This window comes from Pan paniscus, chromosome 11 (genome assembly GCF_029289425.2).
Source record: "Pan paniscus chromosome 11, NHGRI_mPanPan1-v2.0_pri, whole genome shotgun sequence".
Classification (NCBI taxonomy): domain Eukaryota; kingdom Metazoa; phylum Chordata; class Mammalia; order Primates; family Hominidae; genus Pan; species Pan paniscus.
The window spans coordinates 74,147,655-74,216,919 of record NC_073260.2 but is presented as its reverse complement, the minus strand read 5'-3'; the positions used below and the strand labels follow the sequence as shown (position 1 = coordinate 74,216,919).

At 38.8% G+C, this 69,265-nt stretch overlaps 1 protein-coding gene across 3 annotated transcripts; it reads left to right on the top strand.

Moving 5' to 3' along the window:
• The first annotated feature begins 19,788 nt into the window (after positions 1–19,788).
• Positions 19,789–67,403, top strand: CARNMT1 (carnosine N-methyltransferase 1). 3 transcript variants are annotated; one of them, XM_034967556.3, is made up of 8 exons: positions 19,789–20,369; positions 30,951–31,146; positions 31,968–32,131; positions 48,549–48,689; positions 49,637–49,815; positions 51,852–51,965; positions 63,413–63,516; positions 64,555–67,403. In XM_034967556.3, the coding sequence occupies exons 1-8, from the start codon at positions 19,942–19,944 to the stop codon at positions 64,654–64,656; spliced, it is 1,428 nt and encodes a 475-aa protein (XP_034823447.1). In that variant the 5' UTR covers positions 19,789–19,941; the 3' UTR covers positions 64,657–67,403. The 3 variants fall into 3 exon arrangements, with proteins under 3 accessions (XP_034823447.1, XP_008973992.1, XP_034823448.1); XM_008975744.3 differs by having other exon boundaries at positions 20,227–20,946; XM_034967557.2 differs by lacking the exon at positions 19,789–20,369 and adding an exon at positions 20,956–21,349.
• Positions 67,404–69,265: the final 1,862 nt, after the last annotated feature.

Below are 69,265 nucleotides of genomic sequence, written 5' to 3'. Positions count from 1 at the left end.
AGGCTGGAGTGCAATGGCGCGATCTCGGTTCACTGCAACCTCTGCCTCCGGGTTCAAGCGATTCTACTGCCTCAGCCTCCTGAGTAGCTGGGATTACAGGCCCCCGCCATCACACCCAGCTAATTTTCTGTATTTTTAGTTGAAAGGAGGTTTCACCATGTTGGTCAGGCTGGTCTTGAACCCCTGACCTCAGGTGATCCACCCGCCTCAGCCTCCCAAAGAGTTGGGATTACAGGCGTGAGCCACCGCGCCCGGCCTAGATGTTTTTTTTCTAAGAAACGGAATTCGTCAGCCTATTCCTTTGGCCTCCCAACTTCCTTGGACTTTGGCAGCAAACTTGCATAGACGTGCCCACCATGGAACAGTCTACATTTGTAGGGTCCTCTGTCTTTTGGGGAGTCCTTTGCTGCCAGAAGAGGAAGAGGAAGTCAGGGATGGAGCATAAGGGAAGTGACAGCAATGGCTGGTCATGCTGAAAAATGAAGCAGCTGAGTTGAAAGCACATGGGACTGGGAAAGCTGGGTTCTCAGCCCGACTCCAATGCTTGGCCATGAGCATGTCATTTAACCTCCCCAAGCCTAAGGAAGCTGAGCTTCCCTCAAAATTAAAATTATTCATTTCTGCTTCATGGTATTTTATTTAAAGAGTTCATGAATATAGAGCATCTAGCCAAGTGCCTGGCACCTGGTGGGCGTTCACTATTATTAGCTCCATCTTTCAATCCCAACTCTCCTCATTCCATCCTACAAACCTAAGATTTGTTCTTAAATTCAAATAACAAGTTATGAAATTACCTGAGAAACTCTAAAGGGTTCTGCAAATATTAAAGATGTTAAAGGTTAAAAGACAGAGCTAAGTCTATCACTGTGGCTAAAGGAGGTCATCCATAACCTTGGAGTTTTAAAAAGTATTATTCTTTCCTCTTCAAGGCTTCCCTTGATATTCATTTTAATTATTTAATTATTTTCACCTTATTAAAAAACAAATGGGTACAGTGGAACATGTGGTATATTTTCTCTTAGTACCTAAAACTCCATATAAGGGTGGCCCTCAGCCTTTGCAGCATTAGATCATCCAACCTATGCATACCACCCACCTTCTCCTACTCGAGGACCCCTGAATCCCAGCTGTAAAATTGTATTGAGCTGCTTTGCCTTGCTCTCTTGGATTGTTTGCTCTGGGAAAAACCAGCCAACCCATTGTGAGAATACTCAAGCTATTCTGCACAAAAACCCATATGGCAAAACAGCAGGACCACCTGCCAAGAGCCAGCACCAGCTTGCCAGCCATGTGACAGGCACCATCTCAGAAGTAGGTCCTCCAACTCCAGTCAAGCCTTCAGATGACTGAAGCTCAGCTGACACCTTGATTTCAACTTTGTGAGAGACTCAGAGGTAGAATCACCAGCTAAGTCACTCCCAAACTCCTGACCAAAGAAACAGTACAAGATGACTGTGGTATAAGCTGCTAAGCTTTGGGTAACCTGTCAGGCAGCATTAGATAACTAATACACAACTCCCTTCCAATTGTTGGCTGAGGCTGATTTGAATTGCTCTCTGCCACTCCTAACCAAAGAAATTCTGAATAACACACCTACTGTATCAGAATTGCTTGGGATGGGTCCTGGGCACCTGTATGGTTTAAAAGCTCTGCAGATGATTCTGGTATGCAGCCCCATGTTAAAAACCTGTTTTATTTGGGGATGTAGATATTTAACATGTAATGATAACCCACTGCTTTCAAATGCTAAATTTCCTTCTTACTTTCATGATACATTGTTAGTGTTAGGTCCAGTTTTTAGGTCAATGGGAGCTCAGGTAGGCTTCTCCAAAATTAGGGAAATTTAAGAGTTTTATTTCCCCTCTATTTCTAACAGAGAAATGAGCAAAAAAGATTAATTTTCATTACTTTACTCTTGAATATCCATCTTGGCTTCAGTGTTCCAGGGGAACACCAGAGGTAATTTATGTGTAAGACTCCTTGGCTGTGGAACAATTTACAACTGCTCCCATGACATTCTGTTGCCAGCCCCTGACTCAGATGTACTAATTCTTTCATACAACATTCAACTTATATATATATATATATATTATATATATATATATTTTTTTTTTTTTTTTTTTTGAGATGGAGTCTCGCTCTGTCACCCAGGCTGGAGTACAGTGGCACGATCTCGGCTCACTGCAATCTCCGCCTCCCGGGTTCATGCCATTCTCCTGCCTCAGCCTCCCGAGTAGCTGGGACTACAGGCGCTCAACAAATATTTTTAAAGTACATGTCAAGTTATCTTTTACCCAGAGAAAATGAGGGCAATGATGAGATGCTGGTACTTGTGCCTGGTCCTCACTCATAGATATAAACCAAAGATACTTAATTTCCAAACCTGGAACTTGAAAACAGAATCAATAAATTGCTCAGCATCTCTTCCCCATCCCCTCTCTTTATCACAAACATGGAGGCAGTCACACATTAGCAAATTATTTTAAAATCTTACTAAGGAATCTAAATTACAAAGATCTTGGCCACCAATTGACAATGGAGTCAACCATCTACTTAATATCCTAGTAATTACCCTCACTTCCTCTCTCTCTTCACTCCACTTATGGAAACAGCCCCCAGATCCTATTATTTTTACTTCAGAAATCTCATATTCAGACTTTCATTTGTCTCTGCAACTACAGCCTTTGTTCAGAGCACCTTTGCTCATTCCCTGTCTAGTTTATTACAACAGCCTCTTAACTGGTGGCTTTGACAGTAATCTTCCTCTCTCCAGCCTACCCTGCACATAGCTGCCTGAGTTGTCTTTTTATTTTAAATTGTGAATTGTATCGTGCCACTCATTTGACTAAAAATATGCCATTTCTGTCATGTACCCCCTAATGTGTACACTGGGAAAGGTACGCTACTTTTATAGTATTGTTGCTGAAAATGTGTACCCTTGATCTAATTATGAGAAAACAGCACATAAACCCAAATTAAGAAACATTCTATGAAACAAATATCCAGCACTCTTCCAAAGTGTCAAGGTCATGAAAGAAAAAGACTGAAGAACTGTCACAGACTGGAGAAGACTAAGTAGGCACAACAACTAAAGGCAATGCCAGATCCTGGACTGGATTCTGGAACAGTAAATGAACCTTAGTGAGAAAACTGGTGAAGTGCAAATAAATTCTGTAGTAGTGCTATGGTACCAATGTTTTAGTTTTGATCATTGTATATCATCAAGCAAAATGTTGACAGAGGAAGCTGGGTGAAAATGATATGAAGACCCTCTGTACTGCTCTTAGAAAATCCTAAAGTCCGAAATTATTTCACAAGGTGATGGAAAAGAAAGCAGGGAAAAAAAAGTGTATCCCATTGCATCAAATTCTAATCAACTATATAGGCTTAGAGGAAAGAGAGAGAGAGAGAGTGAGAAAGAGAGACAGATAGAGGGGTGGGGAGCGTTGGAGAGAATATGAATGCATGTCTAGCAGGTACATGAGATGAGATGTGAATTTACAAGACAAACCATCAGCTCCCCCAAATGCACATATAGTATGAACATCCCACTGTGCTAAATGTGGTTTAACTCTTGAGAGAATGTGATGCCTAATTGCAAGTCAGTTACTTTATCTGGCACTCAACTGAAGAAACAGTGGTCTGTTCCAGCACTACAGGAAAAAATGATTGTGCTAATTTATTGGATGTGGCAGAGAAGCCCTCCCAATTTCCATCTGCCCCTTCTTCTTTAGCAATAAAAATCCTGGTTTTCAGATTAGAACATTGTCTCCCTGAGAAAAGAAATTTCAGTATTTCTCTGTGTATTTGGAAAAGGGTATAATGTAATAATAAAATGCAGAACTTTGGTGTCCATCATTTAGAACAGAATCAAATCTGGCTGTGTGATTTCAAGAAGCTAAGTCTTGAGACTTAGTCACCTTGTCTATAAAACAGAGATAATGACAAACTTGCTTTATAAAGTTGCTTTGAAGATTAAATTTTTTAACCTACACTTTACATTTATCACAGTAATCTGGCATAGGACACATGGCCTTTACATATTAGTTATTATTATTTAAAGATGTAAACAAAAGTCTAAAATTTGTAGCAGTGGAAGGCTAAGGGTAAGACATTCAAGTACAGCTGTTGGCTTATAGTTCTTTGGATATTGCGCTAATGTGTGTTCCAGTAATCCAGTAATCAACGGTTTTGAAATTGTGAGCTGGCATTCAGCTTTCCTTTTTCATTGTAGACTTTACTTCTTTGCTCACTCCTACATTCTCTACATTCTATCCACCAAATCATCTAATCACTCTAGTTTCCTAAAATGAAGAATCTATCCTTCTAATCTAGTGCCCAGAGAAGGGAAACTAGGAAGGAAAGATGAATATATTTGTCCAAGTGCCAATGCCAGCCCTCTCCCAGTCTGAAGACATCTTTACCTGATGCACTTTTCATCTTTCATTTTCTCTCTCTTCTCTTCCTTCTGCCTCTATATAATTGATATCCCTATCAAATAGTTTAATTACTAAAATTAGGTAGACATATGTGTGTGGGGGGCAGGCAGGCTGTCACTCTGTCATCCAGGCTGGAGTACAGTGGTGTGATCTTGGCTCCCTGCCACCTCTGCCTTCCAGGTTCAAGCAATTCTCCTGCCTCAGCCTCCCTAGTAGCTGGGATTACAGACGAGCACCACCATGCCTGGCTAATTTTTGTATTTTTAGTAGAGATGGGATTTCACTAAGTTGGTCAAGCTGGTCTCGAACTCCTGACCTCAAGTGATCTACTCACCTCAGCCTCCCAAAGTGCTGGGATTACAGGCATGAGCCACTGCACTCTACCTAGATAGATACACCTTTTTTTTTTTTTTTTTTTTTGAGACAGAGTCTTGCTCTGTTGCCAGGCTGGAGTGCAGTAGCACAATCTCAGCGCACTGCAACCTCCGCCTCCCAGGTTCAAGCGATTCTCTTGCCTCAGCCTCCTGAGTAGCTGGGACTACAGGTGTGCACCACCACGCCCAGCTAATTTTTGTATTTTTAGTAGAGACGGGGTTTCACCCTGTTGGCCAGGTTGGTCTCAATCTCTTGACCTCGTGATCTGCCTGCCTCAGCCTCCCAAAGTGCTGGGATTACAGGTGTTAGCCACCACGCCCAGCCTAGATACACTTTTTTACCAGCCAGAAGTTATAAATAATTTCAGCCATAGGCTGGACATGGTGGCTCATGCCTGTAATCCCAGCAGTTTGGGAGGCCAAGGCAGGTGGATGGCTTGAGCCCAGGAGTTCAAGACTAAAAACATTAGAAATTAGCTAGGTGTGGTGGTGTGTGCCTGTAGTACACTGGGAGGCTACTCAGGAGGCTGAGGTGGGAGGATCACCTGAACTTGGGAAGTCGAGGCTAGAGTGAGCCATGATTGCACCACTGTACTCCAGCCTGGGTGATGGGAGTGAGACCCTGTCTCAAAAAAAAAAAAATTCTGTAGTATTCAAGCACCATTTTAAAAGTTGCCTTAAAACACACACACACACACACACACACACACACACACAGAGAGAGAGAGAGAGAGAGAGAGAGAACATCTATAGTCCAAAAACATGTTTCCAACCTGTGAGTGAAAAATTATGACAATAAAAGTAGTGATGAGGCCGGGCACAGTGGCTCACGGCTGTAATTTCATCACTTTGGGAGGCCAAGGCAGGTGGATCACCTGAGGTCAGAAGTTTGAGACCAGCCTGGCCAACATTGTGAAAACCTGTCTCTACTAAAAATACAAAAACTAGCCAGGTATGGTGGCACCCACCTGTAGTCCCAGCTACTCGGGAGGCTGAGGCAGGAGAATCACTTGAATCTGGGAGGTGGAGGTTGCACTGAGCCGAGATCACACCACTGCACTCCAGCCTGGGCAACAGAGTGAGACTGTGTCTCAAAAAAAAAAAAAAAAAGGTAATGGCCAGGCATGGTGGCTCACGCCTGTAATCCCAGCACTTTGGGAGGCCCAGGCGGGCGGATCACCTGAGATCGAGAGTTCAAGACCAGCCTGACCAACATGGAGAAACCCCATCTCTACTAAAAATACAAAATTAGCCAGGCATGGTGGCACATGCCTGTAATCCCAGCTACTCGGGAGGCCGAAGCAGGAGAATCGCTTGAACCCAGGAGGCGGAGGTTGCAGTGAACCAAGATCGTGCCATTGCACTCAGCCTGGGCAACAAAAGTGAAACTCTGTCTCAAAAAAAAAAGTGGTGATGGATTACCTAAATTAGGGTATCAGCAGCAAGTCAATTTCTAGTTAGAAAAAAATTATAAAATGTCATATATGCAACTGTAAGCAAAGCATCATGGTAGCATCATGTGAGAAATCATGCCTGTTGGACTTCCTTGACCATTTAGTTGTTGTTGTGGTTGTTGTTGTTTTTAGAGGCAGAATCTCACTCTGTCACCCAGGCTGGAGTACAGGGTTGCCATCAGAACTCACTGCAACCTCAAACTCCTGGGCTTAAGGGATGCTGCCACCTCAGTCTCCCAAGTAGCTGGGATTACAGATGCATGTCACAGTGCCTGGCTAATTTTTTAAACTTTTTGTGGAGATGAGATCTTGCTATGTTGTTCAGGCTGGTCTTGAACTTCTCAGTTCAAGCGATCCTCTCACCTCAGTCTCCCAAAGGTTTGGGAATATAGCCATGAGGCACCACGCCGGGCCTGACAATTAGTATTTTTATTTGGAATCACATACAGTGATGGAGGTGGGAGGTCATAATCTTTCAGTCATTAGAACCCCTAGCAGTCTTAATTCAGTCTGCTAGATTTGATAGAAATCAGAGGATAAGAGAGCAGGCCTGTGGGGCAGAAGGCATCAGAAGAAGGGGAAACCTACTTCCCTTATAAATTTCTAATAGTAATGCCTTTGTAACTCTAGCTATAGCCTCCAGCATCTCTTTTGATTTTTCCCCTTATTCTTCCCCTATATTCAACTCTGTCTTTTCTTTGAAAATATTATCTGGATTTTTGCTTTAATCTCTTCCCTTTGCTATTATTGTGTAGCCTAAACTTTTATCATGCCATTTCAGGATTCTTTAAACAATTTTCTCATCTGGTCTTCTTGATGACAGTTAATCCCCTGGCTCTTGTCTAATGAATCATTCTATACTACTACTTTCATCATATGACTCTAGTGCTTTAGAATCTAAAAAACAATCTCCATTGCTTAGTGATTTATCCAAACTTTTGGTCTGACTTGTAAAGTTCCTAATAGTTTTATACCACCTGAATTATTGAATGTGGTTTCTCCTGCTTCTTAACATGGTTTGTAATCAGACAGGTCTTTACTTTCCTTTACTCCTTGCTCATGTCATTGTTCTTCCACTACACCAAAGATGGTTGTATTTTGCTGTCCAGAATCAGTTTTACCTTTTGGTAATATTTCTCAGAATTTTTGGGGGAACCATCAGACCCTTACTTAGAGTCCATAAATTTGGATATGGCTGACTCCACAGCCAGCTCTAGGGTAGCATGTGACCCAAACCTGGCCAATCAGAGCACCTCAGTCCCTTGGTTACAGCACTTGAGTGAAGGGCACAAGATGCAACTTGGTCCAATCCAGCCCTGCCTAGAGCTTCTGTTAGAATTTTTAGGAAAGAATAGTGTTTGGGAAAGCCAAGGAATAGCAAGGGAGAAGTTCCTGATGATGATATAATTTGAGCCTCTAGATCTATCTATGCCTGATCTTTTTAGTTACAAACAAGAAATCCTTTTGCCTTTTGGCTTAAACCTACTTGAATTGGCTTGCAAGGAGTACTCCTGCCTCTTTGCTTCTTTGAGTTAAATTCACTCTTTGAGATCTAGCTGTCATGCCCCTTTCAAACTGTTCTTTCCTTTCCTTAATTCCCACTACACCCTCCTTAATCCATATTGTTTTAACACTAAATTGTCTCAACTGTCTAACATTTTCTAGTTTTGCTTTCCCAATGGGCCATAAGTTTACTGAGGGCTTGGACCATGAATTACATTTCTCTTAGTTCCCAAAGCTTAAGAATGTTTCATACTTAAGATGCAGATTGATAAATTCTTAAGATAAGTTACTTTTCTTTAAGAAATCAGTAGTAAGAATCTCAAAAACAAATGAAAACTGGGCAAATTATTGCTAATCAGGACCTAGATATTTAGGTAATTCTGTTCCATCTTCCTGATTTCAAAAGAAACACATCAGGAACGAAGGGAAAAATGATATTTGTTGGGCCTTTGGAGGGGCCCAGTAACAACTGTTTGTTTTAAAATGTAGATGTTATTATTTAGGTACGGTGAGGCCAGCAGATGATGAGATGACTGCCAATGAAGAGATAGCTTGTGACTCACAGTTCCCAAGAGGGAAGGGGCACAACATGCCACACAGGGCCACATGGGGAAGCACCAGTGTCGGTCAGGAGGCAGAAGAAGCAAGAGGAAACCATGGGCATGAGCCTTTATCATCGTTTCTACAGGAAAGAGAAGGGGAGGGGAGGGCAAGGGAGGAGAGGGAAGGGAAGGGGAAGAGAGGGAAGAGGAAGGGAAGGGAAGGGAGGGAAGGGGAGGGGAGGGGAGGGGCAAGGCAAGGAAGGAGCAAGGCAAGAAAAAAGGCAAGGCAAGGAAGATGTAGGATTGCTTAGTTTTAATAATTTCAGCAGTCTCTGGGGTGTAGGGACTGTCCTGAGTTGCGTGGTACCTGACCCTAGGTTGATTAGGGCAGGGGAAAGTTGGCTTGTGTATAAGAGTTCAATAAAGGAGGTGTTTGGGGAATATGAGTTCTGGACTGTTCAATTTGCCAATGAAAGGCACAGAGGAGTTGTTGACTATCTCTAGGAACTAGCTAGTCTGGGGAGAGTCAATCTCTCCCTGGCCAGTGAGGCTGCAGATGCCAGGGAATCAAGAATACTGAATATAAGAAGATATCTTTATACACTCCCCTCTTTCCCACTCGGCTCAGAAGAGATTAAACAATAAGACGAAGAAGAAACTGATGGTGGCCAAAATGTCTGCTCAATCACAGGCAATAAAGCTACACTGGAAGAAATATGTTAATGTGAGAGTAAAATGAGCCTCCTAACTCTATCCAGAAATAGTCAGGCTTACTCACATCATGATAGGCAGTACTAAATGAGGACAACTAGGAAGAATTTTATGGAATGAGTAACAGAGAAGAAATTGTGCTTGATGTAAGCAAATGTAATCCTAGGAGGAAAAAATAAGGTCAGGGGCTGAGCCAAGTAAGCCCAGTTTATTCTTTCCAGATGTACCAATCAGACAACTTGCTCTACCTTTCCCAAACAGGATGAGTAAAGAATAGAGGAAGCCAAGGACTGTCGCTTGACTGAACTCCCTTTCTGTGGAAACCTCAAACATGAGAAAGAAATATCACTGCCCACCCCCCTCCACCAACACCAAGAAACACTGACTTTTCTAGAGATTTTCGGAAGATAAAATTCTGACACATTCCTAGTTATGGTTCCAGCTTCAAGGTTTTACATTTTAAATCCAGAGTTTTAACTAATTGACGTTCAGAAGAAGAGAAATGATTCAACCCACATAGGGGTCCATAGGTGGGTTCCTACACTATAAAATTTAGGGTGAACTTTCAGACTCTCTGGTATGTGGGAAATATCCTGCTATGGCTCTTGGTTGCATACTCTCCTACTTAGACTTTTTTTGAAAGAGCGAGGGGAAGGGCCTATAGGCCCAGACACTGGGGAACTATCATCTGGCAGATATGTTAGTAATGAATGACCTAGACATGATGTTTGAGGCCTAGAAAGGCCTCAAGGTGGTATGGGAAAACAGGAGAAAGTCATTTACAGTAGCATTCATGTTTACCGTCAACATTTATTCATCTATGTTAGGGTCAGCAAATTATGTCCTATTGGCCAAATCCAACCAGTCACCTGTTTTGTTTTGTTTTTTAAGTTTTATTGGCCGGGCACTATGGCTCATGCCTGTAATTCCAGCACTTTGGGAGGCAGAGGCAAGCAGATCACTTGAGTCTAGGAGTTCAAGACCAACCGTGGCAACCTGGCAAAACCTCATCTTTATAAAAAATACGCAAAATTAGCTGGGCATGGTTGTGCATGCCTGTGGTCCCTGCTACTCAGGAGGCTGAGTAGGAGGATTGCCTGGGCCTGGGAGGTTGAGGCTCCAGTAAGCCAGTATCACGCCATTGTACTCCAGCCTGGGTAACACAGTGAGAACCTATCTAAAAAAAAAAAAAAAAAACAAAACAAAAAACTTTTTTTGAAACGCAGTCACATCACTCCTTTTTGTGTTCTTTGTGATTGTTTGCATGCTATAACAGCAGAGTTGAGTAGTTGTAAGGGTCTCGTGGCCTGCAAAGCTGAAAATATTTATGCACTGATTCTCTGTAGAACAGTGGTTACCAAGTTTTTGGCATCAGGGACTTGTTTCGTGAAAGACAATTTTTCCACAGACCCCAGGTTGCAGAGGGATGGTTTTGGGATGATTCAAGTGCATTACATTTATTGTGCACTTCATTTCTATTATTATTACATTGTAATATATAATGAAATAATTATTCAGCTCACTATAATGTAGAATCAATGGGAGCCCTGAGCTTGTTTTCCTGCAACTAGACAGTCCCATCTGGGGGTGATGGGAGACAGTGGCAGATCATCAGGCATTAGATTCTCATAAGGAGCACACAACCTAGATCCCTCACATGAGCAGTACACAATAGGGTCCATGCTTCTATGAGAATGTAATGCCAAAGCTGATCTGAGAGGAGGTGGAGCTCAGGAGGCAATGTGAACGATGAGAAGTGGCTGTAAATTCAGATGAAGCTTCACTTGCTTGCCTGCCACTTACCTCCTGTGTGGCCTATTTCCTAACAGGCCACCGAATGATATTGGTCCATGGCCTGGGGGTTAGGGATCCCTGTTATAGAAGTTTGTCAATGCCTGCTGTATATATGTTCATTGTATGTTTACAGATTGCCCTCACTGTGCAAGGGACAGTGCTATGAACAGGGACAACCTATGCCTTAAATGAGTTCACATTCTACTGGGAAACCAGATATTTTAGCAGTGTGAGAAACTTAGTAACTGAGGAAGGAGTGACTCTTTGGGGGATGGTAAGGTAAGGGGTTGAGAGGGAAGTCATGGGATTGACTGGAAAGATGGCCTGTGGCCCACATGGGAAGGACATTATATGTTATGTGAGGGAACGTAAGACTCTGTCCAATAAATAGTGGAACACCATTGAGGGATTTGAATCAGAAGAGTAACATAATCAATTCACATTGGACAAAAAAAGTTATTTATTGAAAAAAGAATAATCTGAAGTCACTCTATATCTAGTGGCACTGGAGGAAAGTCTGGAGGCTGGCAGATTAGTTAAAAAGTGTTGGCCCAATGACTGTACTATGCCAAGCCCCGCCCCAAATAATTTTTATGTAAGCATATTGATTAGCAAGTAAAGCACACACTAGCATTTCGTTTGGCATACAGCATAGAACACAATAAAGTAAACTGAAGCCAAACATTAATTAAATACACGTATTTAGCTAGTTATTCTTATAGTGTGGGTATATATTAAATCAGAGAGAATGCATTCTTGAAGAAGATTTAGTTGGGTTTTTTTCTTTTTAAACATGAAGATAAAGTTATTTTCACTTGTCTTCTTAGAAGCAAACTCTCCCATCTCTACCCCACTGTTCGCCTTTCTTCTTTCATTTTTTAATTTTTTATTAAAGACAGGGTCTCTCTCTGTTGCCTAGGTTGGAGTGCAGCAGTACAATCATAGCTCACTGCACCCTTGAACTCTTGGGCTCAAGTAATCCTCCTGCCTCAAGCCTCCGGAGTAGTTAGGGCTAATTTTTTAATTTCTTGCATGTTGCCCAGGCTGGTCTCAAACTGCTGACCCCGAGCAATCCTCCCACCTCAGACTTCCAAAGTGCTAGGATTACAGGTGTGAGACACTGTGCCCAGCCCACCCTTTTTTTTTTTTTTTTTTTTTTTTTTTTGAGACGGAGTCTCGCTCTTTCACCCAGGCCGGACTGCAGTGGTGCGATCTCGGCTCACTGCAAGCTCCGCCTCCCGGGTTCACGCCATTCTTCTGCCTCAGCCTCCTGAGTAGCTGGGACTATGGGTACCTGCCACCACGCCTGGCTAATTTTTTTTTTCTATTTTTAGTAGAGACAGGGTTTCACTGTGTTAGCCAGGATGGGCTCCATCTGACCTCGTGATCCGCCCACCTCGGCCTCCGAAAGTGCTGGGATTACAGTCGTGAGCCACCGCGCCTGGCCCATATGAGGGTTTAATCTATCAGTAAAAGGATTGAGATGTATATGTTCTGTTTTGTTTCTGGAGCAGTGCTTTTCAAAACTTTAACATGACTGTGAATCACCTGGGGATCTTGTTTAAATGCAGATGCAGATTCAGTAGGTGAGGTCTGAGATACTGCATTCCTAACAGTATCCCAGGAGATATAAATGAGCTGGTCCATACTTTTGAGTAGTAAATGTGGACTGCAGGTATCATCCATTAAGCGTTGGGTAGAGGGGAACCTTCCAGAGACTGAAAGGATTTTAAATGGAGAGACAGGAGTCACGATAGGGCGTTAGAGTGATTCTGCTAATTCAAATATGATAGCCCAATCTTACCCTTTATTAATAATTTCAGAAAACATCAGGGCCAGATGATAAAAACAGGCCAAGATCTTGGAGACTGGCTTTGCAGTGAAGGTGGAAGTAGAAAGTATCTTTCTTACTTGTGTGAGGGTCTCAGACAAAACACAAATCTTTTTGCTCTGAACATCCTGTGGTACTCCCATCTTTGCCACTAAAAGTAACTTAAAATAACAAAAATAATCTGTAAGATAAATATGAGGAAGTCCAACCAAATTCTGATATTTCCCCCCATGATTACTATTTTGATGCTACTTGGGGAAGTAATAAATACATAATTCAGCCAAGCACAGTAGCTCACACCTTTAATCTCAGCATTTTGGGAGGCTAAGATAGGAGGATCACTTGAGTCCAGGAATTGGAGACCAGCCTGGGCAACATAGTGAGACCTTGCCTCTACAAAAAATAAATACAATTAGCAGGGCATCATGTTGCATGCCTGTGGTCCCAGCTACTTGGGAGGCTGAGGCTGGAGGATGGCTTGAACCCAGGAGGTAAAGGCTGCAATGAGCCATATTCATGCCACTGCACTCCAGGCTGGGCAACAGAGCAAGACCTGGTCTCAAATACATACATAAATACATATATACATATATACATATATACATACATACATACATATCTTCCCAAAATGTTTTATTTGGGTGCAGTTGTTTGGCTAATACCCTAAGCATGCATGAGAAAGCATTGAATAACGTCAGTTCAGTGTATTCTTTTAACTTGAAATGTTCCCCAACAACAACAAAAAGATTTAAAGGTTATGGGATGGGAAGATATCTTTGTAGGGACCATTATAGGATCCCTAGAGAGAGAGACTTATTCCTAGCAGTACATACCCTGTGATGTTTTTCTGTAAACTAACTTAGCACTAATCAGTTACACAAACTCCATTTCACTTCACTTTTTAACCACCCCCTCAAAAATTAACAACAATAATAGAATTTTCATTCCAAGTTTGAGAATAACCATTGAGAGCATTAAAACTACGTGCATACAAACACTGCAACTGGGTTCCGGTTCCTGTGATTAAGAAAGAATATAAAAATTCACTAAAGGTGTTCTGTGAGTTACCAGGAGTAATAAGACAAAAAACAATTTAATTATCGTACAAAATATTTAAATAAAAAAACTCACCAAAGGCACGAAGTGACCATTTATAGGAATCATATCCCTAGCTCCATAGTGGAGAGCATTCTTATTATTTTAAGAGCAAATTATAATATCCTTCATGTGGATCCAGGGACTAGAACAAAGAATACAAAGACAAAACTAGCTAGTTCTAAGTCAAAGACGGTTTTGCATAAAGAACAGAATTAATAGAGGAATCCCAAGAGTAAAAATAATAAATCCTAGAATGACGATGAGAATTATAAGGGAGCCCTTGTATTAAGTGAAAAAAGCCCCTACTTGCCTTTGCCTTTTTCCTTGAGGTTTTAGCTCAACAGCAGTTTGAGTCATTGTTGATATATAAACCAGATTTTTAACATAAAGCGTAAGAAATTGTTCATTTTCTCTATAAACATACTCTGTGGGCAATCTAGTCTTTCAGTTTTGGTCAGCAAAATATATATTTTCTTACTCAACTAAAATGCTAAATCACTGCAAACAATTATTTACAAATTAATAAGATTTCCAAAAGTAAAACAACTTCATGAAACTTATTTAAAGATAGACAAGACCAACTTCAGCAGAGGCAGTAGATCCAGTGGTTAATCATTTCCTGGGCTTGATTTCAAATTGAGGCTTTACTTATTAACAGCTGTATGACTTTGAGCAAGGTACTTAATTATAGTGTGCTCATTGGTTTTTTAAAAAGTGTATGTCAGGGGGGTCCCAGCTATTCCAACCTGGGCAACACAGCAAGTCCTTGTTTAAAAACAAAAAAGATGATACTATTGTATTAAGTTATATGTAATGATATATTACAGGGTTTAGTGCAGTGTCTGGCACTTGTAAATTCATTTATTCATCTCAAAAAGTGGTTATAGAAAAATCTCACTTTGTTAGATGCTGGGGATACAGGCATGAACAAAACAGATATGCCTTCTGCCCTCAGACATACAGTCTACTAGGCAAGGCAGTTAAAAGGTCAGTTAAAACCAACATAATATATATTACAAACTTTCAATGAGGCATTTAACTGGGAAATATGAGGCTAATAAAAATATATTTAGTAGCTGCTAAACGTTAATGTTTAAAAATATGTATATATACTTAGGATTAATAGATGAGAAGACTTGCACATTTCAAAGCCCTTATTTACAAACATTTATTGATTATGAAACATCCTTGAAAATAATGAGGGAGTAACTTCATTGGTATGACTGGGAAAACAAGTTGAGTCTTCCTGGTTCAGACAATAGAGCATGGAGTTTAGTGAGTTAACATTGATATAACTAATGGACTTATTTGAAATTCACCAGATGGATGAATTTGTGAGTGGTATTCACTTGCGTGTGGGTGGGTGTGTATATTAATTTTTAAATTTTATTTTATATTTTGTGGGGCGGTCTCCTGAGCCAAAGTAGGCTGAGAGAAACGCCCTAATTTTTATGCAATTGTATCTCGTGTCTAGATTTGTGTGACCACTGCTATAGTCAAGATACAGGACAGTTCTACTACAAGTTTCCCTTGAGCTACCCTTTCATAAACACAGACACCGCCCTTACTCCCCACCACCGCCAACCCCAAGCGACTAATCATCTGTTCTCCATCCCTATAATTTTGTCATTTTGAAAATGCTACATAAATGTAATCATATTACTTGAAGCCAGGAGTTCAAAACAAGCCTGGGCAACCAAGCAAGGGCCCGTCTCACAAAAGAAAAAAAAAAATCAGCCAGGTGTGGTGGTGCACATCTGTAGTCCCAGCTACTCACAGAGGCTGTGGCAGGAACATCGCTTGAACCAGGAGCTCAAGACTGCACTGGGCCACTGTCACACCACTGCATTTCAGCCTGGGTGAAACAGTGAGACCCTGTCTCTAAAAAAAATAAAAATAAAGTAAAATAAATACAATCATACAGTATATAACCCTTTGAGATTGCCCTTTTTTTCCATTCAGCATAATCCCTTTGAGATTCTTCCAAATTATTACATATATCAAGAGTTCATTACTTTGTATTGCTGAGTAGCTACAGTTTGTTTAACCATTCATCTGTTGAAGGACATTTGGGTTGTTTTCAATTTCTGGCTTTTACAAATAAAGCTGCTATGAACTTTTATGTACAGGTTTTTGTGTATACATGTTTTCATTTATCTGAGATAAATGTCTAAGAGCGTAATTGCTGGGTTGTATGGTAAGTGCACGTTCAGTTTTGTAAAAAAAAAATCACTATACTCTTTGCATGACAGTTCCCAGTGGCCTTGGACTGATCAACTTCTCCCCAGTTTCTCACTTGTATTAATAGTTCTCAAGAATAACTGTAGAATGTGCTAGGAATGCAATATCCTGAGATAAGGAGGGACTGGCTGAAACAGCCCAGGCTCTGTTCCAGTCCCTCCTAGAAACAGGATGTCCTTCATCATTTTAGCCCAACATGTCATGTTGCCTCCAGAATATAAAACCCAAGATGGTCTGCTTTCCAGGGTCACTCAGCTGTGGTACAAATGGGGTACACACAAATGAGACTCCATCCTTCCAGGGCAACTTTCCTGAGTCTCGGGAGATTGGCTCACAGTGAATCCTATGCTTCGGTTTTCCCTTGTTGCCTAGCTGTAAATAATAAATTCACTTCATGTAACTTGTACACATGGGTGTTCTGTCTCACCAGACTCAGTTGGTAACCAGTGCACAGCAAACCTGCTTTGCACTCTTTTCCAGAGTGGCTGCACCGTGTTACATTTCCAGCAGCAGTGTGCAAATGTATGTAAGCAGTTTAAGTGCTTAACCAACAGTTCTTCAGAATAACTAACAAAAGCACGATGGTGCTTTTTACTTATTAATTCCTGGAGATTAATTGGTCTCCTTCTGATAAAAACATTCCAAATCTTTCAGCTCAAATCACTCTATGGTTTGGGAAGATATCAGTGGAAGAAACTCACTGCAAAGAAGTTAAGTCAAAGAAGTCCTAAGAAAAGTGTTTTAAAACAAGGCTAAAACTTTATTCTAAAGACAACTGAGAGTAGGGAAGGTAACTAAGATTTATTGAGCCTATATACCAGGCATTTTTCAGTCTTTATCTCATGTATTCCTCCCAATGACCCTGTAAAAAGGGTAATATGTCTATTTTATAAATATTACAATTGCCGAACTTGGTGGCCCATGCCTGTAATCCTAGTACTTTGGAGGCCAAGGCAGAAATATCGCTTGAGCTCAGGAGTTCAAGATCAGCCTGGGCAAAATAATGAGACCTCATCTCTATTAAAAATTTAAAAAAACATTAGCTAGGAGTGGTGGCGCATGCCTGTTGTCCCAGCTACTCAGGAGGCTGAGGTGGGAGGATCACGTAAGGCCAGGAAGTCAAGGCTTCAGTAACCCATGATCACATCACTGCCCTCCAGCCTGGGTGACAGAGCCAGACTCTGTACCCCACCCCACTCAAAAAAAAGTAAGAAAGAAAAGAAAAAGAAATATAAGAAATATTGCAATTGAAGCTTTACGTAATGTTTCGTACAGGTCATGGAATTACTAGGTGGTGAAGTGAGAGTGAGAGGCCCATACTTGTAGCTTCTGCTGCCTTCAGCTCAGGGCAAAGAAACATAGAAGGCAATCAACATGTTTGTTGAAAAAAAAAAAAGAATAAATGAATGAGCGACTTAACTTCAGCTCTGCTATTTATGTGTCCCTGGGCAGGAAAATTAATTTCTTTGAGTCTATTTCTTCATTTCTTATAGCAAGATAATAATGACATCTAGTTCACAGAGCTAAGGGACAAATAAGGTGATAAACTGGGAAAACAATTTGAAAAATATTAATTAAACAAATGTTAGCTAGCATAATATTTAAAAAGTACAGTCACAGTCATAAACAAATATTGATAAATATAGGTATGAGAGGTGGGTGGGTGTATGAAGATCACTTAATATCTCTGATTCCCTGGTTTCCTCACCTGTAAGATCACAATTGAGTTTAAAGCTGAGCACCTTCATGACACAGACTCTAAGACTCACCAAGTTAGGAGACAGAGTCAAGGAAGCCTCTGCACATAATTTTAATTTGAAATTGTTTATTCTACCTCCGAGGATATTTCAAAGTATGGAGCTGATTATCTTTATCCATGACATTCTGGCCTTTATCAATTAGGTCATTCAGACCTATATCAATACATTTAATGAATTACAACATGTAAAACTTCTGTGCATGTGTACATGAGAACAGTATTAGAAACAGCTACTACTATGAGTGTTTATACATAACTTCCGAACAATTAGTGTTTGGAAAAATAGACATTAGATAGAAAATCTGGAAGAATGGGCAAGGAATTGGTATATTGTGTCTGGAGAGGAACATAGCTGGCTAGGGACAGGTAAAACAATTATTCACACTTGGCCGAGCGTGGCGGCTCACGCCTGTAATCCCAGCACTTTGGGAGGCCCAGGCAGGTGGATTGCCTGAGTTCAGGGAGACTAACCTGGGCAACATGGTGAAACCCCGTCTCTACTTTAGTATTTTCAAATACAAAAAATTAGCCAGGTGTGGTGGCGCATGCCTGTAATCCCAGCTACTCGGGATGCTGAGGCAGGAGAATCGCTTGAGCCTGGAAGGCCGGGAGGTTGCAGTGAGCTGAGATCGTGCCACTGCACTCCAGCCTGGGCAGCAGAGCGAGACTGTCTCCAATTCATATTTGTAATCCTTTGCACTTTCTTTTTGAATTTTGAAACATGTATTACTGCATTACTATTAATAGACTCACGTTTTAGAAAACTTTTATATAAAAATGTTAAGTCATTTTAAGCATTACCTTTATTTCAACTATTAATTTAAATTATGAAAATATGAAGCCACTTCACTTTCAATATGATTGTAACTTTTTAACAGACTTTGTGGTCACTGGGCATATTTAACCCCTCGAATAAAGCAATCTTTCCCTTTTATCATTACTTTGTAAGACTCATTTGCTGGGTGGTGGATTAAATTGAACAGAATAAGTTATTTCTTTTTCTTTTCTTTTCTTTTTTTTTTTTTTTTGAGACGTTGTCTCGCTCTCTCGCCCAGGCTGGAGTACAGTGGCACGATCTCGGCTCACTGCAAGCTCCGCCTCCCGGGTTCACGCCATTCTCCTGCCTCAGTCTCCGGAGTAGCTGCGACTACAGGCGCCAGCCACCAAGCCCGGCTAATTTTTTGTGTTTTTAGTAGAGACGGGGTTTCACCATGTAAGCCAGGATGGTCTTGATCTCCTGACCTCGTCATCCGCCCACCTAGGCCTTCCAAAGTGCTGGGATTACAAGCGTGATCCACCGCGCCCGGCCCCAGAATAAGTTATTTCCCAAGATCCACCCTTAGATGCTGGTAGGTGTCATGGTCTTCCCAAGACCAGGTGCTGGATAGAAGGTCCTAGCATTTTCCTCATCTGTTGCCATCCTCAGTAAAGGAGGAATTAGGACTGCCGCAAGCCCCTAAAGACTGGAAAGATGGGACGGGCGCGATGGCTCACGCCTGTAATCCCAGCAATTTGGGAGGCCGAGGAGGGTGGATCGCCTGAGGCCAGGAATTCCAGACCAGCTGGCCAACATGGTGAAACCCCATCTCTACTAAAAATACTAAAATTAGCCGGGCGTGGTGGCGCGCGCCTGTAATCCCAGCCACTCGGGAGGCAGAAGCAGGAGAATCGCTTGAACCCAGGAAGCAGAGGTTGCAATGAGCCGAGATCGCACCACTGCACTCCAGCCTGGGCGACAGAGTGGGGAAAAAAAAAAAAGTGAAAAGATGATGGCGCCCACTTCCGACCCCCTTAAGTAATTAAAAATAGGAATTCATTTAGGAAGTGAATTAAAACTTAAATTAGGGTGGATACAAGACGTTCCTTCTAGACTTTCTGAAATAAAAATTCCGAATAAAATCATCAAAGCCGAACTTTTCCTTTTTGCCTTTCCCTTCCTTGCTAGTGCCTGGGACCGCGTTCAGCCTCCAGCTCAACAATCCGGCACTCGCAGGCTCTTAAGTCCCACCCACACGGCAGCGCACAGGTAACCGCAGTGCCAGTCCCACCCCACCTACGAGCTCCTCCTCCGCCTCCCACCAAGGGGCCTTGGCCCCGCCCTTGGAAGCGTGGTTGTGACGTCAGCGCGCTGTCTCCGAAGCCCGGCAGCAAATGAGCGCAGACCGCACGGGCCCTCCGCGTACCAAGGCACACGCATGCGCATTGGTTCTGAGAGCCCTGAAGACCTGGCGGAGCCCAGCGCGGATGGAGGCCTGAGGGTGGCGGGGGCGGAGCGCGCCGCGAGCTGGGGGCATGTCCGCGGCGGGCGCCGTCTAGAGGAAGGCCAAGCAGCCGCCACCACGCTGTCGGTCGCGGAGAGACGCAAGCGAGCCAGGCCGAGGGCCGCGGCGGCGATGCAGCGACGGCGTCGCCCTCCGCCGCCCACCTCCCGGCTGCCCGAGGGCTGCGGGGGAGGAGGCGGTGGCAGCGAGGAGGTGGAAGTGCAGTTTTCCGCCGGGCGTTGGGGCTCGGCCGCGGCGGTTTCGGCGGCAGCGGCGGCGGCCACGCGTAGCACCGAGGAGGAGGAGGAGAGGCTTGAGCGTGAGCACTTCTGGAAGATCATTAATGCCTTCCGCTACTACGGGTAAGGAGCCCGTGGCGGACCCCGGCCCAGACCGTCGGGGCGCCCACTGGTGGCGGCGGACCCGCCGGAACGGGGGCGCTCGCCGTCCCGCCGCCACGCCTCCGAGGCGTCGGGACCCGGCTGCTGCAGCTGACCTCCGGGCCCCGAGTCACCTCGCACCACCCCAGCCCCTCCCGGCCCTGCACACCCGCGTGTCCGCCGCGCCGTCTGCTGCACAGCCTCGTGTCTTCTGACCTCAGGATCAGATTAGCTCTCCTGCCTCCGTCCTCGTAAAGGTTTGGCTTTGAGGCCGATGGGGGTGACCGGAGAAGCGCTGTAACAATTTCAGATAGAAGACGATGGTGGTACAATCGTCCACTGCTGGGCTGATTGGTGTGTGTGGTCGATGTCCTCCAAACTGAACACACGGAGAGCCCAAGTTCACCTACGCGTGGGATGCTGTAGGACGTATTTTCCCAAACTGTTACCAGTGCTTGTAAGAGCAGTTTAAGATTTCCACCCACCCCTCTTTGGCGCTGTGAACGCACTTGCACTTTTGTGTGAGCGATTGAATGATGCTGCTCAGTGTCTTTAACTGGTGGGTGATTAAGGGCGGAAGTGGTCCGGATATTCTAAAATTTGCTAATTATTAGGAGAGAAATGAGAGAAGTCACAATAAGAGCTGCCTTTACGTTCTTTTTTTCTGCAAATCTGTATCTAATTCTCCCTGGTGTGCTAGGCACTGTGGTAGGACCTTTATGCTCCTCATTCATAAAAACAGCTCCCTAACTTCCACGTTTCTTCTAGATAGATGTTAAAGTAGCTTAATCACAAAGTTATAATTCCAAGAGCTGAAAGGGACTTAAATCAACTGGATTTTCAGGTGAAGAATAACACTTTTATTCACGTAAGAGATATGAGTCCACCGGTGACTATGTTCTGAGGCTGCAGTTGGAATCAGACAGACATGACCTCCTACGCAGGTAAACCTGTTCCCATAGGTGGGTTCCTGCTGTGCTTTATGCAAAGTTTTTTTATATTGTTCATCTTATGTATTATAGTTGTTTTTATAAATCTCTTGCTTTGCTGTGACCTCCTCAAGGGCAGGGGCTGAGTCTTTTTTATTTTTATGTCACTAGTGCTTGGCATATGTTGTTTAAGCTCTATTTTTAACAAAACAAATAGTAGCAAAGAAATACATTTCTCATTCCCAAATAGTCTGTCAAGTTTTTGACTGATAGTTAAATTAGTTTACTAGTCTGAATTTAGAAGCTTGCTTAGTGAAAGCTGAAAGTTATTTGGAATCTGATTGTATATGTGATAGGAACTTTTGAACTTCGAAGATCTTGATGAAATAATTTACTGATTAAACCCAGAAATAGGGACCAGGGACAGCATTACTTTACGGAGCCCAAAAGAGTAGTTTGGATATTTTATTTCTCCAGATTTAGTAGTAACAGAGGGAGCAAGGCAGACCATCAGAGAATTGAATTTGATGCAGGAATTGTGACGGAAAGAACCATAAAGTTAGGAAAGGCAGCTAACATCAGATAGCTAAGAGTGGGAGATACAGAAAAGTCTGATACATTTTGCTCTTGAAAAATCTAGAAAGAATATTGGGAAATGTCTTGGGAATATGGTGGACCCATTTAGTTAAGTGCGTAGTTGTACTTACTTTTAATATATTAGGACCAATTTAAAATTGATATTTATGGGTAAGTATGGGATGGGACTTTGTTGGGGTAGGGGTTGATCAGGAACTGAAGTGTGGCAATATAGAGAAGAGATCTTGTGTGAATATTCTAGTGGTTGTGATACTATTTCCTATACTCTCTTCTTTACCAGCGTAATGTTGGATTCAGGACATTTCATTTTTTAAAAAAAATAGTTTTATTTGTATATACTCTCTTGAAACACTTCAAATACTTGGGCTGAAAATAGTATAACATCAAAAATATGCTTTTTAAAATGTCACTTAAAGCCTAGGGGTACAGAAAGTTTATGTAGCAGAGAACAGTGGAGTGTTACATTCTAATATTTTGTGATCTTCTAGACTTAAACTGTAGCCACTAATCATATCTGGATAAATTTAAGCTAAAATTAATTAGTATTTAATAAGCTTTAAAATTTAGTTGCTCAGTTTCACTACCCATATTTCAGGTGCTCAATAGCTACATGTGGCTAGAGTCTGCTGTACTGGACAGTGCAAATAAAAGCTTTTCCATTATCGAAGTAGGTTGTGATGGACAATCCGGTTCTACACATTTAGCAAGTACAGTGGACCCTTAAACAATATGGATCTGAACTGCACGGGTCCACGTATACACAAATTTTTTGAAATAAACATATTGGAAAATTGTTTTGAGATTTGCAACAATTTGAAAAACTTAGCAAACTTGCATAGCCTAGAAATAGTGAAAAAATTAAGAAAAAATTATGCCATGAATGCATATGTGTAGATACTAGTTTATTATTTACTACCATAAAATATACACAAATCTATTATAAAAAGTTAAAATTTATCAAAACTTACACAAACACAGATCTTACATGGAGCTATTTGCAATTGAGATAAATGTAAACAAGCAAAGATGTAGCATTAAATCTTAGTTGCATAAAATTATCTGTAGTAGATACTGTACTACTGTAATAATTTTGTAGCCACTTCCTGTTGCTTTTGCAGTAAGCTCAAATGTTACCAGTATCTTCTTAAAATAATCACTCTGCTTTTGTCTGTCAAGTAAATTGCATATAGCAGTAAACAGATTTTATCAAATTTAATGCAATACCATAAACCTTAAATAACACCATGGGTCCCATATGACGTGCCACTGGTGATGCTGCAGGTGCTCCCAAGAAGCAGAGAAAAAAGACATTACAAGAAAAAGTTGATTTGTTTGATATGTACTGTAGATAGAGGTCTGCAGTTGGAGGTTGCCCCCCAACCCCATTTCAGACAGAGGATTCATCTTGTAATCAAATTATGTAAACTTATAGTATTGATAAATGCAGTGCAGTAGTGTAAATGTATTTTCCCTTTCCTACGACTTTCTTAATATTTTCTTTAGCTTTATTGTAAGAATGTAGTACGTAATATATTAACATACAACATATCTGTCAGTTGTTTATGTTATTGGTAAGGCTTTCGGTCAGTAGTAGGCTATTAGTAGTTAAGTTTTTGGTGAATCAAAGTTAGGTGTGGGTTTTCGACTGCACAGGGGGTTGGTGCCCCAACCCAAGTATTGTTCAAGGGTCAGCTGTACGTCCAGATTTTGCAGGCTTCAATTTTACTGCAAAATGTCTTTTAGTTAATACGTAGGAGATTTAGATAAAAGGTCATAAAGCAAGGAATGTCTTTTGATTAATATTTTCTCTTTCTAATGGGTTTCAATTTTGTGATTCCCACAGATTTTGCTTAGATGACATTCTCATTAAGGTAAAAATGGATATAGCTCATTTGTATTGAATAGCAAAAATGTTAGTTTTATAACCCAGTCTTGTTATGAATGAAGCACCTCAGCACATAGAAAACACTAGAGTTGAAAAGCTGAAAGTCTTTTCAGAAACTTCTTACTTTTAGAAATAACGGGGTGAGATTTTTTAATATTGAGATTTAGAACTGATTTTTACAGGTGAGGATGTGGATAGACACAAAGCGGTAAGCAACTTGCTCAGGGTTACACAATCCAGTTGTGGTAGAATCTGACCTAAAATCCAAAATCGTTACCTAAAATTTTACTGTGCATTAATGAGGAGTTATACTAGTAACACAAATTTAATGTTAGGTATTTAATAAAGATTTAAAATGAATCAAGACAGGCCAGGCTTTGTTTCTGACAAGTTATGTTTTTTCTATTTGGATTTCCTAGAGTAGTTCAACTAGGTGCAGAGGAATGGGCCTGTGACCATGGCCTTTAGATCAGACCTGGTATGGGTTCACCCTGATGACAGGTGACTAAATCAGAGTTGAGGTCACTGCTGACACCAGGTTTCTAGAGAGAGTTAGAGGTAGAGATACCACCATTGGGGAAAAATGGCTACTAAGTTTACTTTCTCCTCTTATCAGCAAGAGGATGTCACCTCCTGATGCTGACTTAGTTCAGAACCAAGGAGAGTCTGATTTTTGTAAAATACTCCTTCAAAGCAGGTTTGGCAGAGTTTCTTAAAAGGGCCAGGCAGTAAATATTTTAAGCTCTGAAGGCCAAGTGGTCTCTTGTTACAACTCATCAACTCTGCCCTTGAATGGAAGGAGCCTTAGGCTTCGTGTAATCAAATAGTGTGGCTTTGTACCAATAAGACTGTACAAAAACCAGGTAACCAATGGGCCCCTGGCTTAAAGCAATTCTGATAGGGTAAGCATGTGCAGGATAGTGAAGTTAGCCCCAGTTATAAGGGTATAATAGGGATTGGACTGTATTCTCAACTTTAGTAAGATCCCACCTATTTTAAGAGTCACTGGTGGATGTATGTTATGGCAGCTTTGCACACCATTAAGTAACCAGGGGTTTAAGGATCTCATCCTGCTCTGTGTAGTTACTTCTGTATCAAAAATTGACAGCTCTTGTAACCAATCTATAACTCATCTCAACTCACCCTTGCAACCTTGATATTACTTGGTGATAAGTAGTCTCCATGGAAAACCAAAAGTGGCACCCGTGGGAATATAACTGAACATTTATTGCTTTTTACATATGCTGAAATACGGAGATATTGAATAATGACCAAGATGACACTTGTGTTTTAGAATAATTCTTCTGATTAGAGGTGGGGCAGGAAGGGCAGGGGAGGAGTTAGGAAGTAGAATTGAAAAGTATCCTGGGTTTATTGATTGTGGGACTAGGAGAAGAGGCATTTAGGATGACTCCTTAATTTCTTTTTTTTTTTTTTTTTTTTTTTTTTTGGGTCTCGCTCTGTCACCCAGGCTGGAGTGCAGTGGCAGAATCTCAACTCACTGCAACGTCTGCCTCCCAGGTTCAAGCGATTCTCCTGCCTCAGCCTCCCAAGTAGCTGGGATTACAGGCGCATGCCACCATGCCTGGCTAATTTTTTGTATTTTTAGTAGAGACAGGGTTTCACTGTGTTAGACAGGATGTTCTTGATCTCAAACTCCTGACCTGAAGTGATCTGCCCACCTCAGCCTCTCAAAGTGCTGGGATTACAGGCGTGAGCCACCATGCCCGGCTGATGACTCCTTTAATTTCTAACTTGGGTGCATTTGTTAATCTTAGCCATGAAGGAAGGAGGGCAGGTTTTTGTGGGGCATGTGCTAAGTTCACTTTGGATATGAGTTTTGAGTATGGTGAGAGGGAAGTTGTGGGGCATCCAGAGCCCGGGAGTAAACACTAGGAAGAAAGCTCTGTGAGGCTGTTCAACTGTTGAAGCTCTGCTGTTTGCCTAACTTGATGTGGCCATTTTAGTTCCTTTAATGTCATACTCTGCTGTTAGGAATGTAAATTTATGGAGTCTTTTTGCACATCATTTTATATCAAGAGCCTTAAAAATACTAACTCCTGGCCAGGTGTAGGGGCTCACGCCTATAATCCCAGTATTTTGGGAGACCAAGGTTGGCAGATCACTTCAGGTCAGTTCAAGATCAGCCTGACCAACATGGTGAAACCCCATCTCTACTAAAAATATAAAAATTAGCCGGGCATGGTGGTGTGCACCTGTAGTCCCAGCTACTTGGGAGACTGAACCAGAAGAATCGCTTGAAGCTGGGAGGCAGAGCTGGCAGTGAGCTGAGATCATGCCACTGTACTCCAGCCTAGGTGACAGAGTGAGACTCCATCTCCAAAAAAAAAAAAAAAAAAAAGTATTCCTTCTCACCTGGTAATTCTGGTTTTGAGAGTTTATGCTAATTTTTTCCCTAAATTATAGACAGATTTTGAACCCAAAATGTTCATCATAAAAACAAGTGAGTGTCTAAATGCCCAGTAGTTGGGAAATAGCTAAGTCACTGATGGTTACCTAAGATGGAATGATGAACATCCACTTTGTACCCCACAAATATAGACAATTATAATTTGTCAATATTCAGCTTAAAAAAAGTAAGATGCTAGATGACTTTTTTTTTTCTTCTCTTTTTTGGAGACAGGGTTTTTTGCTCTGTTACGCAGCCTGTAGTGCAGTGACACAATCATAGCTCGCTGCCCCCTTGACTTTCTGGGCTAAAGCAATTCTCCTACCTCAGCCTCCCAAGTAGGTGAGACTACAGGCATGCACCACCACGCCTGGCTCCTTTTGTTTTTTTATTTTTTTGTAGAGAGGAAGGTCTTGCTATATTGCCCAGGCCGGTTTGGAACACCTGGCCTCAAACAGGCTTCCCACCTTGGCCTCCCAAAATACAGGGATTACTGGCATGAGCCACTGCAACTTTGTATTAAGCAAAACGGAAATGTGCCAAAAGGTTAGAAGTGGTTCCCTCTAGAAGAGGAATTATTAGGCCTTCTTTCCTGAGTACTTCTAATTTCTACATTGTTCATGCTTTGAACATTTTAGTAATATAAATGAGATATACCTACTCCTTTTTTGAACAGTAGATATATATATAGTATATATATTTATCCTATATATACTATTTATATTATATATACTATTTATACTATATATAGTATGTATATAGTATATATACTGTATATAGTAGATATATACTATGTATATTATATATGGTATGTATAGTATATATATACTATATATAATATATATGGTATGTATATAGTAGTATATATACTATGTATATACTATGTATAGATACATATATACACTATGTATATACTATGTATATATACATATATGCTATGTATATAGTATATATATACTCTATATAGTATATTGAACAGTAGGTATATATATAGTATATATATTTTGAGTGCTTGCTGTATTTTCAGCTGTTGGGCTAAATCTTTTGAGTACGTTATTTTTCCAATGAAACCCTGTCTGCTAGGCAGAGGAAGGTAATGCTACCTACCTAATTATGAAGATCTTTCAGAATAATCCGTATTAACTGACTTGGTTTAGTCCCTGGTATTTATTAAATCTCAATAAATGGTAGCTTCCATGATCATCATCATTGTTCATTCTTATCTTGCTTCTGTATATGAGAGAGTTGGACAAAGGAAGGCGGTAATTTGCCTGGTGTCATGTGGCAAATAGGTGTCGTAACCTGGATTTCATCCCTGATCTTTCTGACTTCAAAGCTCATTATTATACTCTCCCCAGAGGGGGATGTCAGTGGAGCTTCTGACAACTTGATCTCTTCACCTTATCCCTAAGGGCCCCCCACACCAAGCCACCAAACACAAGCTTGTAAAAACGCGACCAGCCAGGTTTTTGCTTGTTTGTCAGGAGCTTCTTCTGAAGTTCATTACTGTTCGGCAGTTGGAATAATTTGGCAGAGGTTAAAAATAAGAAAATTGTTTGGATGAATAAAGATTTAAGAAACCAAATGACAAAGATATTGAAAATGAAAGTGAAATTGAAAATGAAAATGAAGGCTGGGTGTGGTGGCTCACGCCTGTAATCCCAGCACTTTGGAAGGCGGAGGCAGGCAGATCACGAGGTCAAGAGATCGAGACCATCCTGGACAGTATGGTGAAACCCCGTCTCTACTAAAAATACAAAAATCAGCTGGGCATGGTGGCGCGCACCTGTAGTCCCAGCTACTCGGGAGGCTGAGGCAGGAGAGTCGCTTGAACCTGGGAGGGGGAGGTTGCAGTGAGCTGAAATCGCGCTACTGCACTCCAGCCTGGGCAACAGAGCAAGACTCCATCTCAAAAAAAAAAAAAAGAAAAAGAAAAATGAAATAGAAAATGAAAAATACTTCCATTTTCATTTAATATTGAATTAATACCAAAGAACATTTAAACATATACACATACATACATAGATATAAAATGTAAGGAATATTACAGTGAACACTTATAAATCACCTAGTTTTTAAAACACATTATCCTGTCTCTTTCACCCTCAGAATCATTAACCTGAATTTTTACTTCTTTGCTTTCTTTGTAGTTTTTCCACATATGCTCAGTCCCTAAATAATATTTAGTTTTCTATGAAATGCAATTGTACATTATGTATTTTCCTGCAATTGTTTTCAACAAATGTATATGTTCTTGAGGTTATCCAGATGGTGATGGGAGTAACCAATTTCTGCCAAAATATATTTAGAGGTTTGTTCTGGGCCAATATGATAGTGACTGCAGCCTGTGGTTACACGATCTCAAACAACCCTGACAAAGTGCGCCCCAGGTGGTCAGGTTACAGCTTGGTTTTATACATTTTAGATACAGGAATTACATGCAAGGTATACATTGATCTCACTCAAAAGGTAGGACATCTTAAAGAGGGGGTTACAAGTCATAGGTGGGTTTTAAGGATTCTTCAGTTGGTAGTTGGTTGATAGAGGTAAGCTATGGTAAGTAGAAAGGAATGCTTGAGTTAAGGGGCTTGTGAAGGCCAAGGTTCTTGTTAAGTTAATTGAAGCCTCCTAGGTAGCAGCCCTCAGAGGGAAGAGATACTAAATGTCACTTTTTAGACTTTAATGTTATCAGGCTCTCAGTTAATCTCTCCTGGATCCAGGAAAGGCCTAGAAGGGTAGGCCTGGTTGCATTAATGGAGATTCTTGACAGGTGCATATTTCCCCTAGGAAACATGGCTTTGTGGGGCCATTGAAATCCGTTGGCCATGTGGCAGCCATTTCAAAATGTCAAATATATTTTGGGGTAAAATATTCTGATTTCCTTCTGAGTCTGCTATTTGTCATAAGATGCCATACCACAGTCAGGTTGGAAAGTAAGTCATATTATATAGGGTTAATAAAAACCTGTCCAGATTTCATAATTTGTAAAGCATGACTCCCCAGGCCTCTTAGTGAGGAACTTGGAGAAGAGAGAAAAAATAAAAAAGATCAGCGTTTAGTCCTCACATATTATTGTATGAGCTGTAATTTACTCATTTCACTGCATTCCACTGTATAACTATACTGTAATTTCTTCATTCTACAGTAACTATATGATAATTTCTGATAGTAGACCTTTGGGTTGTTTCCAGATATTTTATTCCTTTCTTTTTTTTTTTTTTTATGAGATGGAGTCTCACTCTGTCGCCCAGGCTGGAACGCAGTGGTGCAGTCTCGGCTCACTGCAGCCTCTGCCTCCTGCGTTCAAGCGATTCTCCTGCCTCAGCCTTCCAAGTAGCTGGGATTACTGGTGGGCGCCACCATGCCCAGCTAATTTTTATATTTTAGTAGAGATGGGGTTTCACCGTGTTGGCCAGGCTGGTCTTGAACTTCTGACCTCAAGTGATCCGCCCACATTGGCCTCCCAAAGTGCCAAGGGATTACAGGGATGAGCCACTGCGCCCACCTGTTTCTTATCTCTAACAGTGCTATGACAAAGATTGTTCATGTTTCATGGGGCCCATTTGCAAGAGTTTCTAGGATATAATTGCTAGGTCATAAGGCAAGTACCATGCTAAGTTGTACTAGGTAATGCTCTAAATTTAATTTTCCAAAGTGGTTGCACTGATGTATGCACTTACCATTAGTGTGTAAATGTCCTAATTACACCATATTTTCACCAATCACCAAAATTTGATATAGTCAGGATTTTAAATTTTGGCCATCTTGTCAATATAAAAATGATATACTGTGAGTATATATTTAACTTTAAAAAATGATGTTCTTATGGCCAGGCATGGTGGCTCATGTCTGTAATCCCAGTACTTTGGGTGACCAGGGCAGGCAGATTCCTTGAGCCCCGGAGTTTGAGACCAGCCTGGGCAGCATGATGAAACCCATCTCTACAAAAAAATACAAAAATATTAGCCAAGTGTGGTGGCACATGACTGTAGTCCCAGTTACTTGGGAGGCTGAGGTGGGAGGATGGCTTGAACCTGGGAGACAGAGGTTGCAGTGAGCCGAGACTGTGCCACTGCATTCCAGCCTGGGCGACAAGAGCGAAAATCCCTCTCAAAAATAATAATAGTAAGTAAATATAAGTAAAAATTATGTTCTATTTTCTGGTTTTATGAATAAGTAGTCCCCAAAGTGACCTTTGGGTTCGTTTTTGGAATGCAAATTGTGGTTATTGTTAAGTAAAACACTATAGAATTTTAATTTTTTATTTGCTTAGTAATTTGTAGTATATAAGATCTTCTATGATATTTAAAAAAAATCAACCTGGTTAGCTTTTAGTTAATTTCAGGACATATTTTGTGTGTATTATAATTTCATAGCAGTATTTATTTTGCTACTTAAAGATGGAAAAATCTAAAGCTGGTTTTGCTGAAAATTTTAAGTTTAAAACACAAAAATAAATTAATTGTACATTAATCTTCTTTTTCCTCTTCTAATTGGTGCATATGTTTACTTTTACTAGTGATAAACCATTTGTATTTTGGTTGCTTAGAGAAGGATTTGTAATAAAGTAAAAACATTTACAACTTTATAAGTTAATGCCTTTTTAAAGCCAAGAGATTGTAAATGATAGGACAGTATCCAGCATAATAAGGAAATAATTGTACAGAAAGACAACCTTAAAGTAAGATTGGCCTCTGGTGAGAATTCTTCTGTGAATTTAAAAAACACCTTTTATGTTTTAGCACCAGTATGCATGAGCGGGTGAACCGAACAGAAAGACAGTTTCGATCACTTCCAGCTAACCAACAGAAACTACTTCCTCAGTTTCTTCTTCACTTGGACAAGATCCGGAAATGCATTGATCATAATCAAGAAATACTACTGACCATTGTGAATGATTGCATACATATGTTTGAAAATAAAGAATATGGAGAAGATGTATGTCAAAGTTTGTTCTATTTCTGTTTATTTTAGGGTCAACCTCTGTATTTTGAGGTCTTTTATTTTCTGGATTTCATTTTTATAATCTGGCACAGGCTATTTGCTCTACTCAGAAAGTTTTAACTTAAATGTTCAGTCATTTGATTAGGCTTAATAGCCAGAGACTGGATCTGTTCACTTGTTTTCCTTTTTTAAGTACTAATATAACTGTTGAGATTTTGATGCATTTTGACATAATGTTCTGTTTTGGGATACAGGGTTAGTGACTTAAATTTTTAAAAGCAACTTTACTAGCTAGAAATTAATTTCCCTTGCTTAACTCATATTTTTTCAGTGTCTTGTATCTATTGCTGTTCATCTTTTATTGTAAGAAATTGTTTTCACTTATAAATCTCAAGGGACTGGCAGTACATAGAAACTGAAGTCCTCTTTTTGTATCCACAGGATGGATACAGTTGGGCCACTCCAGTGTGAGCCTCTCCATGCTGCCCCATCAATGACCTGGAGGGACTTTCTTCCCTCTCTTAGAGAGGATGTTCGGTCTCCATAGCAGCTCAGTTTGGTCCTCTCCTGAGTAAAGACTGCTTAATTATATGGTGGTTTTATGATTAATGGACCTTAATCTTTTGAGGGTAGCAGTGAGACCACCAAACTCTTTTCATTTAGGATCTCAAGCTGCACTTGAACCCCAGTTGAGGTGAGAGGCTAGTGATTTATCCACTAAACCACCTATATAGCCCCTTAGTAGCATGTCTATTTAACCATAATATAAGTGGATTACTCTCTCAGAAGCTAATTGATGTCTGTTTTTTAAACAGGGGAATGGAAAGATTATGCCAGCATCTACATTTGACATGGATAAGTTAAAATCCACGCTGAAACAGTTTGTGAGAGACTGGAGTGAAACTGGGAAAGCAGAAAGGGATGCCTGTTACCAGCCAATCATTAAAGAAATTTTAAAAAATTTTCCAAAAGAGAGATGGTAAATAGTACCTCGTTTTTAACCAAGTTTTTAAAGTGTATGAACACTTGAGTTTCTTGATAAAATGTTTCACAGTCTCGCTTCATTGTTATAGTTGCTGTGTGCCTGTATGTTTTACATGTGTAAGTGTTAACATTTGTTATTGGATGCTCTGTGTGAGATTACAGTTATTATTTTGAATAATTTTTGTGCTGGTGCTTAGGGGAAATTACTTAGAAATTAAATAATAAGGTTAGATCGAAAATTATCAATGATGTGTATCTTTTTATAATTTGCTTTATGGCAAAGCAAAAAAACTAAACTTTTAATTCCCCTCATTATGACATAGTTGTAAACAAGTGAGGGATCTGTACCTCTGAGCAAGCAGAGATTCTTAACTTTTTTATGCCTTGGAACCATTGTTCAGTCTGAAGCCCATGGTCTGCTTTTCAGAATAATTTTTTTTTAATTTTATTTATTTATTTATTTATTTTTTTGAGACAGTCTCACTCTCTTGACCAGGCTGGAGTGCAGTGGTGTGGTCTTGGTTCACTGCGACCTCTGCCTCCTGGGTTCAAGTGATTCTCATGCCTCAGACTCCGAAGTAGCTGGGACTGCAGGCTTACACCACCACGCCTGGCTAATTTTTGTGTTTTTGGTAGAGACATGGGCTCACCATGTTGGCCAGGCTGGTCTCGAACTCCTGACCTCAAGTGATCCGCCTGTGTCTTCCTCCCAAAGTGCTGGGATTACAGGTGTGAGCTACCTCACCTGGCCCAGAATAACAATTTTAAGTGAATAAATTTAAGTGCATATGATTACAAAGAAAACTGATTTTGAAATACAGTTATCAAAATATTTAAAATTTGTGATGCATGTTTTTTTAAATCATATATCACTTTAAATACAATTTAGCTGCAAGTATAATTACTGTATTATGAAAATGCTGAATGGGATATACACTGTTTTGAGAACTTCAGCTAATGTGAAGTGAAAATATGTGTGATTTCTCTTCGTGATAAAGTCATAGGTATTGCTAAAACTATTGTTTGTTGCCTGCATCCGTAATTGAGGGAAAAAAATCAGTTTCTGAAATTAAAATGTAATTTTTTCCCATTCCCTTCAGAGACTCAGTGAATTCTATCCACAGACCTCTTGATGGATAGAATTTAATCCACCTAACCTCTGTCCCAGGTTAGGAACCCCTGATTTAGGGGTATATATTTAACGAAAGCTATTGGATGGAATTCAGTCTTATTTAAAGATCTTTTAGAGAGACCCCTTTTCCTCCTCTCCTTTGCCTCCATATTGATTGACAACTTTACGTTTGAGTATTTGCTTTCAGAAATTTCAATACATATGTGTCTCTTCTCTCTCTTTATTTTTTGTTAGGACATTTTATTTTATTGATTATTTATTTATTTATTATTTTTATTTTTCACTCTGTTGCCCAGGCTGGGGTGCAGTGGCGCTGCTTACTGCAACCTCCGCCTCCTGGGCTCAAGTGATTCTCGTTCCTCAGCCTCCCGAGTAGCTGGGATTACAGACACCTACCACTATGCCTGGCTATTTTAACTATTTTGAAATAACTTTAAAATTACAGATAAATTGCATGAATTATATGGAGACCTCCTGAATTCACTTATACTTTTTACCTGAATTCACCAGTTTTTAACATTTTGCCACATTTGCTTTTATTGTTTCCTCTTCCTTCTTCCCTCCCTCCCTCTTTCCCTTGCATTATGTATGTGTGTGTCTGAAACCATTGAGAAAATTTAACCCTGAATACTGTTAGGTAATTTACAGTCTATATTCAAGTTTCATAGTTTACTGTGGTTCATACTGATAACTCTTAATTCCAGTCCCAACTCTATAGGGTTATCCTTGGTTTTCCCTCTTTTCTGTATCTGTTTACCTCACTTCCAACAACATCAATACGTTTACTTATTCGCCCAGTTGTCTACAGTACACACAGAATGGTTTCAGAATTGCTTCATCCATACCTCTGTGAAAAAGAAACCTACTAAAAGGAGTTCGGGATTTGCTAATAGTTATTTTTCCCTTAGACTAAGGTTGTATAGTGAATTTATTCTTTGCAGTTTACCCAAATTAGCTCTCCCTTTAATCTTCAGCCTCCTGGTGTTTTATTCCCTCCCTTTATTCTATACCCCATTTGGATAATCAGTATCATTGGCATCTTGTTTATTCATCCTTTTATTCTTAGGGTTTTTTTTGTTTTGTTTTTTTTTAAGTAAGTGGATGTGGTTTTTTTTTCTCTCTCTCTCTCTCTCTCTTTTTTTTTGGACACAAAGTGTTGCTCTGTCATCCAGGCTGTAGTGCAGTGGTGTTATCGTAGCTCACTGTAGCCTTAAACTCCTGGGCTCAAGTACTCCTCCCACCTCAACCTCCCAGCTAATTTTTTAGTATTTTTTGTAGAGACAGGGGTCTAGCTATGTTGAACAGGCTGGTCTTGAACTCCCGGCCTCAAGTGATCCTCCTGCCTCTGCCTCCCAAAATGTTGGGATTACAGGCATAAACCACTGTGCCTGGCCTTTTTGTTTTTCTTTATAATTACCCTCTTTGGTCATCCACAAAAGATAATATAGCATACATGTATTCTGTACCTTGCTTTTTTCACTTAGTGTATCCTGGAAATAGCTATGCTGTCATTTCACAGAGATCTTCAGTCATTTTTTTTTTTCCCAGCTGAAGATTACTCTGTTATTTGGATGTATCATAGTTTATTCAACCAACTTTCTCCTACATTAGGCTATTTAGGTAGTTGGCAGTATCTAGCAATTATACATAATGCTAAAATTAATAACTTTATGCATATGTATTTTTATATAATTGGAGGTATAACTTTAATTTTTATTTAAAAATAACTTTATTTGATAATCTTTTAAAAAATCCATAATATAATTTCAGAAGTAATTTCTCCTGATTTCCCCTTACCACATTTTAGAATATAAATAATGCAGAAGGATCTGTTTATTTTTCTTTGCAGCAGTTCCTGACCAGTCCATGGTGAGAAATATCAGTTGGCACTTAATTGCATCATAATAAATTATACCCAGTAAGGATGATTTTTCAGGTCTCCGTGCATGGGTTATGGAAATTTTCCATCATGCATTTTTTTCTGCTGCAATTATAGGGCCTGTATATACTTATGAGAATTGGAGCTAATATCAAAGACAAAAAATTGTGGGGCCCTTTCCCCGACAGTCCACCAAGTTTTGAGGAAAAGAAGTATCAGTTGAAATAGCTCTGAAGAATTTATCTTCCTGGTTCTGATAAGTAGATCTCATGGTCTCTGATTTAACAGTACATATAGATAAGATTTTTTTTTTTTTTTTTTTTTTTTTTTTTGAGGCGGAGTCTTGCTCAGTCGCCCAGGCTGGAGTGCAGTGGCACGATCTCGGCTCACTGCAAGCTCCGCCTCCCGGGTTCACGCCATTCTGCTGCCTCAGCCTCCCGAGTAGCTAGGACTACAGACACCCGCCATGATGCCCGGCTAATTTTTTTTTTTTTTGTATTTTTAGTAGAGACGGGGTAGATAAGATTTTTTAAAAACACAGTGTAACAACTTGAACTTTGCCATGCAAACTCTGTAACCCACTGTCAACATGGTTCTGTATTTGGGCATGGATCATTCTGAAGAAAAATGGAGCTCAAATTTTTAAAAAATTCTTAAAACTTGAAGACCTGTCCAGGCGTGGTGGCTCACGCCTGTAATCCCAGCACTTAGGCTGAGCTGGATGGATCACTTGAGGTCAAGAGTTCAAGATCAGCCTGGCTAACATGGCGAAACCCCGTCTCTACTAAAAATACAAAAATTAGCTGGGCATGGTGGTGCACACCTGTAATTCTAGCTACTCAGGAGTCTGAGGCAGGAGAATTGTCTGAACCCAGGAGGCAGAGGTTGCAGTGAGTCAAGATCATGCCACTGAACTCCAGCCTGGCCAGTAGAGCAAGGCTATCTCAAAGAAAAAAAAAAAAAAAAACCAAAAACTTGAAGACCCTCAGTACCTGGGCTCTTAACTGACCCAACATATTAATGTACATTCAGAGCTCAGATATAAGTGATATTCAGTCACATCTCAAATGGTCAAGGATATATAGTGTTTGGCATCAAGACCTTGAAGCTCACATTTGCTAGCAGAAAAATCTCAGTTCCTTTCATCAGGTATGTGTGCAGGAGAGTATCTTTAATTTAAATTCTTAGAAGTGGGATTGCTGCATAACACATTGATTTCAGTTGCTATGGGTCAGGAGTCTGGGCTTGGCTTAACTGGTTCTTCTGTGTAGGAGCTTACAAGGCAGCAGTCCACGTGTCTGCCGGGCTGTGTTTTCACCTGGAGACTTGACTGGGGAAGAATCTGTCACTCATATTTCATTTTGTTTAATTGCAGTTGTAGTACTGAGGCAGAATTGTTTTCACTGTGGCTGTAGGACTGAGGGTCTTAGCTGCTCTCTGTTTGTCAGTTGGAAGCCTGCCTCATCTCCTAGAGGCAACCCACAGTTCCTTGTCTTTCCCAAAAGGACCACTTCATCAAGCCAGCAAGGAGGGTGTCTAGATCAAGCAAGCTGTCAACTGTCTTACAGTGTTGAACAGTCACAGAGCTGGGTGTCAAGGCTCATGTCTATAATCCCAGTACTTTGAGAGACTGAGATGGGAGAATCACTTGAGGCCAGGAATTCAAGACCAACTTGGGCAATGTAGTGAGACCTCATCTCTACTAAAAATTTGACTATTAGGTGAGGTGGCATGCACTTGTATAGTCCTGGCTACTCTGGAGGTGGATGCCAGGCAAGGGGATCATTTGAGCCCAGGAATTCAAAGTTGCAGTGATAAGATTACTGCATTCCAGCCTGGGCAACAGAGCAAGACCCTGTCTCAATAATAATAATAATGACAATCACAGGAGGGACATCTCATCACCTTTGCCATATTCTGTTGGGTAGAAACAAGACATGGGGACCAGGAGGTAGGGAGCGTGGGAGCACCACTACAGGGTCTGTCTGCCACAGTCATTACTATGTTCTTCTATAAGGGTTGCACTGTTTTGTCTGTCTACTGGCAGTGTATCAAAGTGCCTGTTTATGCACAGCCCTGACAAATACTGTAGTTTTAAGCTTTTGACCTTTTGCCAACCTGATGGGTGGGAAATTATATGTTGGCATAGTCTTAATTTGCATTTCTCTTATGATGAGTGAAACTGAACATCTTCATATGTTAAAGGGTCATGTTACATGTTTTTTTTTTTTGAGAATTATATATTTATGTCTTTTGCCCTCAGTTTTTTATTGAGGTGAATTGCATATAACAAAAGTAATCATTTTAAATAATTCAGGGACATTCAGTACTTCACAGTATTGTACATCTGTCACCACTGTGTAGATCCAAAACATTTCATCAACCCAGAATAAAACCTCATACCCATTAAGCAGTTACTCCCCATTCTCCCCACCATTCTCCCCACCCTGCCTCCACCTTTATTATTTAGCAGTTTGACTGTGAGGTGTCTTAAATGTGGTTTCCTTTGTATTTATCTTGGTTAAGATTTGCTAATGTCTTGGGGTTTAGGTAGATCTATATCATCAATTCAGAAATTCTTTGCTATGTCTCTTCACATTATTTCTCTGTCATTTCCTCTACTTCTTTCTCTTCTGGTACTCCAGTTACATGTATATTAAGTATTAAACCATTTCATGTCATCTCTTAGGTTTCACATGACTCTTTCCACACACTCCTTCTCCTCCCAGCCCTTTATAGTATAGTTTGGATAATTTCTGTTAACCTAACTTCAACTTCACTGATTATTTACTATGCTAATCTGCTGATAAGTCCTTTGAAAGAGTTCTTGGCCTGGGGTGATAGCTCACACCTATAAACCCAGCACTTTGGGAGGCTGAGGTGAGTGGATCACTTGAGGTCAGGAGTTCAAGACCACCCTGGCCAACATGGTGAAACCCTGTCTCTACTGAAAATACAAAAAATTAGCTGGGTGTGGTGGTGGGCACCTATAATCCCATATACTTGGAAGGCTGAGGCAGGAGAATCCCTTGAACTCAAGAGGCAGAGGTTGCAGTGAGCTGAGATCATGCCATTCTAGCCTGGGCAGCAAGAGCGAAACTCCGTCTCAGAAAAAAAAAAAAAAAAAAAAAAGAATTTCTTTCTTTTTTTATAAGAGAGAAAGAGAGAGTTTTTTTTATCTCTTATACTCATTTTTTGATTTTTTAAAAAATTTCTAGCACTTACATATACATGCACACCCCTACACATATACTCTGTCTGTACCCAAATTCCCTATCTCTTTGTATACATGATCTACCTTTTGCACTACATGCTTTAACGTACTTTTCATGGTTATTTTAAAATCCCTACCTAATGATTCTTACATTCTGTTTGTGCAACTGTTTTCTTGAAGGCTTCCTTATAACAATGAGTTCCACATTTTCTTGCTTCTTTGCATGTTTCTTAATTTTTTTTATTGAATGCCAGGCATTGTATGTAAAGGAATAGTAGACAATAAAGTAATATTAATGACCAGAAAAAAATCATTTCTCCTTAGTCTTATTAGGCCACTAGTGGGCTGGGGGGTGGGGAGAAGGGTGGTGCTGACTGAATCATTTAAGTGATTTTAATTTCTAATATATTTGCATATATTAGCTGCTTCTACTAATCACTTATTTGTCCATAAGCCTTGCATCTAGAAATATGGCAATATAGGAATATTACTGCTTTCTGAAGTTTCATATGCTTCTCACCTTTTATTTTATGTTTGATGATTTTAATATTTTTCCTGCGTCAGAGTAGTAGGAATATCTTTGCAACATTAAGAAATACTTGGTATGGGTTACTTACTTACACCAAAAAGAAAAAAAAAATACTTGGGTTGGGCATGGTGGCAAACACCAGTAGTCCCTGAGTCAGGAGGACTGCTTGAGCCCAGGAGTTCAGGGGTGTAGTGTGCTGTGTGCTGTGATTGCACCTCTAATAATAGCCACTGCACCCCAGCCTGGGCAACATTGCAAAGACTTACCTCTAAAGTTAAAAAGAAAAAAATTTTTTTAATAAAATTTTTATAGTTTTAATTCCTAAGTTTAGGTCTTTGATCCATTTTGAGTTAATTTTTATATGTGGGTAAGGTAATAATCCAACTTTATTCTTTTGCATATGGATATCCAGTTTTCCCAATACATTTGTTAAAAAAAAAAAAAAGACTGTCCTTTCCCGATTGAATGGTCTTGGTAGACTCGTTGAAAATTAGTGGACCATATATGTGGGTTTTTTCTGGACTCTATATTCTGTTTCATTGGTCTGTGTGTTTGTCCTTATGCCATAACATACTATTTTAATTGCCGTAGTTTTATAAATTTCAAAGTCAGGAAGTGTGAGTCCTCGTTTGTTGTTTTTCAAGATTATTTTGGGGGCCTCTTGTAATTCTTGTGAATTTCAGGTTTTTTCATTTCTGCAAAAAAGTTTGTTGGAATTTTCATTAAGGATTGTGCTGAATATATAGATTGCTTTGGGTAGTACTGAGGTCTTGACAATGTTAAATCTTACACATTATCACAGTATGTCTTTCCATCTATTTAGAGCTTTAATTTCTCTCAGCAGTGTTTTGTAGTTTTCAGTGTATAGGTCTTTCACTTTGGTTAGATTTATTCATATGTGGCCAGGCGTGGTGGCTCATGCCTGTAATCCCAGCACTTTGGGGGGCCGAGGCAGGTGGATCACGAGATCAGGAGTTCAAGACCAGCCTGGCCAACATGGTGAAACCCTGTCTCTACTAAAATACAAAATGTAGCTGGGCGTGGTGGCGTGCACCTGTAATTCCAGCTACTTGGAAGGCTGAGGCAGGAGAATTGCTTGAACTCAGGAGGCAGAGGTTGCAGTGAGCTGAGATTGTGCCATTGCACTCCAGCCTGAGCAACAGAGTGAGACTCTGTCTCAAGAAAAAAAAATTCATAAAGATTTATTTGTATGTATTTAATTCTTTTAAATCAAGCTTGTCCAACCCATGGCCAGTGGGCTGCATGCGGCCCAGGACAGCTTTGAATGTGGCCCAGCACAAATTCATAAACTTTCTTAAAACATTATGAGGGTTTTTTTTGTTGTTTTTTTTTAAGCTCATCAGCTGTTTTTAGTGTTATTTTATGTGTGGCCCAAGACAATTCTTCCAGTGTGGCCCAGGGAAGCCAAAAGATTTGACATCCCTGTGTTAGATGCTATTATAAATAGAATTGCTTTCTTAATTTACTTTTCAGAATTTTTGTTGCTAATGTAGTAGAAGCACAACTGAATTTTGTGTGTTGATCTTGTACCCTGCAATCTTGCTTTATTAGCTCTGTTAGCTTTCTTAGGGATACTTTGTGGATCACATTATGCAAAAAGAGAGTTTTTACCTTTTCTTTTCCAATTTGAATGCCTTTTGTTTCCTTGTTTCTGTTCTTAGGGAGAAAGCTTTCAGTCTTTCACCATTGAGTAGCTGTGGGACTTTCGTAAATACCCTTTATCGTGTTGAAGAATTTTCTTAGTTTTTTTTTTTTTTTTTTTGAGACAGGGTCTCGCTCTGTCACCCAGGCTGGAGTGCAGTGGCATGATCTTGGCTCTCTGCAACCTCTGCCTCCTAGGTTCAAGTGATTCTCCTGCCTCAGCCTCCCGAGTAGCTGGGATTACAGGCGCCCACCACCACACCTGGCTAATTTTTGTATTTTCAGTAGAGACGGGGTTTCACCATGTTGGTCAGGCTGATCTCAAACTCTTGACCTCAATTGATCCACCCACCTTGGCCTCTCAAAGTGCTGGGATTACAGGTGTGAGCCACCACGCCCAGCCAAATTTTCTTAAAGTTTTCTAAAGGTTTTTCTGATAGAGTGCTGAATTTTGTCAAATATATTTTTTGCATCAGTTGAGATGATATATATGTTTTTTCTTCCATTAATGTGATATATTTCATCAATTGATTTTCTTGTGTTGAACCACCCTTGCATTCCTGGGATAAATACCACTTGGTCATGGTAAATAATTGTTTAAATAAACATTGTTGTTTCCAAAAAGATGTTATATTCTTAAAGTTTCTAGCTGGTATTCTCTCTCAATATATTCAGTGCCCTGCTTTATAAAGTAATAGATACAAGTTTAATACTTTCTATAAAGTCCAGGTATAACTCAAAATTCAAAATATCTGTTGCTGAAATATCTGTAGGTTTTAATTGATAAGGCTTTTAATAGAAATGTACCAAAGTTTGAGTGAATGTTGGAGGCTGAATGTGAAATGTTTATATCAACATCATTTCTGGCACTTAAAACATGACTTGGTTTATACTCAGTGATTATAGAATCATGTATGATACCATTCATTAGTATAACAGTGTCAGCAATACTAAAAGGGCATGGCATTATTAGATAATTATAAGATAATTAGTGAACTAGCACACACTGTTCCTTTTCCATTGTTATTATTACTTGACAAAATGTAAACTGGTGAGGAAAGGATGAGTTAACTCTAAATGGTACTAATAGGTTATTTTTTAAATAAAAATAATTTAAAACCGTTCTGAATAACTAAAACATTTTGCAGGATTTAAAACTTAAAAGGTTTCAAGGGATATATAGTCTCCTTTCCATAACTGTTCCTCATAACTGTTCCTCAGTTACCCAGTTTCCTTTCCTGAAAGTAATTGTTATAAAAGTGGATAGGTATATATGAACTTTAAATGAAGTACACTGAAATGTAATATCTATTACACTGTTTTTTGTTACATTTCTTCCTATGTTATTTGTTTTACTTACTTGATTTAGATTGATTTCCTTATAGTAGATAAGGTGAGCTATCAAAAAAACCTAAACAGGAAACCTAATAAAACACAGTAAAGGCTGCATCAATATTAAAATCATAGCTTTGTCAGAATAAATTAAACCCTAGAGCCTGGAAAAGGGGCATTAGGCCAGCTGTGGTGGCTCATGCCTGTAATCGCAGCACTTTGGGAGGCTGAGGTGGGTGGATCACTTGCAGTCAGGAGTTCAAGACCACCCTGGCCAACATGGTGAGGCCCCGTCTCTACTAAAAATACAAAAATTTGCTGGGCGTGGTGGCGTGCACTTGTAATCCCAGCTACCTGGGAGGCCACGGCAGGAGAATCGCTTGAACCCGGGAGGTGGAGGTTGCAGTGAGCCGAGATCGAGCCACTGCACTCCAGCCTGAGCAACAGAGCGAGACTCTGTCACAAAAAAAAAAGAAAAGGAAGAAAAGGGTCATTAATTGTAGCCCTTCAGAATCCAGGTTGATTCTAGATAAATTCTGGTCAACTTTGTGTCTTTCAGGTAAATTTCTAGGACTCTGTTTATGCCACAGTAAGTACATGGGGAATTTAATGTCTTTATACTCAGGCTGGAGTTAACACAAATTTATGTCAGCTAGCCTTTTATTGTGTGTGTGTGTGTGTGTGTGTGTGTTTTAATTTCACTGAAGGCCTTTTCTAATTGAACTGCCTATAGAAGATCATATACTTGCCGGGCTCAGTGGCTCACGCCTGTAATCCCAGCACTTTGGGAGGCGGAGGTGGGTGGATCACGAGGTCAGGAGATCGAGATCATCCTGGCTAACACGGTGAAACCCTGTCTCTACTAAAAATACAAAAAAATTAGCCGGGCGTGGTGACAGGTGCCTGTAGTCCCAGCTACTCAGGAGGCTGAGGCAGGAGAATGGTGTGAACCCGGGAGGCGGAGCTTGCAGTGAGCCGAGATTGCACCACTGCACTCCAGCCTGGGCGACAGCGAGATTCCGTCTCAAAAAAAAAAAAAAAAAAAAAAAGATCATATACTTAATGAAATATGTGTAAAATTAACTATATTTGTGGTCATTAAAATATTTTTCCTAAGGAAACACATATATCAGTTTCTCCAATCTGTCTATGTTTCAAGTTTTTAATATGCCTGAGTTTGCAAGCACAAGCAGCTTTGAAGCCACAGATCGACTTGCTTTTGTATAGAGTCTGTTTGTTAATTAAGGAAATGCTGTTTTCGTATCCTCTGGTTTTTGTTTTAAATAGTATTTGAACACTACTCTAGTGAGCAGTTGCTCATTGAAATTTATGATATATATGTTTTTAATTTAAAGAATGAGCTTAGGGTTTAAACCTTTTTCTCACGTATGAACATAAACATAATGTAATAACTCTTCTTAATTGATGGTCAGACCTGTATGTATTGAAATTTAAAAAAAAATTTTTCCAAGTGAATGTCTAATCATTTAAATATAAGAATTCAGTGCTGTAAAGCTTATAGTAGGTAAGGAAATATAGATTCTTAAGTTTGCATCCTATCTGGAAGGAAGGCTAACATGTAAAATCACATTTTTTGAGTCTAAAAGTTGCTGGACTATATTTTTTAGATCTTAATTTCATTAGCCCATTCAATTTTAGAAGACTTTGAAGTGATTTGTGGGGGAAAATCTGTTATGTCTTTGCATTTTAATATATATACACAAACACTCCAAAAAGATACTGATGCACTACTGACTGGTTGAATTCGTTTTTTCTTTTATATAGTTGGGCATTAGGAAAAAAAATACTCTGAGCTTTAACGAAGCATTTTTTTTCCACTTAAGATAAAATAAGTAATGTAAATTATAGTTCATGAAAAGATTCTTTTAGCTAGGAGAACTCATTTTTAAAAAGAAAATGGAGGAAATTGGAGAAAATGTAGACTGCCAAATAGTGCAGGTGGTAGTTCAGAGACTAAAGACAGATTTCTCCCTCATCCTGAAAGCTCTCCTAGACCAAAGACAGGTATGTGTTTCATATTTCTTTCAAGTCAAGATTTCAAGTGCTTACAGATCTAGAAGAATAACACAGTAGAAAAACCACTCAGCATTCATAACCCAGTAGACAAATCCTGTAAATAGATCACAGAAAAAGAAATACAGGACACTCAATCTCATAAGGAAATGCAAATGTAAAAACCACGTTAAGATGCCATTTTTTACTTATTTTATTGCAAAGATTTAAAAGATAACTATTAGTGCAGGTGTGAGGAAACATAAATATGTTGCTGGTGGAAGAATAAATTAGCAAAAAATTATGTAGAACAATGTGGCTTATTTGTCAAAATTCAAATGCATATCTTGGCCAGGCGCCGTGGCTCACTCCTGTAATCCCAACACTTTGGGAGGCTGAAGTAGGTGGATCACCTGAGGTCAGGAGTTCAAGACCAGCCTTGCTAACATGGTGAAACCTGTCTCTACTAAAAATACAAAAATTAGCTGGGTGTGGTGGCACAGGCCTGTAGTCCCAGCAATTTGGGAGGCTGAGGCAGGAGAATTGCTTTAACCCTGGAGGCGGAGGTTGCAGTGAGTCAAGATTGTGCCACTGCACTCTAGCCTGGGCGACAGAGCGAGACTCCGTCTCATAGCAAAACAGAACAAAACAAAACAAAAAACAAATGCATATCTTGATTCTTGAAGTTCAATTTAAGGGAAGGTGTTCTACATATATATATTTCTGCATGTGAAAGTTATTTATGCCACTACATTAGTGTAGTGTGGGAAGTAAAATTTTTCAAAATAAAAAGTTATTCATGCTAAGGGTATTCGTTTTAACATTATGATAGTGAAAGATTGGAAACAATATAAATGTCCTTAATTAGGAGATTTTGATAAATTATGTTACAGTCATGCAGTGAGTTAAGGAAGCTCTGTGTACTGCTGTGAAGGAGATTCAGGGGTATTGTATTAGATCAGGGGTTGGCAAATGTTTTCTTGAAGTGCCAAACAGTAAATGTTTTAGGCTTTGCCAGCAATGTCGTCTCTGTTGAGACTGCTTAGCGCCTTGTTGCAGGAATGCAGCCATAAACAATTCTTAGATGAGTGAGTATGGCTGCGTTTTAGTAAAACTTCATTTACAATGACAGGTGACTGGCCTGCAAGCCATAGTTGCTGTACCTGTGTTAAGTGAATGACGCGAAGTGAAGAACCTTGGTATGTAAACTATAATAGAACTGTGAATGAATTATTGAAAGCATAGAGAAGAGAGTTCAGGGAACTTTGCCTGGGATATTTAGGAAATATAGATGAAGTGATAATTTATAATAATAAGGTAATTGAGTTTCTGTGGGTAAGAGCTCTAAAGAAAGTCTTCTGGGATCAGTGAGAAGTTGTCTGGCTGAAATAAAGAGTTCTTTGTTGGGAGTTGATGAAGAGGTAAGTTAGGAGATGCTAAACACTCCTGATTTATAGTCAATTTTCTATGATGAATAAAAAAATTTTTGGCTGGGTGTGGTGGCTCATGCCTGTAATCCCAGCACTTTGGGAGGCCAAGGTGGGTAGGTTACTTAAGCCCAGGAGTTCAAGACCAGCCTGGGCAACACGGCGAAACCCCATCTCTAAAAATACAAAAATTAGCTGAGCATGGTGGCACACACCTGTAGTCCCAGCCACTTGGGAGGCTGAGGCAGGAGGATCATCTGAGCCTGAGAGGCAGAGGTTGCAGTGACCTGAGATGGCACTATTGCACTCCAGCCTGGGCAACAGAGCAAGACTGTCTCAAATTTAAAAAAAAGAAATTCAATACTAGCTCTGTTAAACCTTGACATTTTGCCATATTTGCTTTAGATCTCTTTTTCATATTAAAAAAAATTTTTTTGACTGCCTCTGCAGAGCAGGGCTACGCCACAGGCGGTGTGCTCAGGGCAGCCATATTTTTTAAAAGAAGCAATTTTATTTTTATTTTGAAAATTTCAATGTAATAAAAGATTATTAATGAGATGTTTTTCATTCCTTTTTGTACTGTCTTTAAATTTGGTGTTCATTTTACACTTACAGCACGTCTCAATTTGCAATAGCCACATTTTAAGTGTTCAGTAGCCACATGTAGTTAGTGGCTTTTACTGTACTGTACTGTGATTCAAAGAGAACCACTGTAGGTACTTAAAAGTTGTATTTACTTCTACCACTAGGGGTCAGCCAAGTGTCATAATGACCCAACAAGACAGCATTTTGTGTTGGAGTTTTAAAATTTACAACTGCAGTGCAAAGATCGTTCTGTGTGCAACAAAGGAAACCTCTGTCAAGAGTAATGTTTACTGCTGGTGAAAAAGCTGGAGCAGAAAGGGTGATGGAAGTGTGATCTATGGCCTCTTTAGACACATGGGCTCTATGTCCTTACAGATGTATCCCTTCTCCGTTCCTGTTTGTCTTGAATAAACTGTTGAAACTTTTCCTCCTGTTATTAGGGAGGTCACACTGTAGTAAATGTACTGCTTCTCCACATTTGGGCCTTATTAACTAGGTAAACTTGTTGGCTTGCTTGTTTTCACTAAGAATCTCAAGTAGGCACCATTTGATTACTGAGCCACATATTGTATGCCTTTCTATTCCGGCTTTAAAAAAAAATTCAGCCTGGTTTAAGGTTGTCTCACCATTAAGGTCTGTATTAGATTTGTGTTTCTTTTTCTCCACAGAAATGACCTCATAGAAATGCCCTAGACTTCATACGGATTCATAGCAGAAATTCCCACTTAGAGTGAGTTAGTTTCATACACATCACAGTTAGAGGAACTTTTCATTATGCTGTTAATATCCCTTGTGTAAAGACCAAATGAAGAAAATCTAGCTAAGAACAAAGATTTAGGGAAAAATTTTCTCCATCTTACCCATTCATTGCATAGTTCCTGATCATTTTTTCAGTTCTAGAGGGTTTGTTTTAATGCATTTCTTACATGTCCACTTCCTCTTTGTCATAATGCCAGTAATTTACATCTATATTAGTGTCTGTTAACTCTTAAGATAGGACTTTGATATATTCTTCATTCTGTGACTTGATGGGTAGCCTTTCAATAGCAGTTTTAATACAAGGTACTGTTAATATATTTTCTGCCATTAGGTTGAGGTAGAGAGTTCTATGGTTCTGTTTAGTTAAGGAGAATTTGATAAAAGCAGTCATTAAGTTAACTTTCTGTAAGTTAGCAAAATAATTGTTGTTAACATTATGTCACAGCTTTCCCTTCAGGGTAGCATAATTTCTAACTCCTGCATGGTAATATTTTACTGGGGTCATCAGCCATTTGGAAATTGATTGCTGGTTATTTTTATATAAAGATTTAAATACTATATGAATTTACTTCCAAATCCTTTTGCTTTCTGTTGCATGAGTTTAATCAGATAATTTTTTAAAAAATTCTAAACTGAGAACAGCCACTTGCTGGGGTAAGGGTAGAAATGCATGTTATGATTGGACAGATGGGAACTGAGAAAAGAAAGGTAATTCTCCAGAGTAGGGGTTTCGGTGGGTCTGGTAGGGAGTGAGAAATGAGAGAGCGTTAGGTCTGAGTAGGATGCCATCATGGCAGTTCCCTTATATAAGGAATAGCACAGAGTCCTAGAGCTATGAGTTTTCAAAAGCCCCATAGTGTTCTTTCTTATTTTGAAGTGGGACATGCAAAGGTTATATGGGCTACTAGTAAAGTGCCCTGTTGCTGCTTGGAGCATGCCAAACTTAAAGGCCACATAGTTAAAGATAAAAAAATCATTAGTAGGAGTAGATTTGGAAATTGGATTTGATTTGTGAACCAAATTTAGGAAATACAATAGTGAAGTTTCTTTTTACTTGTTGACATGATATTAGCTGATTGTATACATTTTCCTTTGGCTTCTTTTAAGACTACAATTTTAGTTTCCTCGGGATTATATTGATTTGCCAAAATTCCTGAGAAAAAGCCTTGTTTTGGTAAAACTTTTAGTGGTTTGAAAGTGGAATGATGGATCTTACGTGAAGGAAATATGTAATGGCAGTGTGGTGCTAGTAGGTAGAGATCAGTTTGGTTGTGAAACTCTGGTTTGGTGTAATATATTTGTTATCATGTATGTTTAATTAGAGGGCCGTTTCCCATTTTCCCCATAAAAATATCCCCTCCCCCAAATTCTTCTGTCAACTAAAATATATAGGGATTTAGAGATATACCTGACACATTAAACTCTACATCTGTTTAATCTAACATAAACAATTGGGTTACATATAAAATTTAGAAATAAAGTTATGTTGTATTTATTGTCCCATATGATGAAGTACTTTTGTTCAAACCCTTCATATTTAATTGGGATCCCTTTGGAATAATTTGTCTTTCTAAGATAGTTGTTCAGGGTGACAGCTATTAGGAATATGAGTGACTTTATAAGTCTTCAGATGTAAGGGGACTCCTTTTTTCTGAAAAATAATTTTTGAGGGCTAAAACCCTCATCTGATATCGGAACATACATAATAATTCCTTATACCTTTTATTTTTGATATTTAGAAGTATTTCTTGATTGTGAGAAGTCAGAGTCTTAGCCTATTCTTATTGAGTAAATGAGTAAGTTTTTAGTTGTTAATGTGGATTTTGTCTTTTCCTTTTTTTCTTTGAGGGGTTGGACATAATTGCCTTATTTCATTTCAGGGATCCTTCTAAAGTAAATATTCTGGTACCTGGTGCTGGACTAGGAAGACTGGCCTGGGAAATAGCTATGCTAGGTTATGCTTGTCAAGGAAATGAATGGAGTTTTTTTATGCTCTTTTCTTCCAACTTTGTACTCAACAGGTATTTAATTTATTTTTTGCTGGAAATAGTAATTTCTCAGAATCAGATTGACTTACCTATTTTCTTGAACAATTTTGAATTTGAAGATAAGTACATAGCATTTGATTATTATATATATCACAAATGTGTCTTATGTTAAAATCAAAGTACTTACACAAATTATCACTTGAACCAATTGCCTAGTTATTAGAGTGTTGAAACAAGATGGGTAAGTGACTTTATAGAAAGTGACTGGGCATTCCATGAAATGATTTCTGTACAAAATCTTCAGGACTAAGTATGAACCAGGAAGGAGTATTTCTAAATTTATTCCTTAAGCTTCTTTACTTCCTTGTTTCTTTAGTTAAATAAGAGTTTAGTTTAGCAATTATAACTTTTTCTCCTTAATCAAGTTCTTATAAAATGGCCAAGTATGCTCTCATGACTGAGTTGGAAAGATCTCTCAGAACTTCTGTGGCCTCTTTTGGAAGGCAGTGGAAAACAATTGTTATTTTTAAAGCCAGAAGATGTACATTGAGTAGCTGCCTTGTTTAAATAATACGTTGTCTCGGATGGCAGTATGAGTTTTAGGGGGTTGGTGAAAAAGGGAAAAAAGAAGAGGGTTATACAAAAAATAGCAAACTGTTTTAGTTGAAACCAGTACCATTTTAAAAAACCTCGTTGGACTGTTTTACTTGGTTTTGAAGTTTAGAAATACATTTTTAAAAATCTGAATGAACAGCACATTTATATCTCTGAATTTACTTTTTTTTCTGTCTTTAATCCATTGATTGGTTGCTCATCTACATGTATATGTACATTTTCAGATAATTAGGGAAGCTGTAATAGTGACTCTTTAAATATTATATATGCAAATCTTCAATTAAACAGTATATTTTTAGTATTTAAAGTGGATTTTCTTGGTAAAATATTTAGTTAACACCTGATTTTATACTCATATTTTGCAGATGTTCTGAAATTAATAAATATAAACTTTATCCTTGGATCCATCAGTTTAGCAATAACCGGAGATCAGCTGATCAGATTCGACCCATCTTTTTCCCTGATGTTGACCCCCACAGTCTTCCTCCTGGTTCTAACTTTTCTATGACAGCAGGAGATTTTCAAGAGATTTATTCAGAATGCAGTAAGTCCAAATCAATTGTTTAAAAAGTCGTGTCCTTTATTCTAAATTTAATGAGCTAGTTTTATCCTAAGCCAAGGTTTAGATCATTCATTTTCATGGTAGAACATAAGGCATATGTCAGTGTCAATTTAGAATGTTTTCAAGGTCGTGTACAAGGCAGTGATAGGAAATAAGAAGTGTAAGATATCTACAGTCAAGAAATTTAGAATCTGTTGGGCCCATTAATACTAAGAGACACCATGTAAACAAAGGTTAAATGAGTAATGAATACCAAAAAAATGAAAGGTTATTAGTGTAAGAAGGAAGCTGTTCATAGTGAGGCTATGACTTGAAGGTTGAGAGAATAGCATTTGAGGCAGACAGAAGTACAAAGATATGAACAAGGTGATTGGGGATGGCAGCACAGCTGTACTGGCAGGGAAAGAAAAGATTTAATGGGAGATATAATGAGATTTAATGGGAGCTATTGCTAGAAAAGTAAATTTGTTCCAGATCATGGAGGACTTGTATAGTCAGGCTGCACAGTTGACTTCAGCCTGGCAAACTGTTGAAGAAATCTGAGCTAGGCAGGAGAGAAAGGGAGATGGTAATAGAGAAAGAGGAGAGGGAGATTGGCACTAAAAGGAAAGCAAAATAGAATACCGAGGGTTCAGCAAGATCATTGAGTCAATAGGTATTTGTTGAGCACCTACTAAGTACTAGGTATTTTTCTAGGTGTCAAAAGAGAACAGTGAACAAAACAAAATCCCTGTCCACAGAGAACTTCCAATAGAGAAAGTGAGGCAATAACAAATATAATATTGTAAGGAAGAAAAAATAAGGCAGGGAAGAGGGGTTACAGAGTGACTGGGGAGAGGCTGCTGCTTTATATAGAGTTGTCAGGGAAAGCCTTTCTAAGAGTAGAAACTAAAAAAAAAAATGTCTAGTAGAGAACCTTGAAAGAGTACACAGACAAACCACTGAGATATTTGAAGGCAAAATTTTGCAGATGGGGAATGGCAAGGGAAGAGGATCAGGGAGTAGAGCGAGTGCTTGCTCTGCTCAAGGAGGAGCTAGGCTGTAGTAAGCAATGGGTACAGTGGTGAGAGGTCAGCCTCGAGAGGGTTTGATGAGGCAAACTTGTTGGCAGGCCATAGCAAGGACTTGGAATTGTACTCAGAGAAACAGGAAGCCATTGGAGGGCTTAAAGCAGGGATAGCAACAACATAGATTGTTTTTATTTATTTATTTATTTTACAACATAGAAAGTTTCTGTTTATTTTTCTCTGAACTCTGAGATTGGGACAACCTGTACTCTGAAGGAAGAAAGGGAGAGATGGAAGATGTTAGGTGTTGTGGATAAGGAATGAAATAATGTAAAACATCACTTAGGCAAGTAAAAGTCCCCTTTTTCTGGAGCAAGGTTTGAGAGAACAGATGATGAAGGTAGTCCTCCATGGGATCAAGTGCCTTTATTGCACCAGCATTTGTATAGACACCATACCTCCTACAGGCAAACGGTGTTCTCTACTGGGTTCCCACCCACTGCTTCTGCCTGCCCCTGGCTCCCCTTTTTCCCTGGTAATTATTCGAAGTTGTGGTAGATGTTGAAGTATTTGGATGTCATTCATTTCTCAGTTGGCAACCGGTGCCTGCAGTCTTTCTGAAACCTGCCAGAATTGGTGGTTAACACTAGTTTAAATTTGAATGACTATTATTTTGTTTTAAGTGATTTTAAATGAAGGCTAGAAGTTGAATAGAGGATAAACAAAACTCTAACAAATACCATTTGGTAATAATATGTAGAGATTAGATTATAATATTAGTGTTATTGGGGATGATTTCCAAATTGATTACTTAATCAGATTATTGATATCAGTATTTCCCATAAATGACTGTTTGGTTACTGTAATTATAATGTTGATCAGAAGTTTAGCTTCTGTATCTCTGTCAAATATTAATACTCTGTAAAAGGTAACTGGCAGATTTAAATAATTAATTAAAAGAAAAAAGCAAAATAACATAACAGATGCAGTAATTTGATTTTTCTTCATTAGATACCTGGGACTGTATTGCTACCTGTTTCTTCATAGACACAGCTCACAATGTAATTGATTATATTGATACAATATGGAAAATACTCAAGCCAGGTGGAATTTGGATAAATCTAGGTAAGTTTTTTAGTATTTACTAAAATTTTGTATATTAATCTGAGTACTTACAGCTGTATTACATTTAACTTCACAGTCTCAAATGTGCATGAACATTAGAATTAAGTTGTAAATGTTTTAAAACCACTACAGTTTCCTTTAGACTGCATCCTGGTGGTGATCCCTCCAAAGGCAGTGGAAGCTCAGAAGTTGTATATTCACACTTAGGTCAGTCTCACAGTCATTGTAATTTCAGTGTATACTAATTGTTGATCTGATGGTAGGTAATCATTCCCTCATTATCACCATCCCACATGCTGAGACAGTGGTCCGTTCTGTTAGGAAGAGAGTGTTCTCTTTTTCTTTCTATAATGAAGCATGGGGGGGGATTTTACCTCTTCCATGGAATCTTCCTCCCTAGTACATCCATATACTGGGAAGGGTGTAGGTGTGATAACTTCTGTGATTACCTTGCGTTTAAGAAAGAATAGAAACACAATTTTTTTTATGCAAAAAATTTTTTTACTGCATTCTACTTACTACTCGATGTTAGAAATTAAATGTTGACTATAACATGGTCCCTCCAGTCCAGAATCTAAAGGAAATTGCCACTTTACTCCTTTTTAAAATAAAGGGGGTATAATGATAGTATTCAGGTAGATATACATGTATTCTTTCGTGAGATATATAATCTGTGTTCAGAAAGACATCACGACTAGAACATAAAGGTTTTCAAGATAAGGATTATTATACTACATAAAAGGACATAACGTACATGGTCTTGAGCCCTTGACCTTCCGGGTGGGTCTAGTTTTGTGACTGATTTCTGACACCTACTCTCTTTTTAATTTTAATTTACCAGAAATTTTGCCATTTGGGACTAAGCCCTGGAGGTAGTAGTAAGTCTTTTGCAAACTTCTCTTAAGAATTCCTTAGGACCAGATGAAAGCAGCTGTACAATGCAATCATAATAAAATAAATATCCCAAACTGTAAGTCTTCTTTAAAAGTAGTTACCTTGGGAAATTTTTCCCAAGGAAAAATGGAAAGATATTACCTACTGGGTATTTGCTTACTATGGGTTAGGTACTGTGTTGGTCCCTTATAAATACCTTGTGGAATCTCAAAGCAGCCCTATATTGAAATGGCACTATGTTATAGTTGAAGAGACTTAGAGTCTTGGGTTAAATAACTAGCAGAACAGTCCTGTAGCTTACATGTGACAAAGACAGGCTTGAAGCCCAGAGCCAATTTCTTGATCACCCTCAGTTAATTTGTAAGTTAGCATTAACATGACCCTGTGTTTACATAATTAAATTTTTTGACCCCCATTACTGAGTTATGGTAAGGTTTTATGTATTTCCAGAGCATGTGACTTTCATAGAAACAGCTTTTTTTAACATTTGTTTTATTGGTTTATGAATATTTTATTAAGTTATATAATACAATAATTGTAACTACCTGAAGCACATAAAGTTGGCTCCTGATAAGTATACTGTTTGATAAGAGTAGATGTACTATAGTGTGACTTATGATCTGTCATGGGCATCAGAAGTAATGGAGCATGTTGGTTAACAGGAAGTCAATTAGGAGAGCTAATTCCATTATGGAGTCTCAAAACAATTTTGAAAATTGTAATAATGGAGAAACACAGTCCTTAAAAATAGTTATTTGGAAGGTTAGTACTTTATAAAGTATTAACTTATACATCTTTTGCATGTATAAGTTAAAGAATGTTAAAAAAAATCTCAGAATCAGCTTTCTTTTAAATGTTATTGTGTTCTGGGCATCTAATCTGTGTTTTTCATTTTTTATGCCATGTACTCATTTTTGACTCCATATTCCTCCTACCTAATCTCATGGCTTTTCCTACTCTTTCGATTCCCAATCTGTATCTCTGGTCCAAACATCTCTCTTGTGCTCCAAGCCAGTATGTCCAACTTGGGTGTACCACAGATACTTCAAAATCTTTGTGTCTCAAGACCAGCCTGGGCAACATGCCCCGAGACCCCATCTCAAAAAAAAGCCAAAACAAAACAGAAAAATGATTCCATGCCTCCCAATATCTTTTCTATTAATCATCTACTCAGGTTACCCCAAAGAAAAATACTGGGAGCCTTTCGTTACCCCTTTTATTAGGTCACTCAGGCTACCATAACAATACCACAGATTGGGTGGCTTAAATAACAAGTTTATTTTCTCACAGTTCTGATGACTGGAATTCCAGGTGCTCACCAGGTTGGTGTCTAGTGAGGGCTCTTCCTTTGATTTGCAGGGGTTACCCTCTTGCTGTGTATTCACATAGCCTTTCTTTGGTTATGCATAGAGGGAGAAGGAGTGAATGAGAGCATGAGTGAGCTCTTTGGTGTGTCTCTTCTTATAAGGACACTAATCCTATTGGATGAGGACCCCACCCTTACGACCTCATTTACCTTAATTACTTCCTTAGAAGTCCTACCTTCAAATACAGCCACACTGGGGATTAGGGCTTCAACATGTGAATTTGGAGGCAGGGGGACACAGTCAATAGGACCTTTTTCCTCACTGTTTGTCTCTAGTCAGTCTAAAAGTTGTATCTCCTAAAGCTACTTAATCGCTCTTGAATATCCTTCTATTCCAGGGTTTCTCGATTGTGGTTTTGACATTTGGGCTGGATCATTCTTCAGTGGGAGTGGTGAGGGAAGTGGGGGTCTGACCTGTATAGTGTAGGATGGTTAACAGCCTTCCTGGCCTCTAAGACTCCAGTAGTACCTCCCAGTTTTGACAACCAAAATGTCTTTAGATATTGAAAAATGTTGCCCTCTGGGGGTGGAGGGTGTTGGCAAAGTCATCCCCAGTTGAGAACCATTGCTCCAATTTCATGGTTTCTTGCCTGGATTAGCATTAGGATTACTGTAGTAATTTCCTTAAGGACCCCCCTGCCTTCAAGTTGTCTTCAGCCCTTTTCATTTCTCCACATAATCATCAGTGACCTTCCTAACATGCAAATCTGTTCCTGTAAGACTCCCTGCATGAAATTCTAGCTTTCTGGAAAACCTAAACTCTTCAGGATTATGTTTTTTACCTTCAGGATTGTTTTTTACCGCCCCTTCTCTGACCTCAAGTGCCAGTCCTTTGACTTAGCCCTTTCTTTCTCTTCTGTTTTCCCTTGGTTAGCCCTTATGTGTTCTTAAACACTTAGCTCAGGTGATCCTTTCGGGTTGGGTTAAGTATTCTGTATTTCTTATGTTCTAAGAGACTCTGCTGTAACATATACTTCAGTTTGGTATTAGCACCCATATGCTTTTGTTTCCACTGCTAGTCTCTAAGCTCCATAAGGGCAAAGATCTAATGCTTCCTAGTCACCTGGTACAAAGCCTGGCAAACAGTGGGTATTAATGACTGTTACATGTATGTATGAATGTATTGTTTCAAAATTTGAAAAAGGGAACATACTAAGATGTCTTGAAGACATGATGAAGTGCCATCTATATTGGTAAATTCATAACATTCTTATGGTTTTGGCTTTAATTATATAGACCTGGAGGCTTAATTTACCCTGTAAACTGAGAGATCAACCTCTTGGGGATGATTTTACCCTAACCCTGCTTAGGTAGACTAGAACATCAATATATTCATATATAATGGGAAATGTAATGGCCAGCCATTCTGGAACAAATGACATTGGAGGTAAAATTATATATGAAAATGTTGCCCAAACTGCATGAAATCAGATTTGGTGGGGATCATTAATTTACAAATGCTTTAATTAAGGAGGATTTGATGGACTCTTTAACACTACCCAGTTTAAGGAAAGCTAGTAAGCCTTTTAAGGGAACTATTATGCATATGTCCTTTGGGTAAGGCTATGATTTTGGCAAAGAACAAAAGAATGCCTGTGAATTCCCTTTTTCAGTTTTTCATCCTGACCAGCACTCCTTAAACACATTTATTTATAATTTCTTCTAAAAAGAAAGTGTGTGTGTATGTATCCACTGATAAATTTGGGAGTCAGGTAGTGGAGGGCAGGCATTTAGCTACATCTGGAAGAATTAATAAAATGAATCTAACTACATCTGAAGAATTAAAATGTAACTACATCTGGTAAAAGTAGCAAAGGAGATCTTTGTAAAGTGTACTGAAAGATAGGTCTTATCAGATTTTAGAGCATTATGAAGCTACAGAATTTTTTTTTTCTTTTTTTTTTTTAGACGGAGTCTCACTCTGTCACCCAGGCTGGAGTGCAGTGGTACCATCTCGGCTCACTGCAACCTCTGTCTCCTGGGTTCAAGCGATTCTCATGCCTCAGCCTCTCAAGTAGCTGGGGTTACAGGCGTGCGCCACCACACCTGGCTGTTTTTTGTATTTTAAGTGGAGATGGGGTTTCACCATGTTGGCCAGGCTGGTCTTGAACTCCCGACCTCAGGTGATCCACCTGCCTCAGCCTCCCAAAGTGCTGGGATTACAAGCGTGAGCCACTGTGCCCGGCCTAGAATTTTTTAAAACGAGATTCCCTTTAAAAGATAGATGACTGAACACATACAGCCTTTCCTCATTATAGTAGTAGTAAAAATATAAAAAGATATAAAACACATGGACAAAGAATGGCAGGCATGTTATTGGGGGACAAAATAATGTGCCAGTTTTTAGAAGTTGGGGTAGATAGGTAAGTTTTGTGAAGAAAAACACATGTGAGAGCCACCTTACCCGAATAACTCTGGAAAACGAGGTGCTGTATGGAAAAACCTAACTTGAAAATCTGTATATATTTAACAGTTGACTCCTCTATAATCAAGATGCCTACCTTATATGCCCATTTCCACTCCATGCTCAGGTGAGAGACCATAAGTTTAATTCCCTAGAAAAAGTAAATAGGAAAGGAGCAGGATTTAGGAAAGCGTGTCCTCATATAGAATGGGGGCAAAATGTAGGGCAGAAAAGAAGGGGATTAATTAAAAACTTTGGAAAATGCTCAAGCAGTGAACATCAGCCCAAGCCATCTCCAACCCCTACCCTGCCTATAAAACGTACCAAGGTTTGGCCGGGCATGGTGGCTCACACCTGTAATCCCAGCACTTTGGGAGGTGAGGCAGGCGGATCATGAGGTCAAGAAATTGAGACTATCCTGGCCAACATGGTGAAACCCCGTCTCTACTAAAAATACAAAAATTAGCTGAGTGTGGTGGCGCACACCTGTAGTCACAGCTACTCGGGAGGCTGAGGCAGGAGAATTGCTTGAACTTGGGAGGCAGAGGTTGCAGTGATCTGAGATTGTGCCACTTCACTCCAGCCTGGCGACAGAGCGAGACTCCCTCTGGAAAAAAAAAAAAGAAAAAAAAAACTTACCAAGGTTTGAATTCCAGATGTTTTGCACAGATGCAAGTCACATTTCTTGGAGTGGGCATGTCAATATCGCTATATGAGCTTATTTTAAAATTAATAACTGTTTCTTGTATCTTTTTCTGTTTCTTAAATCTTTATGCCTAACTTTTTAGATTTTTCAGCCTTTTTGTGGCAATCTTTATGTTTTAGGTGTGTCTCTTACAAACAGCATACAGTACATTTTTACTATCCAGTCAAACAATCTTTATCTCTTAACCAGAACTTTTAGGGACTTACAGGTGTAAATGGTTTAAATCCGCCTGTCACAGATTTGGCAAGTGGTTTGGCAACCCCCTTTAAGCTAGTTCCTGTTCTTTCGACATATCCCTGTCACTGTTTGATACCTCCTTTGTGAAACAACCAGATATTCCAAGCCCATCTTGTACTTTCTCTGACCAGCCATTATTTCCAAGGATTCCTAGTTCCTTTTAATGGGGAATGGTTTGTAGAAATGGAAAATCTAGTTCCTACCACCGAAGTGGTATTTTGTCTAGGCCTTTTTGGCAAACAGGGTGGGAAATATATGTATATGTCCGTCTGTAAAAATCATGTATATGCGTGTATGTAAAAATCATCAAAGGAGGGCCCTCAAGAAAAACTAAACACACACACATACATACATACACACAAACATACAGACAAAATCGTAAGTTCATACTGATAACTTTAGTTCCAATGCAACACTTAGTATAAAATACTAAGGTGGCAGGTAGCTTTCAACACTTAGAATATATCACACTCAGTGGCCTCTAGCTTCCGTCTTTGCTGTTGAGAATTCAGCTTTTTAAAATGTTGCTCCTCTGAAGGTATTCTGTTTTTTTAAGATTTTTACCTTGTAGTTTTATCAGGTCTAATATTACATCTAGGTGTGGAGTTCTCTTTTTAATACTGTGCACAGTTTGTTAGGCTTCTTAAGTCTATGAATTGACCTTATCAGTTGTGAAAAATTCTCAGCTTTGCGGGGGGATCCCCTCTTACCAATCATAGGTTTAGCATTAAAATATGTAACAATAGCCATTATTTCTTCACATACTGCCTCTGCCTCATTCTTTTTCTCTGTTTCTTCTGGAAATGCAATCAAATATATTTTAGAACTTCTCATGGTAGCTTTCATATATCTCAACCACTTCTCTTGCTATCTTTCTCGCCATGCTGCACTCTGGATAGTTTCTTCTGACCGATAGTCTTTTATTTGAAAATACTGAGCATATTATTTCTGATAATTCTGACATCTCAAGTCTTTGCAGGTCATTTTCTGCTTTCTCTTGCTTTTCTTGGTTCTTGTTCATGATTCCTTGTTTCTCTGTGCTGTTGACTTTGAGTGTTTATTGGGGATTGTTCATAAGAAATCACACTTTGGATTTCTTAAGGCCTGGGTTGAAGTGTTTTTCCCCAGAGGAATTTGCATTTGCCACTTTTAAAGCATCAGATCTTGCAAGAACTCAGTATCCTGAGAACAGCATGGGGGGAACCACCCCCATGATCCAGTCACCTCCCACCAGGTCCCTCCCTCCACGTGGGATTATAATTTGAGATGAGATTTGGGTGGAGGCACAAAGGCAAACCATATCAGCAGTAAACTATATTTTTAGATTAAAAAAATTCTTTAAAGGGGGAACAAAGAGAAAACTACCCAGCAATGAAATAGGCTGTACAACATAAATATGCAAGTTATTTTAATGATAAAAAAACTAGATGACGTAGCTCATGCCTGTAATCCTGACAACTCCTGAGGTCAAGCCAGGCAGATCACTTGAGGCCAGGATTTCTAGACCAGCCTGGGCAACACAGCAAGACCCTTCATCTCTAAAAAAAAGAGTTTAAAAATTAGCCAGGTGTAGTGGCCTGTGCCTGTAGTCCCAGCTACTTGGGACCTGAGGTGGGAGGATCACTGGAGCCCAGAAATTCAAGGCTGCAGTGAACTATGCCTATGCCATTGTACTTCAACCTGGGTGACAGAGCAAAACTCCAACACTCAGTAAAAAAATGAAAAAAAGAATAAATGTAAAAAACCTATATACAGAAAAAAATGTTCATTCTCACTGTTAAGTAAATAAACATAAATGTGCTACCATTTTTCACCTATCATATTCACTAAGTTTTTAAATTTGCTTACTTAAAGCTTAGGTAAGTACAGTGAGATGGGATATGCTCTTGTTCTGTTAGTGGGGATGTAAAATGATATGACTTTCTTCTAGAAAAACAGTAACATGTTATAAAATAGTGTGTGGGAAAACCTTAAATATTCATACAATTAGTCAGGGGTTGGCAAACTACAGCCCAATTTGGCCTGTAGCCTATTTTTGTATGGCCCTACCACTACAAGTATTTCTTACATTCTTAAAGGGTAATGGGGAAAAACACAAATAAGAATATATGCTACACACTGTAAGTGGGACACAAAGCCTCAACTATTTGCCATCTGTCCTGTTACATAATTAATTCACTATTACCTATGTTTATTAGATTAATTATACTTCTAGAAGTCTGTCAGAGGCAAATAATCAGATATGGGCGGACTAAAGACTGATGAAATGGACAGACATACTCAGCAAGAACTTAGAGTGAACTTATATTTCTAACAGTAATGGAGTGGACAGTCATAAGACATTCATACAGTAAAACTATTTTCTAGAAATAATGAAATAGAGAAATGTTCCTAATGAAGTATAAGATGTAAAACTGTATATGGAATATACTGTACATCGAGGAAAGACTGCAAGGAGATAAATATTCAAGTGCTTACTCTGAATGTTAGACTTATAGGTGATTTTTTAATTTTTTAATGCTTTTTCATGTTATCTCAGCTTCCTAGTTTTGATCTTATAATCAAGGAAAAAAACATATCTTTGCTCCTTCTGTTATGGCCACTAAAAGAATATGAAGAAAGCTGCGTGTGGTGTTGCATGCCTGTAGTCCCAGCTATTTGGGAGACTGAGGCAAGAGGATTGCTTGAGCCCAGGAATTCTAATCCAGCTTGGGTAATATAACAAGACACTGTCTCTAAACAAAAAAGTTAAATAATTAAAAATTAAAAAAGAAAAAAAGAACGAAGAGACATGAGAGTTGAGAAAATAAAGAACCCTTTGAGGAATGTGTCTCTGTTATTCATCTTCATATATATCCAGTGCCAGACATTAGCTAGGTGCTTGGTAAACATTTGTTTAAAGAATGGGCAACTAGGTCGTAAATATGAAAAACTGCCCAGCCTCAAAGAGGTGCAAATTCAAATTATATATAATTTTCCCCATATCAAATTAGCAAATATTTTGTTTAATAAAAATTCTTGTTGTGTTTTTTTTTTAAGTTGGATTTTTTTGGAGATATAATTGACATATAAAATTCACCCTTTTTACAAATGTACAGTTTGATGCAGTTTGAAAACTGGATAATTGTGTAACCATGGCCACTATCAAGACCGGGAATCTTCCCATTTCCATCACCCCAAAATGTCCCCTTGTACTCCATTCTCTCCTCTTACTCCTAATACCATGCTGTCACTACTTTGGATTCTGTTACTATAGTTTTCCCTTTTCTAGAATGTCATATAAATAGAATCATACAGTATGCTGCTTTTTGTCTCTGGCTTTCTTAGCATAACACTTTTGAGATTCATCATTTTGTTGCATGTACTATTGTGGTGGTCTTTTTTTATTGTTGAGTAGTTTTCCATTTGATATATTACATTTTGTTTATCCATTCACTGGTTGGTGGACGTTTGGGTTATTCCCAAATTATTATGATTAAGAATAAAGTTGCATTAAATATGAGTATAAATCTTTGTGTGGCTACAAATTTCCATTTATCCTGCGTAAATACGTACCTAACAGAATTGCTGGGTCACATATGGTGAGTGTATCTATAACTTAGAAACTGGCAAGGTGTTTTCCAAAGTGACTGTACTATTGCATTCCCACAACTTAATATAAGATGCTGAAATAAGTACTTATTGCAATTGTGAGTGAAAACTTATAACTCTTTGGGAAAGCATTTTTGGCAGTCTGAATCAGGTCAGTAAAAATGTTTATTCTCTGGCCTTCAAGAAACATCTTTGTAAGGGATAATCTAAAATATGCACAAGGATATTTGTCAAAGTACCATTGTATTAGAAGACTAAAAATATACACTCCAGCTGTTGTCTTTGGTAAAATTTATAAATTCAGCACTAAGCTAGGCATTGTGGTGGGTTCAAAAGCAACTTAAGATGTGTTCCTTGACTTACATAACTTGTAATCTAGTGAGAAAACTGCTAATTGCCTGAAAAATTTTCACTGAGCAATGCAACACAGCATTAAATGAGTGTTAAAATATGCCACATTAAGAAGAATGAGCAGTAGGGATGAAGACTTGGATGGATTTCAGCAAGGTTTTGAAGCACGGCTAAAGCTTGAGTTGGAGGGTTGGAGCTTTCTAGGTGGAACACACCATGACTAGAGGTAAAAATGGTCTAAGTATGTAAAAATCATTGGAATGTATGTATGTATGTAGAGATAATAAAACTATGTTATTGGAGGCTCTTAAAATAATGGAACAGGAACAGCATAATCTTTAAAAGCTGGAAAGACTCTGCTGTGAGGCTCTGCATTCTTATAAAAGCTTTGGGTAGTCTAGGAACAGCAGTGCTCAGGAAATGGTAGAAAACAATCATTTTTACTAGTACTAATGTAACAAATTTCAGCTTGATAGAGTAGTTTGATAAGGAACCATTGTTATCTTTTGTAAGTAGCACTAACATATACATTATATTCATGGTCATTTTTTTCTAGTCGTTTATGTAGGATACAGAAAGGAGAGAGAAAGAAAAACTTTTTTACCCTGTGATCCACAGAATGTTAAGCCTCTTGGTAGCAGAACCTTTGTCTTGTTATTAAATACTTCTGTCTTCCATGATTAGCACATTGTATGGGGAGTAGGAGTAGAGAGCTGGTTGCAGGATTTATAATTAACCCAATGAAAGGTGTAAAGAGAAGATTGTCTAGATTAGCCTGAGGTATATATAACTGTGTTAAGTGATAATGGTTCCTGGATGAGGTTGATGGATTGGGCAAAATGATAGATTGAAAGATTTGAAAATCATGCTTTAAATCATATGTGCATTTCTCGAATGTATAGAATGAGCAAATAGTAAAGGGAGGATGTCATATAAACAGTGTAATACCTGTCATTTACTTAGTGCCTTGTTTATGACAGGTGTAATACATATTATCTCACATTAAAGTCATACTACAGGGCACACACGGTGGCTCACGCCTGTAATCGCAACACTTTGGGAGGCCAAGGCTGGTGGATCACTTGAGGTCAGGAGTTCAAGACCAGCCTGGCCAACATGGTGAAACCCTGTCTCTACTAAAAATATAAAAATTAGCCTGGCGTGGCGACAGGTTCCTGTAATCTCAGCTATTCAGGAGGCTGAGGCAGGAAAATCACTTGAACCTGGGAGGTGGAGGTTGCAGTAAGCCCAGATCATGCCACTGCACCCCACCCATCCTGGGCAACAGAGTGAGATTGTCTCAAAAAAAAAAAAAAAACTCATATTGTAGATGAAGTGGAGTTATTGAATTGCCCACAGACACACAATTATTAGATGTTAGAGCTGGGATATGAACAGTGCACTTAAAAAAACAAAAGCCAGCTCTAATGTTACTTCTTCCTTTCAGGAAACCTTCCATATAACTCCTGTCCACCTTTTACTACCTAGGTTAACTTGAGGCTCCTCCTTTGTTTTCATATGATATACAGTTGGTAACTGCAGTTTTGCATTTGCTTATGGAATTATAATTGCAGAATACATTTGGAATTTGAGGACTTAGCATTCTCTGATTCATCTACTCCTTCAGTAACTTGCAAGTTAAAGGTGAAGGCCCATGGTGTGAATCACAGTGCAAGGCAGGTATGCCAGAGGGACTAACTCCTCATGAGTGTAGGCCCAACTCTTGAGGGTGTCAGATACTAGGCCAAATTTTCAGAGGTCTGGGCATTTTCAGCAAATGCCCAGACTTCTTATGTTTGTCTCATCCAGTACCTAACTTACTCAACTTGGAATTCAGTGTAACACAGCTATGAGTGTATGTTTATATTCAAGTAATTCATAGTATCTTTAAACCGTAGGTCCTCTGCTGTACCACTTTGAAAATCTGGCAAATGAACTTTCCATAGAATTGAGCTATGAGGATATAAAAAACGTTGTTCTGCAGTATGGATTCAAGGTAGAGGTAAGAATGGAATAAAATATTGCCAAAGTTTAACTCCCAAAGCACCTCAACAGAAGTGTTGATATCATGGCTGTTAGTGACTATTTGAATTCTGTGTTTTCTTATCTATAAAGGGAAGATAATACAGGTTGAGTATCCCTTATTCAAAATGCTTGGGACCAGAAATGTTTGGGATTTTGGATTTTTTTCCAATTTTGCAATATATGCATATACGTGACATATCTTGGGAGGGGACTGAAGTCTAAATGTGAAATTCATTTATGTTTTATATATGCCTTATAAGCGTAGCCCAAAGGTAATTTGATACAATATTTTAAAATTTTGACCACCTGCCACATGAAGTCAGATGTGGAATTTGTCACTTGTGGCATTATGTAGGCGCTCAAAACATTTTGGATTTTGAAGCGTTTCAGATTTTCAGATTAGGGATGCTTGACCTGTGTTCCTTAGCTTTCAGAATTATAAGGATTTGGGATAATGTGTACATAAAGGGAAAACTACTTTCTGGTGAAATAGCCTTTCAATAAATGGTAGCCGATCATTATAATACTGGTCTTACAGACTCTCACTGATAGAAAGTAGAGTAGGCTCTGGGGAAAACAAAAGGGGGTCGGAGGGCAGGTATAAGAGGGATATTCACAATATGTCCTTGTGTACTGCTTCATCTTTTTTTAATCATGTGCATTACTATAAAGTTCTGTGATATTTTGGCTATTGTGTTTCAGTTCATTTATTTAGAAGCATTCCATTTTAGAAACAATAGGTTTGTTTTTAAGAATGACGAGAAGCAACATATTATAGTAGTTCAGAGCTCAAGACTGCCTGAGTTTGAATCTCAGTTCCACCACTTACTAGTGTGACTGTTCTTTGTAAAGTGAGACTACTAATATTAATAGTACCTCTCTTATGGGGGTAGTTGTATGTAATAAATGAATATGCTTAAAATAGTGCCTGCCACTGATACATATGTGCTCAGAATTTGTTAGTGGTGTGGTCATCATGACTGTCATAGTATTATGATTATTGTTTGCATTGCAGGTGGAAAAAGAATCTGTATTGTCAACATATACTGTGAATGATCTCTCTATGATGAAATACTACTATGAATGTGTCTTGTTTGTGGTCCGTAAGCCACAATAATGGTCTCAAGTGATACCACCTGGAAAAAAGTTTAGTAAGAACAAATGCTGAAATCAACGACTCAAAATCAACTATCAGTGATGACAGGACACAACCTCAAATCAGTGGTGCCTTCTTATTCCTAACGAAATTTAGAAATAGTGTCTATTTTCTTAATATGTCTATTGCTTTTTCAGAAATATACTATGCCATGCAGATTTGTACTACACAAGTAAAAATGGAGGAAATGTCTTGAAGTATACTTTTTCCTTGAAGCCCAGAATTGTGTTTCAGTAGGAAAAAAAACCTAATCTCCAGTGTCTTCATGATGCTGTCCATTGCAAGTCTGCCGAATTAATGACTAATAGTATTGAAGTACATAATAATCTTCCTTTTTTTGTTGTTTTGTATGCATTGCACATGTAACTTTTAGAAGAGTCTAAGGATCCTCAGTCATATTCAACATCTGGAGTTGGGACTTTGTTCACTTTCAATCTAAGAAAACTATGCGTAAAATGTGTCTTTTTTTTTTTTTCTTCAGAGACAGGATCCCGCTCTGTCTCCCAGGCCGGAGTGCAGTGGCACGATCATAGCTCACTGTAACCTCAAACTCCTGGACTCAAGCGATCTTCCTGCCTTAGCCTCCTGAGTAGCTAGGACTATAGGCATGTACCACCGCGCCTGGCCTGTGTCTATTCTTTTATCATTCAGATTAATTTAATTTTGTATTTTCTGGCTCAGATGAACTTAAAGAAGCATCAAACATTTCTTTTTTATGAAATGTTAAATTTAATAGCATCACAGGCCGGTAAAATATATTCAAGTAACAGAAATATCAAAGTCTTTTGGCCACAATAAACTGAACACTTTATGAAAGCATACTCATCATGGATCACTTTGAAATATACGAGATCTCAACATTCAAAGTGAGAAATAAAAAGCCTTTATTAAAAGTAGTGCTAGGAAACAGAGAAAATAAGAATAAAATTTACCCATTTGAAATATGTGATTTTCAGACTCTAAATGAATACAGAGTTTGACAGTGTGATGTTTACAATAATGTCTTTTCTTTAGATTATCTGGATTATGAAAGCAAGCACTTTTTTCATTAAAAAAAATATATACTAGGAAAAACTGTCATAATAGTATTAATGTGGGGAATTTTGATTATGAAATTCAGGGATAAATTACTGCCCGTGGTCTGTGTCTTCAATATTGTAAGCAGCAGCCATCATGTAATTTCAGATTAATACCAATTTTGTTCCCTGATAGATGGAGCTTAAACAGTATATGCTGCTTTAAATTTCTACCTCTAGCAGATCTTTATTGGAGGGAGTTTTCCTTTGTATTTTTTAATGTATGATATTCTGTTTCCAGTAGCTTGGAAAGTAGAGATGACTAATGTTTTAGCCTTTTCTTGGAGAAAAGGAAGAACTCTTCTTGAATATTTTCACAGATGATTGTGATTGCTTTAAATGACCTCTGTGGCAATTTAAATTAGATGGATTTAATCTCAGTAATGTGCTGGTCGCATAAATGTCATGTTTTAATAGGAAAAGTTACTTGTAAATCTTTAGACCTTTGTTGTCACTTAGGCTGGGGAGTCACTACTCTATTTGGCATCTTACTAGTTGGGGGGACCTTTTCCGTGTACAGTGATGGGACTTTTGTGACCTTTACTCTCACTATGCAATAGAGGGTTTCATGTAGTTAATCTGACATGTCAAAATTGGGAAGACTGTAACCTTTTTTTTTTTTTTTTTTTAAAGATTTCTCTTTTTTATGTCCCTCAATACTTAGCAGATGTTCATTTGGTGGAAATTCTTATTACTTACATGAATGAGTTTGAATTTAGTGGCAAGGAAGAAAAAAAAAACTCAAATTATTGTTTTAAAAGAAGAAAACTTACAAAGTACATAAGTATTTTTTAAAAATCAATTGAACAGAAAGGAATGCACGCTGTTTTTCAATGGCTTAGACATGCTTTTTATTCACTGACTAGTATTCACTTTTTTACAACTTGTGTCAAAACAAATGATCTTTGTTTTTGTCACAGGCAAAAACAGGTTGACACTGGTGGGTTGGCTTTATTAATTAATTTTTTTTCTATTAGGTTTTCTTTAATAATGTTAAATTTCTAAATTATAGCATATGTTTTAGTTAATTCTGAAATCAGTTACTTCATTTGTTAATTTATCCCTCATATCATGAATATTGTTTTTTAAATGTTCTATACAAATTTGCATCACTTTTTTTCTTACAGCTTTTGCAGTTAATCTAAACTTGAAAATGTGGTATCAATCAATAATAGAAGTATCACTGGAGGATTTATTTAACTTTGTATTTCTTAATTTTAGTCCTAGCTACTAAAGTATGTAAGCCTTAAAGTTTAAAATGTTTTTCTTAAATTAGCTTTATACACAAACATTTTCATTTACTTTATGAAATGGGAGGAGATAGTCCACTGTGCTTATGTTTTTTTGTTTAATTTCTATATTCTGAAGCAGTGCAGATATAGGGTATGCTAATCAAGTGAGCAAGGTGGAATATGTACAATATAAGGAGAAGCTGTAAAAATCACAGTATAAAATTATGAAGTTTGGTAACTGTAAAATGTACTGTATTTATATGTAACTCTCATTCTAAAAGTTGCCACAAAAGCTGAATTGGAAGCTTCATGTCTGCATGAAATTTCCTATATTTTTAATGTGTATGATGAAATTAATTTTTCTTGAATATTAAAGTCTGCCAATTGCTATGAAACGATAGTTGCTTGGTTTTCATCTAAGTTAATGTAACTATAGATGTGGGGATTTTAATGAGTTGAGCATATATACTTTTGAACTCTTGGATTAGCCTATTTTTATATGCTTCTAAGAAGTCAGTAACATGAATACTTCGCCTTATAATATGCCAGGCCTTATACTAACTATTTTCACTTTGTTTCATTCAAGTTCACTGTAATAAAGTTAGAATCCATTGAGGAAAATGAATAATCTTGATTTTCAGTTTTGTTAAATAATGGAAAAAGAACTATAAAAGGAACTAGTAGAAGACAGTTCTAGGACCAGCCATCAGTGGGATGAGCACTTAGATCTTCTGGGTTCATTTTCCTGAATGATTGTGATCTCAGGGAAGCCACTCTTGGCTTGTTTCCTCATCTGTAAGAGAGGATTAATACCATCTATTTCAGATGGTTTATTAGGTCATATGAGCTTTTATATATATTTTTGTGTGTATGAAAGCACATGATAGACGATTACCATAAATGTAATTTCAGTCTGTGTTGACTGCTATATAGTGATGGAAAAAATGAGGATTGTTAACAGGACATTAGTTTTAATTATCTTACAGTGACCCTTTGAAAAAGATTTCCGTGGAATCCTGGGGAAAACAGTAAAAAATGGTGGGTACAGATACAGATTCCAAAAGTTTGTTGGGAATTATAATGAAGTATAATAGTAGGTAATGGGTGAGGGCATAAGTAAAATTTAATGGCATGTTACTCCCACTTTTATTAACCTGCTAGCACATCCCTCTTATATATGTTTGATTCTTTCTCTTTGATACCTATTTAGATGTGGGATCTTTCAGTCAGTGTGTATGTGCATTTTCAGTGAAAAGTTGCCTTTCAGAAGGACTGCACCAATTTACATGCCAGGAACAGTGTTTACAAGTAACGTATATCCATTCTGTGGCCAGTACTGGATATTGCTGAGCTTTTCATTTTTGTCAGTACAGACATACCTCATTTTATTCTACTTTGCTTTATTGCACCTTGCAGATACTGTATTTTTTTTTTAATTTTTTATTTTTTACAAATTGAAGGTTTGTGGCAACGCTGCATCAAACAAGTCTGTATTGGTGTCATTTTCCAACAGCATGTGCTCATGTCATGTCTCTGTGTCAGCATTTTTTTGCAATCACGTATTTTTAAATTAAGTATGTACATTGTTCTTTTAGACAAAATGTTATTGCACATTTAATACGCTACAGTGTAGTATAAACATACTTTTATATGCACTGGGAAACCTCAAAATGTGTGTGACTCACTTTATCATGATGGTCTGGAACTGAGTCTGCAGTATCTCCAAGGTATGCCTGTATAAGAAGTGTTATCTAATTTGAATATTCATTTACTTAATTATTGGGAAAGTTAAGCAATTTCTGTGAGTTTAATGGCCAAAGAGAAGTGTTTTTAATCTGACAGTCTATATGATTTCATGTGGCAGACCTGATAGGCCATTGGCAATAGCTCCAAACGTAATTAAAACATAGTGGGGTTCATCAGGGAGAGTATTGGCCAGAGCCATGAGGACTGCCTTGAGTTTTAGTAATTGAGAGGAGCAACCACATCTGCTTTTGGATTTACATAGCTGGCACTGAAGCTGAACAGCAGCAGCAGCTCCTCATTGGACTCCATTATGTTTCATTGTAGCCAAACAATTCATGAAGTAGACCCAGAAATTTAGGGGAAACTAAGTCAAGGGCCCCATTGAACCAATGGGATTGCTTTATGCAGTGGAGTTGGCCGTACAGTTTACCTCCAAAAGGATAGCTGCCATTTTTTCATGTAGGACCAAAAAGCTGCTAGGGCCAGGCCAGCTATGCTATTTCTCTTTGACTAGCA

Excerpts from the sequence above, each read along its gene's own strand:
- CARNMT1 (XM_034967556.3), top strand. The coding sequence starts at position 19,942 with ATGCGCATTGGTTCTGAGAGCCCTGAAGACCTGGCGGAGCCCAGCGCG. Across the intron at positions 49,816-51,851 it reads AGAGATTTATTCAGAATGCA|ATACCTGGGACTGTATTGCT; the intron begins GTAAGTCCAAAT and ends TTTCTTCATTAG. Across the intron at positions 63,517-64,554 it reads AGTATGGATTCAAGGTAGAG|GTGGAAAAAGAATCTGTATT; the intron begins GTAAGAATGGAA and ends TTTGCATTGCAG.